At 42.4% G+C, this 52,020-nt stretch overlaps 1 protein-coding gene across 4 annotated transcripts; it reads right to left on the bottom strand.

Annotated features, from left to right (window-relative positions):
* Positions 1 to 16,371: 16,371 nt before the first annotated feature.
* LOC102923989 (guanylate-binding protein 6-like) lies at positions 16,372 to 41,267 on the bottom strand. 4 transcript variants are annotated; one of them, XM_076546832.1, is made up of 12 exons: positions 41,067 to 41,175; positions 39,946 to 40,134; positions 38,462 to 38,672; positions 36,880 to 37,007; positions 28,371 to 28,480; positions 27,973 to 28,169; positions 22,901 to 23,146; positions 21,828 to 22,108; positions 20,953 to 21,159; positions 19,080 to 19,182; positions 18,340 to 18,533; positions 16,372 to 17,462 (listed from the first exon to the last, which is right to left on the bottom strand). In XM_076546832.1, exons 3-12 carry the CDS (start codon positions 38,646 to 38,648, stop codon positions 17,253 to 17,255), a joined length of 1,863 nt encoding a protein of 620 aa, XP_076402947.1. In that variant the 5' UTR covers positions 38,649 to 38,672; positions 39,946 to 40,134; positions 41,067 to 41,175; the 3' UTR covers positions 16,372 to 17,252. The 4 variants fall into 4 exon arrangements, with proteins under 4 accessions (XP_076402947.1, XP_076402949.1, XP_076402948.1 ...); XM_076546834.1 differs by having other exon boundaries at positions 40,973 to 41,130; XM_076546833.1 differs by having other exon boundaries at positions 39,946 to 40,035; positions 41,067 to 41,125.
* Between the last annotated feature and the right edge of the window lie 10,753 nt (positions 41,268 to 52,020).

Raw genomic sequence — 52,020 nt, 5'->3', positions numbered from 1 at the left:
CTGGTGGAGTCTTTAGTCTGTTATGTGTGGGTTCCTGTTATCTGCACGTAAGGACACTTTGACTTCTCCCTTCCTGTTTGTCTGTCTTTCGCTTGTCTTACTGCTTTAGCTAAGATCTCAAGCAGTGTACTGAACAGGAGTGGAGAGTGTAGACTGCCGTGCTGTGGGATGGTCTGTATGTCAAATTGCTCTGATTGGTCAATAAATAAAACACTGATTGGCCAGTGGCCAGGCAGGAAGTAGGTGGGACAAGGAGAGTGGAGAATTCTGGGAAGGGGAAGGCTGAGGCAGAGAGACACTGCCAGCCACCGCCATGATCAGCAGCATGTGAAGACGCCAGTAAGCCACCAGCCACGTGGCAAGATATAGATTTATGGAAATGGATTAATTTAAGCTATAAGAACAGTTAGCAAGAAGCCTGCCACGGCCATACAGTTTGTATGCAATATAAGTCTCTGTGTTTACTTGGTTGGGTCTGAGCGGCTGTGGGACTGGTGGGTGACAAAGATTTGTCCTGACTGTGGGCAAGGCAGGAAAACTCTAGCTACACTGCCCGGGCTTATTCCTGATCTTAGTAGAAATGCCTTGAGTTTTTCTCCACTTATCATGATGTTGGCTGTAGGTCATTAAATCTGTATCATTCTGAGATGTGTTTCCTCCATTCATATTCTTTGGGATTGTTTTTATGAAAGGATATTGGATTTTTGTCAAGGTACTTTCCTACATCTATTGAAATGATCATGTGATTTTTGACCTTGAGTTTATTTATGTGGTGTATTACTTTATTGATTTGTGTATGTGGAACCATCTCTGTGTCTCTAGAATGAAGCCAGCTCAATCATGATGAAAGACTGTTTTCATGTGTTCTTGAAATCAGTTTGCAGGTATTTTATCAAGAATGTATCTATGGTCACCATCATTTGATATTGTTGTGCCTTTGTCTGGTTTTGGTATCAGGGTAACACTAGTTTCATAAAATGACATGGGAAGAATTCCTTCCTTTTCTACCTAGGAAATTCTTTGAGAAAAGGTACTGTTCTACTTTGAAGGCCTTGTAGAATTCTACAGACTCAATCTGAGCCTCGACTTTTGGAACTGGTTATTACAACTTCTATCCCATTTATATTCTTTATCTCCTCTGTGTATAACTTTGTTGGATCATAAATGTCTAGAAATTCATTAATAACTTTTGGATTTTTCCTAGTTAGGAGAATATAAGTTTATAAGACATGTCTTTATGATTTTCTGAATTTAATTGATATTTGAAGTAATATCTCCTGTTTGTCTATAATTTTATGAACTTTAATTGTCTCTCCTCTTCTTTTGGCTAGTTGGGCTAAGGGGTCATTGACCTTGCTTATCTTTTCAAACAACCAGCTCTTCATTTCACTGTTTGCTGTTGTAGTATTTTATTTTCTGTTTCATTTCCTTCATTTCTAACCTGATCTTGTTTCTTTACATCTGTTTCTGCTGGGCTTGATATGTCCTTGTTTGCCCAAGGACATAAAAGATGCATAATCAAACATTACTTTAAAAATAAAGACAGAGGAAAGCATATAGCAAGGCAAGGGGGATTCAGAGTTTAGATCAAATGTCATGTCAACAGCATCTAACCATGTCCCACATGGGTAACATACAATATATTCCCAGATAATGACTTTTTCACTATATCAACATTTCCTCATAATTGGGAGAATGAAACTCAACTCTGACCTCCTTATAGTCAGTTGAATTTTCCAAGTCCTTATATTTAACAGTTTTTGCTAAAACTGGTATCACATTAAATAAATGAGTCTTTATTACAAGAAACTAATGAAAATCGATCGCAATTCTTAGTGAGCTTTTCCTCAGGGCCCAGTGAGGAATGGAAGGGATGATAATCAGCAGGCAACTCTAGACACCCAACACCTGTTGATACAGGTTCCTGAGTGTGTCTTTCACCTCCTCTGCAGACTCCAAGGATAAACATTATGGAGGCACTTACTCCATTCCTCCACTCTGTATTACAGGATTCTGGAAGTGATTGACAAGGTCAGGACCACAGAAGGCCACAGAGTCACGACAGGACACACAGCGATCACTTCCTTCCAATGCTGAGGCTGTTGGGAGGTTCTGCTTTCAGTGTTGCTCTCCTGGGATTTCGGTTCTCACACCTGCTCTCCAGGCAATCAGCCAGGAAAGAAGGACAGGACAGCTGAGGGGAGGGAGGGAGGGAGAGGGGGCATGCCTTCTGGGAGCACAGGACAACCTGGTGCAGAAGGTTTTCTCTTTCCTCCTTTACACATGTTCTGGGTTCAAACCAGGCTTTTGTAGCACATGGCTTTACCACTGAGTTACCTCAACAGCTCTGGGTTTATTTTGCTTTTGTTTTTGTTTTGTTTTTTCTTAAAACTTATGGCCTTTTAGGACTTCGAATGCCTTGCTCCAAGCTCTTCTGGCTTTCAAAACTTCCAAAGTCTCCACTGAGAAATCAGCCATTACTCTATTGGATTTTCCTTCCTATGTGACCTGTGTTTATTCTTTTGCAGCTTACAGTTCACTCTCTTTGTTGTGTGTACTTTAACTATGATAGGCTGTCGGGAGTCTCTTTTCTGGCCTTGTCTCTTTGGTGTTCTGTGTACTTCCAGTGTTTGTATGGGCGTGTCTTTCCTTAGTGTGGGGCTGGAGGGATAGATGGCTCACTGCTAAGAGCATTGGCTGCTCTTCCAGGAGTCCTGAGTTCAATTTCCAGCAACTGCATCATAGAACACAACCATCTATAATGGGATCTATTCCCTCTTCTGGCATGCAGGTGTACATACAGACAGGGCACTCACATACATAAAATACAAGAATAAATAAATAGTTTTAAAACACTTTTTAAAAAGAAGTTCCTGTAAAAATATTTCCCTGAAATAGTAAACGTCTATAATTAGAGTGTTACGTACTATGAGTTTTCCAGAAAACAGTGGCTTTCCTTACTCATGCACAAATGCAATATTTACAAAGTAGAGAACATCAGACAGGGGGTTAACTGGGGTCACTGTGCTGCATTCCTGAGGATCCCAAAGCTCTCACGTCAGAAATAAGATGTCTGAGCTGAATGTCTATGAGCTCACTTGAAGTTTAGATTAAACCTGGGACTCCTCCCCAGATAACAAGTGGCACCCAGTTTCTTATCTTCTACACTATTGCAAGGTCAACATGCTTCCCCACAGTGAGACATCCTCCTAGACTGGGGAGAGGTCAAGGCTACCCTATGTGTGGGACTATTTTGGAAGTCATGTGTCCTTAGAATCAAGCTGCAGTTTTAGCTCATGATAGAAGAAACTAATTCACCACAGCATTCATGGAAAACCAAATACTACCTCTCTGCCAAACAAACATAGAAATAAGATGGTTCCTTATGACATACTGCAATACCCATGGTTCAGGGCTTTGTTCAACCCATATAAGAGAAGCTTTCTCCTACAGTAGATGGAAACTGACACAGAGTCCCACAACTGGACAATGTGCAGAGTGAGGGACTTTGGAACCCTCAGTACTACATGGATGTCTTCATCAAACCCCTCACCTCGGGGTTCAGGGAGCTATGTGGAAGAGGAAGCGGGAAAAGTGTAAGACCCAGAAATGATGGATGACTCCAAGGACTCAGTATCCTCCGGACACAGCAGGAGTGACACACAGAAAAACTCACAGAGACCATGGCAGCACTAACAAGGCCTGTACAGGTTCAAGCCAGACAGGGTCACAGTAGTGAGAGGGGGCAGTGGACACTGGTCCCCACCCCCACCAAGAAGCTATCTGCAATTGACACACACTTGTAAAGGAAAAATCAGTTTCCTCCAGTGGATACAAACCACACGTAAGGGCAGGCCCCATGCTCAGCAGTGGATGGTCAACACAAACAAACCCAATGGTGTCTCTGTGCTTTTTGCCTGATATTGCTTTGTGTGAGTGTTTGTTATCTTATTGGATATTTTGTTTATTATGGTTTCTGATTTTGTGTTTTTATAGTGTGTGTGTGTGTGTGTGTGTGTGTGTGTGTGTGTGTGTGTGTGTTTATTATGGTTTTGTTTGTTTGCTTGCTTTTGTTTGTTTTCTAAAAACAGAGAGGAAGAAAAGTCATGGGTTTGTGGGTGGGGAGATGGGCAGGAGCTGGGAGGAATTGGGGAACAGGAAAGCTTGATCAGAATATATTGTATGGAAAAAATTTCAATAAAAGTATTTTTTAAAATAAAAAGAAAGTGCTACTATTTTCGATGAGCCTGATGAGCTTCATGATGTAATCTCAGCTCCCTTCACAGAGTATTCTGAGTTTGCTATTTATGCGCCTGTAGAGAAGATGATCAAAGAGACATGGAAAATGACTGCAGACTCAGAAGCACAGAGGTGGTTTACCTGCAAGGTGGGTGGCAGCCATCATCAGTTGTAAGGTTTTACTCCACATTGCTAACAAGTCAGAACAGGGGCCTCCTTTTGGCGTCTAGATCATTACCTCTGTATATTCCCCCAGCATCCCTCTTCCTTAGGCATCTAGCCCTTGTGTATTTCCCCAGCATCCCTCATCTATAGGAAACCAAGCACAACAAACAGCAAAGACACAACATCCTCAGCATACATGTCCTGAGACTACACTCAACCTTTTGCTCCATCTTATTCCTGGCAAACTGAGTGTCCCAGTCCCCTGTTCACAGAATATTTTAGGGCCTGGTTCTTCTTCCTCTGCTCTTTCTCTTCTTCCGTTGTTTAGGTCTCTTCTAGTTTTTATATTCTTATTTATGCCCCCACGCTCTCCTAAGTTATGTCAGGAGATTTTATAGACACTAGTACAAGTTTTTTATCAAGAATTTTCAGGTTGTGTTCTAAAATAAAAAAGCTTCTGATTTTGCCTTTTTACTGTGTTTTCTGTGGCTGCTCTATGACAGGTGACAGGGAGGCTGTGGGAGAGCACAGACAGTTGAAAATAACACAGCTCCCCTGGTTTCGGAAGCCCTGTGGAGTCATGCACCATGGAGGGTGGTGGAGACAGCAGACTTTAAGGGACACATTGACCATTGTGAGGCTTTGGTGAAGTTCCCAGCCAAAACCACTGGCCATGAAAAGAACTGGCTGTTCTAGATTGTGAAACATAGATATGCCCTTGGGAAAATGTGGTTTCTAAATAGGTTTCACAAATGTACGCTGGGGTGTGGAAACATGGATCGATCTGTAGAGCCCTTGCCATTCAAGCGTGAGTGCCTGAGTCTGAATCCCCAGAATCCATGGGAAAGCTCATGCTGTATCGTGCATATGCTGTCTCTGTGCTAGTGTGGCAAGGCAAGTGGCAGAGACAGAAAAATACCCAGAAACCTGTGGGCCAGCTTGCACACCTTGTAACAAACAACATGGGGAGCAGGGACCTCCAGAGCAACGTGGCACACACGACCTTCCCTTACACACACAGACAAGCACTCACACAGACACGGACACACACATCATGAGAGAGATAGACAGTTTTTAAAAAACAAGAAAACTGCAACTGGGCTAAGGGGTTTAATTGCCTTTGTACTTTAACTTTGTAGTTGCAAACCTGTTTAGAGCTGAAAAGAAACCGCTTTCCTGTTTGCTAACACAAGAAACAGCTGATTTCTGAGAAATGCCCCAGTTAGAGAAAACATAGCTGCTTTCAGTTTCCACCAGAGTTACACCCCAGGAAATGCCTTTTCAGGGGCCGGCTTTGGCAGCAATCCAGCAAGGCTGGAAGTGTGTTCAGTGGAGAGGGAGAACCCCATAGGTCAGATCCCGAGACCCACTGCCCTTTCTTGTTGCCTTTCATACAGGTATAAGGCACTGTTTTAAAATCTTTCTGTAATCAGACTATATGTAGACAGACCTGCTGCCAGGGCCAGGAAAAATGCCAATCAACATTTTTGACTGTCTCCAAATCTTTCTCTGCAAGAGACATGATTGCAAAAAAAAAATATATATATATATGAATCATACCACCTGCTCAGAAATCTTAACCACTTCTATTGCCTGGGATAAGCACCATCTCCACACCACCCTCTGTGGCATCTTATGTACTCTGACCCCTGCTGCCCTGTTCTAAGCCTTGTCTAACTCCGGACAGTCAGACTTTCATTCAAGACAACTAGACTCATGCACACATATGCACACACACATGCACACACATGAAAGGTTGATCTGGGGTGGGATGTTTGGACAGCATTGCAAGGCTCTGATTCTGATCTCCAACACTGAAAAGGAGCTAAGGTTCCTTGACTTCCTCAGGCTTTATTATTCCTTTCAAGTGGTGCAGCATGCTCACACCCATCAGATTCCTCCTCATGCTCTCCTCAGAGCTCCCTGCTCCTCACCCTCACCCCTGTCCCATATTCCCTCCTCCTCACCCTCACCCCTGTCCTGTGCTCCCTGCTCCTCACCCTCACCCCTGCCCTGTGCTCCCAGCTCTTCACCTTCACCCCTTTCATGGACACCCACCAATAGTCATGCTCAGTCTTCTCCTGAGTGACTTCCAGCATGGAAAACATGGAGGCTGACATACTTTCTGTTAGAGCCTCCAAAGCTGAGTCAGCTCTCCGGCAGTATTTCACAGGGGTCTCTTCATTCTTCTGCACAAATCCCCTTCTTTGCTATGGATTCCAGCAAGGAAAATGTACAGAGATGTGACCAAATGGGAAGAACAGAGAAACTTTCAAAGAACCCAGTAGGAAGTCAGTTTGACAATTTCTCATGAGAAGAGTATTGTGATGTAAGATTTGAAATAAGTCAAAAATCAGAAAACTTGACTTATTCCCTAAGAAGAAGAGAGCACTGGCTTCCTCCTCACAGGCTGTGTGCACACCCGGCAGCTCCTGGAGCGTGTCTGTGGGGAGCCTCAGTCGCTGGGCCATCTGCTCACTGTAGTGGTCAGCTGCCTTCTGCACAGCTGCTGAGTTCTCACGCTGGGCCAGAGTTGTCACCGCGTCATCCAGACAAGGCACAGCTCCACTGCTGATGGCATCCACGTAGGTCGTCACCAGAGTCCCCAGTCCTTCATGAACCAGAAAAGATTCATAAATCTTCAGCTCAGTAAGATCCAAGGTTCTGAAATTATGAGTCTAAGATCACAAACACATCCTACAAATGGAGAAAATGTTCACCATTGTCAAAAACTCATTTCTCAGATTCTACTCACAAGCTGGTAGAGTCAGGATGGGGAGCCTTTTATGAGGTGTGTAAGTGGCAGGTGCAGAGCTCTTGTGACTGGAATTAGTGCTCTTACACAGTGCTCCCCAGACAACTCCCTGGCCCCTTCCACCATGTGAGCGGTGAGCAGCTACCTAGCTGAAGTCTCACCAGACACCAGCATGCTGCCACTCTGATCTTAAAGTCCCAGGGTCCAAGGCAAGGAAATGATTTTATGTTGTTTTTTTTAAGCATATCCTGTTTGTGGTCTTTTTAATCCTAGCACCAAAAGACATCAAAAGAAACATGCCCATACTTACCCTTCCTATCAGAGCCTACATCTTAATATCCTCTCTCTTCTCTGAACTATAACATTAAACATAAAATTTTCACCTCTGTTGGTCAGGTCAGATGGAACTTCAGCATGGAGAGGTGAAGGGGGGACACAGCTCCACCCCCAGTTAAGGAGTCACAGCTACTGGGAGAGGGGAGTCAGGGTTTTTTATCTTTAATGTTGCAGCCCCTGGTGAGAGGACCACCCTCCAGTGAACACTACGCACTCAAGAGTATATGAGTGGCACAAACTTCATTTAATGGGTTTGAAAATAAAGATATGAAGTTGAGTGGGTCAGGAAGGAATGATGGATGGATGTATCTGGGAGTGTTGGGTCTGGGTGTGATCAAAACACATTGTATGAAAATCTTAGACAACTAATAAAATAATAGAAAATAATTTTTCAACGTTCTGATACCATAAAGGTTGTCCACAAAAAAAAAAAAAAACTTTCTGTTAACATAGAACTTAGTGGGGGAAGTACTGAGATGGCAGGCTAAGCCTCAGTGTATTTATTTAAAATCACTAAGCATACAAACATTTTCAGTACCTTATAAGTTGGTACTTCTCTTGGACTGGTTTAAACTTCCACTGGTCTACTTAAGAAACAAGTTCTCTATCAGGGATTCAGAGACAACCAAAGGTTAAGAGCATGTGCTCTTGCAGAGGACATAGGTTCTGTCTCCAGCAACCACATGGCAGCTTACAACCATCTATAACTCCAGTTCCAGGACATCTGATTTCCTCTACTAGATGCAAAAGGCACAGTGAATGCATGTAGTCTGCATACATATACAGGAAATACATCCATATGCATAAAAGAAAGGCAAATCTAAAATTTGTGTTAAAAAGGAATCCTTTGTCTTATGTGACTTCACTTAAGAAGATAATGTGCTCTGATAGTATACTGAGTTGATGCTATTTCCTTAAAGACGGGGCCCTTCGTACGTGTGGAGACACAACACCACCAACATATGTGAGAAAGAGCTGTGAGCCCTATGGCATGAACACACACATTTTAATATGGCATATGAGCTGTGGAGGCCTGAATGAGAACAGATCCCCGAGGCTACTGAGTTTGAATGTTTGATAGCCAGTTGGTGGAACTGTTTGGGGAGGATTCGAAGGTGTGGCCTTGTTGGCGGAGTTGTAACACTGGGGGTGAGCTTTGAGGTTTCAGAAAACCATTCCATTCTCTCTGCCTTGTGCTTGTAGAGGTGAGGTGAGCTCTCAGCTACTGCTTCAGGCCTCCCTGCCTGCCTGCTTCTCCCTGCCATTGTGGTCATGGACTCCAACCCTCTGAAATCAGAAGTCTCCAATAAACTCTTTCTCCCGTAAGTTGCCTTAGTCATGGTGTCTTAGCACAGCACTAGGAAAGTTACTAAGACACAAATATTGTCAAATACCTATTTCTATAGGAAAGGATCTAAACTACTGAATAACTTGTACTATAATTAAATATTCAACACACAGAAACATGATTTAAAAGGAGACTCACAAGTCCCTATGACCTTGAATCCTGGACTTGGGCCTTCCACTAGTGAAGATATAAGAATAGAAAATTTTTTGTTTTGTTCTAGGAAATTTTTATCAAGATTTTTTTCACGTAATTATTCTAAAGACTATTTTTTTAAATACTGGACAGTCAAAGACAAAACACTTCCATTTGAGGGACAAATTACTACAGTCTCTGGACATGTTGCAGCTTTCCGCTCTGAGGTGGCCTCCTGAGGATGAGGGGAAGAGAGTTATATTGACAGTCTTACAACCTGGCAGTTCATGAATGTTATATTTTACCTATAGATCTCTTTTGAGTCATTCCTGAGCAAGTTAACACTGTATCTGCCAGGAACCATTTACAACCATGAATACAGAGGGTCCCAGTGGGAGAGTATGATCTGACAGCATCTACAGAAGTGATGTGGGACATTGATGTGCTTATAGGAAACAGTTTTAAACAATCTTCTATGGATTTAGGTTTCATTTGGGCAGAACAAATGTCCACTGGTTTCTTAGAAGTCAGCCTCTTTTGCAAAAGTCTCTTGTCACCTGGTTTCTGTCTGAGCTGCATTCCCACACTCTTCCACTTCAGACATCTTAGGTTAACTGAAGGGATTTTCTTTTCAAGCTTGGAAACCTATATATCACACCTTTAAACACAATATTAGATCCTAATTTTTAAATCTGAACAGTTTAGTTCCTCAATAAAGTAGGAGAACTTTCTAACTCACTCCAGCACTCTGGAAGTCTTTCTAAACAACTCTAATGCCAAGTTAATGTTGGAATGTTTATCCAATATTATAATGTTTATCATAGAAGCTGAGTAAGGTACTTTAATTCAATCTTATTGTAACATAAGGGATTGAGAAAAAGTCATGGCTTTAATGTAGACACTCTCTCTATAACATCAATGTCCATATTCAGTGCAGTATTTAAAACTGCATTTAAGCATATTTAGGGTGTTTCGTTGATGATGTGAAATTAAATTTAAGAAACAACATGGTCTTCTTATTAAATGCAGAAAAAGCCTTTGACAAAACCCAACATCCCTTCATGATAAAAATCCTGGAGAGATCAGAGATACAAAGGACATACATAAACATAATAAAGACAATTTACAGCAAGCCTATTGCAACATCAAATTAAATGGAAGGAAATTCAAAACAGTTCCACTAAAATCAGGAAAATAAGACAAGGTTATCTATTCTCTCCTTATCTTTTCAATACTGTATTTGAAGTTTTAGCTAGAGCAATAAGACAACTGAAAGACATCAAGGGGATACAAATTGGAAAGGAAAAAAATCAAAGTATCATTAATTGCAGATGATATCATAGTATACAATAGTAACCCTACAAATTCTACCAGAGAACTCCTACAGCTGATAAACACTTTCAGCAAAGTGGCTAGATACAAGATTAGCTCAAAAAAAGTCAGTAGACCACTTATATACAAATGATGAATTGACTGACAAATCCTTGAAACCACATCTTTCACAATAGTCTCAAATTATATAAAAAAAAATCTTGGGGTAACTCTAACAAAGAAAGTGAAAGACTTGTATGATACAAACTTCAAGTCTTTGAAGAAAGAAATTGAAGTCGTCAGAAGATGGAAAGCAATCCACAGATTCAATTCAATCCCCATAAAAAAAATCCCAGTTATTTACAATTGAAAGAACAATTCTCAACTTCATATGGAATAATAGAACAAAAACCAATCAACCAACCAACAAACAAACAAAGAATAGCTAAAATGATCCTGAATAATAAAAGAACTACTGGAGCTGTCGCCATGCCTGCTTTCAAGTTGTATTACAGAGCTACAGTAAATATCAGTGGCACTTTATTGCCGTAAAAAAATATTTTGTAGCCAAGCATAGTGGCACACGCCTTTAATCCCAGCACTTGGAAAGCAGAAGCAGGCAGATCTCTGTGAATTTGAGACCAGCCTGCTCTACATAGTGAGTTCCAAGACAACCAGAGCTACATAGTGAGATGTAGTCTTGAAAAAATATATAATAAAATATTTCATCTTGCCTAATGATTTCATAATTATGTCGGTCAGAAATTAAGATAACGATTCAGTCAGCAACACAAAGGAGTTGTCACCAGGACCCCATTCTAGACTCCCCACGGCTTCATGGCTCTGGGACCTGCAGTGACAAAGGTCAGATGGGACAAAGAACGTGGTGTCGAGGACGGGCACCAGTTTGTTGCCCAGTAAAAGGGAACCACTCTGCAGGGAAGAGCTGAAGGACCCAGGGTGTTTGCACTTGACTGTGTTTGCCTTCAAGGCAGGCTTCATCCTGCTCTGAAAGTCTGCAGAACAGGTAGTGTTGTCTGGGAACCTGTTTCTGTACAGATTGACAGGTCCTGTGGGACTTCCGCCTGTGGGAGGGCCAGAGCACACTGATTGAAGAGACTGTGGAGACAGCGCATCACAGAGCTGAAGCTCACATTCTCTCCAGCACCTTCTGAGTGACTAGCTTGAGGAATTCATGGAAGGCACCAACCATGTTCCTACCTAGAAAAAGTAGCAGCTTAGGAACATGAGACAAGTTTTCAGTCTAGCCCAGATTGGCAACAAGATGCAAGCATTCTCATGTATGAACCTCAGGATATTGTTGAAACAACAACAACAACAAAAAAAAGTCAGTATCCAGTCAAGCAGAAAACACTTGGAGGCAGATGTAAATACCAAAAACACCTCACATTCAAGTAGAGCCTGGAACTTTGTTTTGGAAACCCTGTGGCTAAAGATGGCATACGTGAGCAGACATGTACAGCTGTCATTGAACTATTCAGTTGAGAGTTCTGGGGTCTTGGTGAAGTTCCAAACCCAACAGCCACACCACTTGCAATAAAATATTTTAGGTCCATGAAATTCAGATGCCTCCAGATAGATGACTGTAGTCTACTGTCTCCAAAGGACATTAGACATGTTGGTTTAATTGTATGAAATATTTGTACAATCTATTATTGTGTCTAGAGTCTTTAAGTTGGGCTCTTCTTTTGCAAGAATAGAAAAGCAGCTGATTTCCTACAAGCATCTCTTTGCTGCTTTCAGTTTCCATCTGACCATGCTGACTGACAGGAAGACTCATTTTAGCAAGTCCGGAATGACCTAAGAAGTTGTTTTTTCCAGCTGGAAAATATTTACACTAAATGATTAAAAAGTAACGGCATGTGTAACTTGGAAGGAAGGATAGAAGAAATAAATGTAATAGTTCCAGTTCCCTTCATTGATTTAAAAAAGATGAAAATGGCATCCAAACTTTAAATATTTCTAGAAATAACCTGATTATTTTAAGATCCTGTATATGAGCTGGATCTGATGTCATAGTCAAGAATCACCTTGATCCATTTCTACTTCATTCTGGTGCAACAGTCGCAGTGGAACAAGAGCAGGTTCCAGCCCATGAGAAGAGAAATATAATTCTTTATCATGTGATAAGCAATTAAAATGGACACAGTTCGAAAGGAAACACATCTGTCTTCATCATGGCTACATAAGAATAACACTTTATAGGTTCATGAATACAAACTTTTCCAAATGCCAAAATAGTAAATGAAATATCTGGAAAAAACACCAGGTCCAGGCCCAGTCCAGACTACCAGGTTCACAAAGAATTGAAAGTCAGCAGAATCCACTGAAGATAGAATGGGAAATGTGGAGTAACTATGGCAGAGAAAATAAACGTAGATACAGGCATCCGAGACCCTTAGTGCATAAGTAAGACAAAGGGAGAAATCAAACTGTCATCTCAGTTCTGTCATGGGGCGCAACATTCCAATCAGGTCTAGAAGACGTTCATTCACTGTTGATGGGATTGCAAACGTGTGCTGCCACTGTAGAAATCAGTGCGGAGAAATCTCAAAAAGCTAAAAAATAAAAATAAAAAATACCACATGGGACAGCTATTTTGCTCCTCTGAATAGACCCAAAGGACTCAATAGCCTGCTGGAGAGATACTTGGTCTTATTCAAAATAGCTAGGAAATGAAATCAACCTAGAGACCCACACTTCAACTGATGACTAGATAATAAAGATTTGGTCCATATGCACTGTAAAATTCTATTCAGCTGCAAAAAAAAATAAAAAATAAAAAATAAAGAAATTTACAGGTAAATGGATGAAACCAGAAAACATTATTCTGAGTGAGGTAATCCAGACACACAAAGACAAATGTCACATGTTCTTTCTTACTGCTGGACCCCAGCTCCAGTTCTTCAGGAGAATATGACCTGAAGCAACTTCAGAAACCAAAAAGTTCAAAAGTAATATGGGCGGAATGTGAGGGAAGAGCTCTAGCCCTAGAGAGAAGGACAGTAGGACCGGTGCTATAAGGAGAGAAATGGGAGAAGCGGTGTGGGGGCGTTAACTGGGAAGAGGAGGGGAGGTGACATGGGAGGGAGAGGAGGAACAGAGAGATAAATGACAGTAGGGATGTTTGAAGAAGGCTCCAGCTCCTCCAGAGACTGCAGAGAGCCTGGTGTTAGTGCAGCAGCAGCAGCCATAGCCTAAGAAACAAACTCCTGAGGGAAGCACCAGGCACCAGGCTGTAAGGACCACAGCAGCACCCAGAACTGGTAGAAACATTTGACAAGTTACGTGTCTGCACAGGGCTCAGGCTTGCACAGTGTTCTCTAATGGGTCTTCCTTTCTGTCTGTGTTTTCATTCAGCCAATCTGGGCCCAGCTGATGTCCTATGAATTTGGGCTTCAGACAGGAGGGTGACAGGAGGACAAAAGGAAGGAAGCTGCCTTCAAACTGACCAGAAGGGGCTGGCAAGATGGCTTTAGTGGGAAATGCATTTGTTGCCAAGCCTGAAGACCAGAGTTCAAATCCTTGGGATCCATGTGCAGAAGTAGAGAACTGACCCTGAAAGCTGTCCTCTGACCTCCACATACACCATGGCATGTGTGCACACATCCATGAACATAAGTGAATAAAGAAATGTAATTTTTCAGAAGAAAGCCAGATGAGGTATAGACTAAACCTAGACAAAGGAACCTTCAGCCTAAGGTGTCTGCCTCCAGCTCACTGGAGCCAGTGTTCAGGACCCGTCCTACAGCTGTGGGACAGGGGACTGGCTCCTCCCTCAGCCTCTGCTGCTGCTCCTGCTGTCTGCAGACACGAATTCATTCACAAAGATCCAGACCCCCCTGCTCCGGAGACCTGTGGTGCTGTCACACTTCTCAGAGTAGTAATGGATCTCTGCTAACATCCACCACTACCAAGAGTTCAAGTCCACTCCAAGTGAATCATGGAATCCCATGTGGCAATAGGTTTTTTTTTTCCGTTTAAAGTTGTTAAACCAGAGTTAGAAATGAAACACCTTTGTTAGACTGCCTATAAGGTTTGAGGTGTCGCCATTACCATCCCATGTGGCATAACTCCATTTAATATATCCATTTATCACATGATCACTAACATGACTGGCCAGGTAGGAAAACACCAGTGCTTCAATAAGTAGCACTTATTTCTTGGGGTGACCAACAGATGTCCAGTTGGACTTTATGTCCACTGAATAGTAATAAAGTGAAATATGCTATCTGCCTACTTCATTCTTGCTGGGGATGTCTTTCTGTATGCTGTGAATGTATTGCTCTGATTGATATATAAATAAAACACTGATTGTCCAGTAGCCAGGCAAGAAGTATAGTATAGGCAGGAAAAGCAAAGAGAAGAATTCTGCAAAGTAGAAGGCTGAGTCAGGAGTCACCAGGCAGACACAGAGGAAGTGAGGTGTAAAAGTATCAGTAAGCCACAAGCCACATGGCAACTTATAGATTAATAGAAATGGGTTAATTTAAGATATAAGAACTAGATAGCAAGATGCCTGCCATGGCCATACAGTTTACAAGTAATATAAGTCTCTGTGTGTTTACTTGGGCCTGAGTGGCTGCAGGAGCCAAGTGGACACAGGAAAACTCCAACTACACATTCTTAGGGACAGCTGCTGAGAAATTAGTTGGAGATGTGTAGCTGGAGAGTTTTCTCTGATTCCCACCAAGCCCCAGCAGTCTGACAGCCCACTTATAGAATAAACACACAGATGCTTATATTATTTAAGCTGTTTGGCCTAATGGCTCAGGCTTCTAGCTATCTAGTTTGTATATCTTAAATTAATCAATTTATATAAATCTATACCTTGCCACGTGGCTCATAGCTTACTGGCATCTTCACATGCTGCTTGTCATGGTGGCAGCTGGCAGTGTCTCCCTCCACCTTCCTGTTCTCTCAATTCTCCTCTCTGTTAGTCCCGCCTATACTTCCTGCCTGGCTATTGGCAAATCAGTGTTTTATTCATTGACCATTCAGAGCAACACATTTGACATACAGACCATCTCACAGCAGAAATGGTCTTTGCTTACCATCCTAGTAGTCAGCAAAGTTTTTCTGTAAAGATGTGTCTGTGTGTGTGTGTGTGTGTGTGTGTGTGTGTGTGTGTGTGTGTGTGCATGACTGAGATGTAGAGTGCACATTTTTGAGAACTAGTGACATCTGAAATCCCAAATAATCACAAGGCTTGATGTTTATTTTTATGTGTTAAACTGTCAGGTCCACAGCTGAAAATCTATTTGGTCAAACTTTTTACTTTTTCTGAATACTCCTGTGTCTGCAAATCTCATTCCCCATGAAGGGATCTAGTTCTGGAAAAGCACATTTCTAGCCACCTCAGAGAAGTTACTACATTAAACAGCAGCAAGATCTTTACTTGACACAATTCATTTTTTTAATATGATATCTTACAAGGAATTGAGAGAGAGAAAGCAAACTTCCCTAAAATTCCAGAAGTCATAGGGATGTTTACACCACAATATTGAAATATATGTAAGTATTTTAAAATAAGACCATGTTGTTTCAAAATGTCTTCTGGACGTGATGGGGCTGTGACAGTAGCTATAGTTGCTGGCACACGATATGCACAATGTCAAGTCAGTCGACACTCCAGCAGGGGGAGGCAATGAGCTCAAGAGACCCCACCCCTAGCTGAGGAACCCTCATCAGTTGGGAGCTGGCCACTGACAGAGGGAGAATGTATTTTCTATGAGGGTGTGGCACTCAGGTCTGCAGCTTAGCTGTCTTTTACAAGCTTCTGCCATTTCTAGAAACAGAAGTTTCATCATACACTAGTGAATTTTAACTTACTGTTCTTTTAAAATGTAAACACATTGTTTTCCCAGCATTCTTCATGGAACCTATAAACTGAGTATATAATGACATGCATGTACCCATCAACATCTAATTCCAACTTGCTCTCCCCAGAGGAAGCCAAAGGATCAGGTTTCTCATGAATCTTCCAGAAGGCTTTTTTTTTGTGTGTGTGTGTGCTCCTGTGCATTTGCATGGGATAGTAGCATTTTTAATAATAAGCACACTATTACATGGTGTTTTCACTTTATTTTATAAGGAATCTTTAAGCTCAGTTTACATTAGTATACAGAAAGCTTGACTGACATTTGTTTCTTGACTATATAGTAATCTAGGATCCAGACATATTAAAATTAGTTATCAATCTGATTCAACGATGTTTAAGTAGTTTCCTAATGTATCACCATTATGACAATATCAATGACTTTTCTTCTTGTTGTGACAAAACACCCCAACAAAAGCAAGATTAGAAAGAAATGGCTTGTTCTGGTTCATGGTTCCAGATGATACATTGAGCATGCTGGAGAAGGCATGCTGAAAGAAGTGGAGGCTGGCTGATCACAGGACATCCACAGTCGGGAAGCCACAAGAAATGAACGTTAGTGCCCAGCTTTCTCTCACCTCTTAACTAGGTCCCCAGGCCACAGGAACAGTGGTGCCCACACTTCAGATGGGTTCCCCACCATAGCAACTTGAGATGATCCCCCACAAGCTAACCCAGTTGAGATGGTCCTCATAGGGTACAGAAGAGCTTGTGATCCCCCACAAACTAACCTAACTGAGACAGTCCTCACAGGATGCAGAAGAGCTTGTCCCCTGGATGATTCTATATCCAGTCAAGTTGACCAACAGTACTGTCACCATGTATAATGACTAATTAATTACATAGCTTACATATGAATGGTTTCAAAAATTTGTTCCCTAAAAGCAAACATTGTCTGTGCAAATATGTATACATATGTTCTGTCTACTGTGGTGCAGGCATAGATGTCCTCTAATAAGCACATTTATGTTTAAATTTGCTGAATGAAAGTGAAAACACGAAGCTTCAAAACAAAAAGACAAAGTAGATATTCACATTCTATCATTTCCTCAAAAGAAGAGTGAATTCTATTTAAATAGTGAAGCAATGCCTCTTGCAGCCTCTGCAATCAATAAAACAGGAGCAGAAATCACTGTAGCAAATCCTCCTAGAATTTTTTCAAAAACAGAACCACTGTTTTTTTTCATATCCTCGACGTTATGTCTCAATCGCTGTATTTCTCCATTCATTGCCTCAGCTTTCTTCTTAAATCCTTCTTCAAGCAAAGCCTTCTGATTCTAAAACAGTGAACATTAGAGAGAAGTAAATAGTGTAAAATCCCAACATTGTATGAGTTATAGTTTCATACCTTTAGCAAGTGGTCCTTAGTGTAGCCCTACATGATTTCCCTTACCATGAAAATAACCAGCTGAGTTAGGCCTACACATTGTGAGAAAGGATAATTGACACTTCACTGATGTTGATCCATCCTGTCTGTTTGGGCTGTCATGCTAGCAGAGGTGTGAAGACATTGCTACACTCATGCCCACTGAAATGACACTGGTCGGGGTGTGCAGAGCTCAAACCACTGAGATGGTTTAGCAACCACATCACGCAGACAGTGGCAACCTATCAGTTGTTTTAGAAATCTGTTACCATTTTGCTTGCAGCTAGGCACTGAGAGAATCACTCCAATGCCATGTGCTGCTCCAAACATGCTGTCCACCCTGGAGACAGCTACAGAACCCACAGAAGCTGCTGATTCCCTGTGCTTTTCAGTCTGGACATTTCTTTCAGTTTTATGTCTGCATAGATCATCCTCCAATGTGTGTGTGTGTGTGTGTGTGTGTGTGTGTGTGTGTGTGTGTGTGTGTGTGTGTGTGTGTGAGTTGCCTGATAATCTGGGCCTGGATAACCCAGACCCATTGTTGGCCTCATTAAACTGCCTAGATGGGGATTTTCTTTAAATCCTCATGAGTTCCTTTTTAAATATCCTGAACCAGTAAATCAAACTATTACAGCCATTAAAACCCTAATGGAGCAACTGAAAACCTGAGGGGAGGGGAACCTCCTTAGCAAGAATACATTTTGGTGGTGCTTCCTCTCATGACCTGACTACAAAATCTGTCCTGCTGCCCGGGGTATGAGGACCACCAGAGGGATGAGGAGACCCACCTGCAGCTGCTTGTCCAGCATCGTCTCATGGTCTTTGATGAGCTGCTCTCTCTCCTGCACCAGCTTCATTCTCAGTTGCTCTAGGTTTTCCTTGTGACTTCTCTCCTGAGCCTCCATCAGTTGCTGCTGCTCCTTCTGCTTCTGTCTTAGTAGCTCCTGTTCCTTCTCAGCTGCCTCCTTCTGGGCCCGCTCCTCTGTCCCAGGAAGATTCAGGGAGGGAAGAAAGTGATGGAGATTCAGGATGGATGGGGGAGAAAGTGATGGAGATTCAGGATGGATGGGGGAGAAAGTGATGGAGATTCAGGATGGATGGGGAAGAAAGTGATGGGGATTCAGGATGGATGGGGAAGAAAGTGATGGAGATTCAGGATGGATGGGGAAGAAAGTGATGGAGATTCAGGATGGATGGGGGAGAAAGTGATGGAGATTCAGGATGGTTAGGAGTAGAAAGTGAGGGGCCAGGTAAAACATCTACACTCCAGAGCCCAGAGAGCAATTCAAATCTGAAAGGAAACCACAGACTCCGCACTGGTCCACACCATGGAGAGAGTGTTTCTGGGTGATGGAGGAGCCCCTGCCCATTTGGCTGCAGCACAGACCAGACTTCCTGTTGCTCTCAGAGTCAGCTTCCACAGAAGGATAGAAAGCTGCTAATCTGGGGATGGGTTTACTGGGACTTCTATCAGGAAGCCTTGTGAGCATCTGACCCCTCCCAAAAGACAAGAGACATGTTCCTGTACCTGCAATGGCCTTCTCCCCAGCAGTGAGGGCTGTATCTGCCTGCAGGATGGAACTCTCGATGGTGGCCTGTGACTGCAGAAAGCTCTGGATGACTTCACTTGCCTGCAGAACCAAGAAGAAGCACAGAACCTCGATAAGTCCTGGGAGAGTGCCTGTGTGGGTGAACACAGTCTCCACTGCGCCTCTCTGTAAAAATGCTGTGGTGAAGCCTGCAGACTGCCCATGCTCTTCAGTGGAACTAGATACTTCCTGACCCATGGCTCCCCCAGTCATCCTCGCTAGTGTCCACCTGCCTCCACCTGCTCCCAGATCCAGCCTGTCCACATCATGTGCAGATGTGCTCACTGCCGCCTATGACGCTTTCAAATAGTGTGTCCCAGTGCAAAACACTGCATAATTGTGTGGGCTTCACTTCCTTCTGCTTTTGCTGGATTTATTCATGAGCAAGTCACTTCACCTGCCTGGGCCTCGTGGTTCAGATGTGTAAACTGTCCACAATAGTGGTGGGCATCACCCAAAGCATTTTAGATAACTGGAGAAAGGTCTAAGGAAAGAAATCACCATTGTGTCATTGGCAAAAACCAAGTAATATGTTAGTTGTGTTGTTACACTTACTAACTGCCCATAGGTAGACCATCCTGACAGACTCACAAAATTATTACTCAGAATTTGTATGTGAATATTTCCAAGAATTAATAGTAAATAGCGGCCATTTTGAGCTCAGCATGGTCCTGGTGATGGGCTTGAGAATAAAGCATTTGACTTGCATTGCAAAGGCCTGGGTTTGGTCACCCATTTTGATATGAAGCTGTGCCCTGCTATCCTCATGGTGTTTCATTTCTCTAGAGCAGTGCTGTGTGCTCATGGTTTATGACACCACCTTCCCTCTGCTGTGAGCATAGGTGCCCCCTGCTCCTCACCTTCACCCCTTCTCCACGCTCCCTGCTCCTCACCTTCACCCCTTCCATGCTCCCTCTCCTCACCTTCACCCCTTCTCCATGCTCCCTGCTCCTCACCTTCACCCCTTCCCCATGCTCCCTGCTCCTCACCTTCACCCCTTCCCCATGCTCCCTGCTCCTCACCTTCACCCCTTCTCCACGCTCCCTGCTCCTCACCTTCACCCCTTCTCCACGCTCCCTGCTCCTCACCTTCACCCCTTCCCCATGCTCCCTGCTCCTCACCTTCACCCCTTCTCCACGCTCCCTGCTCCTCACCTTCACCCCTTCCACGCTCCCTGCTCCTCACCTTCACCCCTTCTCCATGCTCCCTGCTCCTCACCTTCACCCCTTCGCCACGCTCCCTGCTCCTCACCTTCACCCCTTCTCCACGCTCCCTGCTCCTCACCTTCACTCCTTCTCCACACTCCCTGCTCCTCATCTTCACCCCTTCTCCACGCTCCCTGCTCCTCACCTTCACCCCTTCTCCACGCTCCCTGCTCCTCACCTTCACCCCTTCCCCATGCTCCCTGCTCCTCACCTTCACCCCTTCTCCACACTCCCTGCTCCTCACCTTCACCCCTTCCCCATGCTCCCTGCTCCTCACCCTCACCCCTTCTCCACGCTCCCTGCTCCTCACCTTCACCCCTTCCCCATGCTCCCTGCTCCTCACCTTCACCCCTTCCCCATGCTCCCTGCTCCTCACCTTCACCCCTTCTCCACGCTCCCTGCTCCTCACCTTCACCCCTTCGCCACGCTCCCTGCTCCTCACCCTCACCCCTTCTCCACGCTCCCTGCTCCTCACCTTCACCCCTTCCCCATGCTCCCTGCTCCTCACCCTCACCCCTGTCCTGTGCTCCCTGCTCCTCACCTTCACCCCTTCCCCATGCTCCCTGCTCCTCACCTTCACCCCTTCTCCACGCTCCCTGCTCCTCACCTTCACCCCTTTCCTGGGCACCTGCCCATAGTCACGTTCAATCTTTTCCCTCATTTCCATGTAGAGCCTGTGTCCTCCAGGAGCAGAAAACATTGAAATATTTTCCACCAAAGGCTTTGAAAGTCGACTCAGTTCTTCTTGGCAGTATTTATCTGATGCTTCCTCATTCTTCAACATGAAAATCCTTTTCTTCTCATCTATTAATTCCTACAAGGGAAATGTACAGAAATCTGACATGTTGAAGGAATAGATGAGATAAAATTCTGTGAAACTTTGTAGAAGACTCAACCCATTTCCCTGGGGAAGGTATTCTAGAGTATGAAGGCAAGTGAATGTGAAATGATAGATCCTGATTAGGATGCTAAAAAATCTGTGCAAGACCACAATAAATGTTCCTGAAGCTCCTAGCCCTCAAGACCTTCTGTAAAAGGATGGTTCTACATCCCACAATCTCTGGTTCCTTGTGACTGTCACATCCTGTCATCTGTCTTCAATGACACAATGACATAACAAGGCACAACAGATGAACAGTGGCCTGCAGTGGGACTCGAGTGAGAAACTGTTTCGAAGGAACCAAAGAATGTAGCTCTTCAGGGATGAACTATCAGTGTTCTGGGCAGGTTCGCAATCCACAAACATTAACTGGGTGAAGGTCTTAATACACTATGTATTCATTATTCCAGCCATTAGAGATTTCTGGATAAAAAGCACCTGGAGTTTGGGGAGCAGACATGCAGTCTTTCACAACTCTATTCACTATGAACATACAGCATGCTTATCTTTGAATGAGACATGCACCCATGGTTAACGAAGGTGCAGCAGCTACAGTCTCGAAGGGATCTCAGAGTCATGACAGTTAAGGACACAAACATTACCAGCAGCTTCTTCTGGAATTGCTGGTTTTCATCCTTGAAGGAATGCTCCATGAAGACAGCAATGGCTTCCTTCTCACAGGCTGTGTGCACATCCAGCAGCTCCTGGAGTGTGTCTGTGGGGAGACTCAGTCGCTGGGCCATCTGCTCACTGTAGTGGTCAGCTGCCTTCTGCACAGCTGCTGAGTTCTCACGCTGGGCCAGAGTTGTCACCGCGTCATCCAAACAAGGCACAGCTCCACTGTTGATGGCATCCACGTAGGTCGTCACCAAAGTCCCCAGTCCTTCATGAGCCAGGAGTTTTAGGGGATAAATATGAAGTTATAAGTGAGTGGAATCTAATATTTTCTGAGTCCATTTCTGAATCTCTCACAGCTACACATGCACACTCATACACACACACACACACACACACACACACACACACACACACCTCATTCAGCAAGCCAACAATTTCTTTTTTGTATTGTCCCTTTGTTTTTGTGGTTTTCTAGTTCACAATGTTAAAAATTAATGTCAACCTTCACCTAATAAATTCAGATATCTATGAAAAATATAATTATGCATTTAAATCTTTAAAGGAAAATAGATTATATCAACAAGGAAAACAGATTGTATAACAAGGAAAAATATATCATATTATTTCTTAAAAGTATGGATTTGCATGTTTTAAACACTGGTATTTATGTTGAAACTATTAAAATTTCCAAATTACATTTCACATTGTTATTCTAAAGAATACTTAATTTACAAGACATCCCCTATGAAAATAGAATATATCATCTTTAGTGATTTGAACACTGATTTTATAGTTGATTAAGTACCTTTTCACTGGTGACTTTATTATCAGTCATGAATTTTATGTAGTTATGTTACAGTCATATACTAGTGATGAAATCTTCATTTCTAAAGGATTTATAATCTATAATTAATTATAAAACTTGTAGATTGTTCAGAGTAGAGACACAGCACATTATCGTTGTATAGATAATTTTTAAAAACATACAAATGCTAGTAAGTTCAGCATATACTGCTCTATACAGAAGTGTGTTTAAAAAACAAAATGAAACACTCACGATTCCCAGTGACCTTAATTCCCTCTCTGAGGGTCTTGATCTTTGCATAAGTGAAAATGTAAGAAACAAAGGCCCTCGTTTGTTCCTGGAACTTAGGATCCAGTTGGTCTTCTGAGATAGTCTCAATTTTTTGTAACAGTTCTTTGTCATCCGTTGGCCGGTCAAAGACAAAACACTTCCTTTTAGGAAAGAAATGTCGGATGCACTCCCTGGGCAAATTGGATGCTTGGACTCTGGGATGGTTGCCTAGTGTCAGGGGAAACAGAAAGCAAGGGGAATAGTCTTAGAGCAGAGAGCAAATGATGGAGGCTCTTGTCTATGTGAAGGGTTCTGCACTCACAGGTCTCTTGACCATAAACATGCAACACTTCCTTGCATGTCAAAAGTATACCAAGTTTGTACTTGGTAGAAGTCTGGTGAAATATTTCAGGAGACACTTGACTCCACTGGAAGAGCATATGGCTGAAATCCACAACCTGAACATGGCATCAAGTACTAGTGTGTCCTGTTGACTGAATGGCAAAAGGCTTAATGTGATTTCCGACCCAATCATTCCTTTGTAGTAGAGGAGCTGTGGCACCCAAAAGAAGAGCCACAAATAAAGGGTAATAGAGTATTAGAAACAGCAACTGTAGCAATTCTAAGAACGATGCCATGGTTAGTGAAGGAAAACTACTTTGATGCTGAGAGAATTTGTTTTTTGTGAATTTCAAATATGCACTCATTGAAAATAAAAGTGTTCTTCACAGCTGGGGAGGGGAGGTGGGACTCTGAACATATGGAGGATACATAAGTGTAGAGATCTGATGTGCAACATTCAGACAGTACTACTGTGGATATCATTCTGTATAAATAAACACTGATTGGCCAGTGGCCAGGCAGAAAGTAGAGGTGGGACTAACAGAGAGGAGAAAAGAGAAAACAGAAAGGGAGGAGAGAGACTGCCTGGAGCTGCCACCATGACAAGCAAGATGTAAGGTACCGGTAAGCCACAAGCCATGTGGCAACTTATACATTAATAGAAATGGGTTAATTTAAGATATAAGAACAGTTAGCAAGAAGCCTGCCACAGCCATACAGTTTATAAATAATATAAGCATCTGGGTGATTATTTTATACGTGGGTTGTGGGACTACGGGGGCTTGGTGGGACCTGGAGAGAAGCTCTCTAGCTACACAGTACTTCAGGAAACTGCCATATTGGGGATTTTCTCCCTTTCTCTCATGTGGATATGTGTGGTGTATGTATGCATGTTTGCCTGTGTCTGGGCATATGTGTGTGAGAGGACACATGCATGTGTCTGCATGGGAAAGCCAGATGCTGTCTTTAGGAGTCCTCTTCAACCAGTCTCCACCTTGTCAATGAAGCAGGATTTCTCATGTCAAACTGGAACTCTCCAGTACAGCCAGTTTGGCTAGCCAGCATGCTCCAGCACTATCCTATGTCATCAGCCTGTGCACTGGATTGGAGGTAGACTATCATACCCATCCAGTGTGGGGAGCCCATTTTCAGGTTCTTAGTGGATTTACCCAGCAGGTCTACATAGAGAGAATGATTGGACCATGGGCCTGAGTGCAGGTGTTTGAGATAGTCTGCACTTGTCTGTGATGGAAAAGGTCTTTTGCTCCATCCCTTGGCATTTCTATAAATACACTAGGGCAGAGACAGTCAGGGCTGGTTGAAATAGGTTCCAGGCCCTCTCAAGGCTATCCTGTATTTTCCATCTGTTTATTTCCGCACTCTAAATCCTTCTATCTAATATTTCCTACTACTCTCACTCAAGAAAACTCTGGGGAGCTGTGGGGTTAGGGGTAGCCACCCTACTACCCTGCGTTTGTGTAAGTTCTGGAGATCACACCTTCAGTCCTCACACTTGGGTGACATGTGCTTTAAGCACCAAGTCATCTCCCCAGCTCATGCATTAGGAATTTTTATTGAATCCATTTTGACTGTTCATTTCATGAAAATTAACAATATGAGATGATAGATGTACCATCTGCTTCACTGAAGTAACCACCCTAGGACCTACATGTGTTCTACCTCATCCAGTTACAACATTCAAGTACAACAATAAATGTTTTCTGAAAATTGCATACAGTACTGTCAACCTTTTATCAAAAATTATGGAAGAGGATCTTGATGAGTTTGAAGCTACCATGGTGTCTATAGGGCATTCCAGGCAAGCAAAATCTACACTGTGAGATCTTGTCTCAAAAAAATCAAACAGAAAATCAAACAAACAAATAAATCAAATTTGTATGAAAGGAAGGAAGGAAGAAGAAAGAAAGAAAGAAAGAAAGAAAGAAAGAAAGAAAGAAAGAAAGAAAGAAAGAAAGAAAGAAAGAAAGAGAAAGGAAGGAAGGAAGGAAGGAAGGAAGGAAGGAAGGAAGGAAGGAAGGAAGGAAGGAAGGAAGGAAGAAAAAGGAAGGAAAGGAAGGAAAGGAAGGGAGGGAGGGAGGGAGGGAGGGAGGAAGGAAGGAAGGAAGGAAGGAAGGAAGGAAGGAAGGAAGGAAGGAAGGAAGGAAGGAAGGAAGGAAGGAAGGAAGAGAAAACAGAAAATAAGAGGAAAGCTGGGTGGTAACATACACCTTTAATCCCAGAACATGGGAGGTCTAGCCTAGATCGGGCTACATAGTGAATACCAGGCTGGTATCCACTAAAGGCTACATTGTGATATCTTGTTTAAAAATAAGCAATAATAGAAGATCATAGTGAAAGGACTCTGGCCAGTGTGGTGAGCATGGCTCTGGCAGGCCTTTCCCTTCCCCCATTCCCTCTGCCTTGCTAAAGATCTTCAGACTACATTCTTAAAGCTAGCTACCGGGGTCTATTCCCTATTTTGGCCATTTGCTCCTCCTGAATGACCAACTACCAAGGTCCAGCTATCAATGTATTGAAGCCCAACAATCAAAAGCCCCCTTTGGCTCACCTAATTAACATGCCCAATTAAAATTAAACACCTCATCCTAACATGGGGTTTCCCCTTTTACCTTTATAAACTCATTTGTCTATGGGTCATGTCTGTCTCCCCTCTATGCAGAAGTATCGAGGTTTTGGGAGGTCCAGGTCCTCAAAAGCCCCCTCCCAGGGCCTAGGAAGAATCTACAACCAGCTGATAATCTAATCTTTGTTGATATTAAATGACTCTATGCACACAAAATTCTTTAGTCCATACACTTTATTCTTCTGAGTTAGTTCTCACTTAACTCCTTTCTTGCCTGATCTTCTCTACAGCTTTCTGCTATTCTCTCTATGTGCTATCTGAATTTCTTCATCTTAGTTCTGTCTCATCTTGGTCTTTCTCATTTGTCTAGTTCATTCCCATCTAGCTCCTCACCCATCACCTTCTCCCTCATCTTGTGCTTCCCCATCTGGCTCTTCCTCATCTTCCATCTCATTCCTCTAGTACTCTCTTCTAGCCCTTTAATCTAGTTCTTCTCTAATCTAGTTCTCTTCTATCTAGTTCTTCCCTATCTCAGTTCATTCCTCTCCAGTTCTCACCCATCTCCATTCTCTTTGTTCTTCTCTGCCCTTGCTCTGAAAATAAAACTGCCTTTTATCCCTTTGGCCTTTATCTCTCCAAACTATCTTTGCTCCCACAGTTTCTGGCAAGGCAGGAGAAGTGTGCTCGGTCACTAGGCAACTTGGCTAGGCAACTTGCACTACAGCTAGATGTACCTGTAAGTAGGAACACTTTAGTTCTGAGTTAATTGTTAAGGGTGGATCTAAAACTAGAGATAAGACTTTGGAAAGGAGAAAGTTAAGCTTAATTAGCACATCCACCAGGCCTTCTCAAACAGATAGTCTGGATGCTTAAGTCTGTTCTTAGAGAGTATAGAGGTATCTCTGATAAGATACTTTGTCTGTCTGGGGATGGACCTGGCCAGATGCTGCTAATGATGATAATTACAGAAAGGTCTGAAATTATGGATTCTGGCTGCATTACTACACAAAAGGATATCTAAGTATTCCTTTAGTAGAGGGGAAATGGTGCCCAATCAATGATGGAAAAACTACAATAGCACAGGAGAAAATCATAGCAGGAAATGGCTGATAATCAAAAGCCAATATCACCAAGGCTCCTTGAGCCTCAGCTTGACCTCTGGAAGGCCCTTGGCTTCTTCCAGGTATTAGCTTGTCATAATCAGCTGAAATCCTACTTCATATTGTTGCAGCCTGTGGCACAGAGGCAGTCCTGTGTCCTCTGGAACAAGTGCCCCTTCCCTGTCCCCCTTGTTCCTTCCCCTTCTCACTCATCCTCTGTCTCCTGCCTTTGTCTCTTACTCTTGCCCTTTGTCATTCTGGGGCAAATAAATCTCTTTTGTGCTGAGAATTTGGTCTTGGGGTGTCCTGGGCTGGATACTTTTCTTTTCAGATGTAGCTTTAGGACTGTGAGTACTGGTTTCACAGGCTGCTTTCCCACCTACTATGTTTTTAATGTTTTCAGAAGGCAAAGACAGAAAAATGAAAGCAGTGAACAAATCAGAATTGCTATTCCTCACAAGGCTTCATCAGCTTCACACCCGAGATAATAATGTCCATGCAAATAGTTTATAGACGGTTAGTATCACTGATCCTGACACTGTAGCATGAATAAAAATGGATTGTTGTGATGAATTATGATGGATACTGAGAAGGCATAAACCAAAAAGACACATCTGTCAGTTTACTTAGAACACAGCTATTTTGAAGACAACAAAACCAATCCATCATTAAAAAGACCTATGTTCCTCTTTGTGAGTAATAATTGTGTTGCCATCTATTTCTTAAAGGAAGGCAGACACTTAAACAGGCAATACAAATGTCTGGACTTGGAGATGTTTAGAAGCTTTATACTCCAGATGCTAAAGTACAACTGTAAAGAACTTGGCTTTGAATAATTTTGCTGTGCTCTAAGCTCTAATTTTTTCAACAGAAATTAAACACCAGTTCCCAGGCATAATCAGCCAATGACCTATTAGAGTTCATGGAGATCTCCATCCCACTGCAAATACAAAAGGACCCCACAGAGGATGGGAGCAACTCAGCAGATCCCAGCCCTTCCCAGCCCCCCACCCCAGCATTCCCTATACCTGGGATCAGCTTCAGTGCATTCTCCAGGTACTGGTCCTCTGTGATGTCTTCTCCATTTAACTTCAGCCGCAGCATGAAATCCCGAACAGTCCAGATGAAGTCTGGAAAGAAACTCACAAACTCTGAAGAATTCTTTATTCCATCAGGATTTGGGGAAGACTTTGCCCTGATCAGCTCGGTGAGTTCTGTGACATAACTGGCATTCAGTTAAGGAAAAGTGAATTCATACACACATTCTCATGATTCTCTTATTAAAAATAAACCACAACAAAATTCTTTTCTTCCACAGGTCTCCTGTGCCCCACCAAAAGCCGCACAGCAACAGGGCAGGTCAGTGCCTCCATATGCATTCCGGAACACTCAATGAAACATGGCAGCTCAGGTCCTGCAAGGATACTGCAGCTGCTCCAGGGCCTGGTGGTTGATGGTGTTCATGCTGTTGTAGACGAAGGTGCTGCTCAGAAGCACAGCCAGAGCGAAGATCCAGGAGTCATTCTTAGGGTCACCCTGGAAGACACATGAGGGCAGAGGGCTGAGGAGAGCACTCCTCAGGAGTCTATCTGGACTGGCCCTGTGGCCTTGTTATCCCAAGAAAATTGAAAGCCAAAGCAGGGACAGCAAGAGTGCTTTTTCTGCCTAGAGGAAGAATCCAAGGTTGGCCTAGAAACTTAGTGAACCCATATTGCTCTGCAGAGAACAGAGCTCTAAGTGGAGCAAGGACCTTGGTGTAAAAATAAGACAACCTGAATCACATAGAAGAGAGGGCAGGGAATAGGCTTGATGTCATTTGCTCAGGAAAAGACTTTCTGACAGGAAGCAGATCCCATAGACTCTAAGAACAATCAATAAATGGGATCTCATGAATAGGAAAAAGTCTCTAAGTTACATATCTGCCAGATTGTCAGTATTCAGAATATATAAAGAACTAAAAACAAAAACAAAAACTGAACATCAAGAAAACAGCCTGATTTAAAATTTGCATAGAGAACTAAACAGAGAGCTCTCGAACAGTGAAACACAAAAGGCTAAGAAACACCTAAAAAAAGGTTCAGCATTCTCAGCCACTGGGGAACTGCAATTAAAACTGCTTTCTGATTTTGTCCTATGGTAGTCAGAATGGACAAGGGCAATAGAACAAACAATAGCACATGCCTTTAAGTACTGGTACACATAAGATCTTACATGACAGCATGCACAAGGCCTGCACAGGTTCAGAGTAGACAAGGTCCCTGCCGAGAAGAGAAACAGACAAAGTCCTAACAGAACATTAGTTTTAAAAATATGATTGTTGCTTCACAGATGGCTTCAAAGTACTTACAAATGTGCCAATGACATCTTTATAACGAAAAATCCTAAAATTCACATGAAGTCACAAAATACCCTCTTTAACCAGATTAATTTTAAGCAAGAACAGCAGAACACATTTGTACCTAGAGTTTTCCTGGTCCTGCCTGCCCACGGTCAGGAAAAATCTCTCTTACCCTCCAATCCTGCAGCTGCTCAGACCCAACCAAATAAACACACAGAGACATATATTTTTTATAAACTGAATGGCTATGGCAGGCTTTTTGTTAACTGTTCTTATATCTTAAATCAATCCATTTTTATTAATCTATAAGTTGCCACGTGGTTTGTGGCTTACCGGTATCTTAACATCTGTTTCTCATCATGGCGGCTGGCAGTGTCTCCTGATTTTCTTTTCTCTTTGTCCCACCTATACTTCCTGCCTGGCTACCGGCCAATCAGTATTTTATATATTAACCAATCAGAGCAACACATTTAACATACAGAACATCCCACAGTACACATCTTGATTTGAAACCAATTACTAGGTGATAGTAATCAGAACAGTACGGTTTATTCAAAACCCTTTTCCAAAGTGCGGTTAACAGATACCATAAGAAGACAAAAGGAGGTGACATGGTGTAACATGAATCTAAAAGGTCCTATTAATTAAAAAAACTCAGAGCCAGATATTGGGATGAATGCTGAAAGATCAGAGAGACAGAACAAGCCAGCTACAAGTTCTTACCTCTATGAAATCCTCAGCCTCAAGAACATGGGTTCCTGTTTCCTCACACCCTATATACCTTTCTGTGTCCTGTCATCTTACTTCCTGGGATTAAAGGTGTGTGTGCTTCCCAAACAAAGGCATGAGATCTCAAGTGTTGGGATTAAAGGTATGTGCCACCATGCCTGGCTCTGTTCCCAATATGGCCTTGAACTCAAAGAGGAAATGCTGAGGAATGTCTTTCTGTATGCTGTGAATGTACGTTGTCCCTATTGATTAATAAATAAGATGCTTTGGCCTATGGCAAGGCAGCTTAGAGGTAGGCAGGAGAGAAGAGAGACAGGAAAGAGAAAGACAGAGTCTAGGAAGACACAAGCCAGCTGCCCAATGAGCAACATATAATGGGTTATGCCATGTTTCAAGTAAAGCCATGAAACATGTGGTAAAACATAGATAAATAAAAATGGGTTAAGCTATAAGAGCTTGCTGGTGAGAAGCTTGAGCCATATGCCATCCAGTTTACAAATAATATAAGCCTTTGTGTGTTTACTTGGGGCTAAGCAGCTGTGGACTGCAGGGCCAGGCAAGACTGGAGAAAACTCCCAGATACATTTGGCTGCCCAATGTGTTGGCTCGACTTTCTACCTAAAACTTGAGAGAACTTAAAAAGAAGTTCTAAAATTGAGCTAAGAACAGCTTTCTACTTCATGTCTCATGTGGGCTGAGATATAGAGACACCAAAGCACAGAGACACCAGATCTCTGTCTTCCAAATGATAGGATTAAGGGTGTGTGCCACCACTGTCTGGTCTCTATGTCTAATCTAGTGGCTGGTTCAGTCCTCTGATCCCCAGATAAGTTTTAGTGGGGTGCACAATATATAACCACACAATGGACAGTGTCAGTCTCAGAATATCATGGTGAATCCCATTAATTTATATAATTAACCTGTGTCAATGAGTATCCTTAAAGTATGATAATAACAAAACAAGTATATAAACCAATGGGATAGAGTAAGAGGCTCAAACTGATTCCATGAATTAACTATCAATTGATCATTTACAAGGCTGTCAAGAACACACAAGCAGGAAGACGATGTCTTCAAGAAATAGTGCTGGGGAAACAGGGCATCCACATGCGGAAAAGTAGAATTAGATCCTATGCACACTATACACAAAAGTCAGCCAATGATACAGAGTCAAGTGCGAAGATGTGAAACTGGATAGAGATCCCACCAGTGTGCATGTGCAAAGGCAATCAGACCAGCATAGGAAGGAATAGTGCAGGGTTCAACGCCAAGACAGGGGCTCAAGCTGGAGGGATGGATGGACAAAGAAAACATGCTACACGTTTGCAATGGACTCTGATAGACATACAAAAAAGAAATCCTGTGATATAAATGTGTAGATGAACATGGTATAGATTTAGGAAAGTGGAATGACCAGGCATAGAAAGACAAACACCATGAAGATCCCATGCACATACAAATCTTAAAAAGTTGAATGGAAATAGCAGAATGCTGGTTACCAGTTCTGGAGGAGGGGATACTGTAGAAGAGATTGGACAAAATTCATGGAATTTCAGTTACTAAAGAAATGAACAGAAAGCATAAAACCATGAGAAGAAAAAATAGTTTCTAAACATGAATCTGGACAATGGCATTTTTAGCTATGACACAAAAAGTACAGGAAACAAAAATCAAAATTAGACAAGTAGGGCAGAATCCAACTCAAAAACTCCTTACCAGAAGAAGAAATAACCAAGAAAAAATACAAAACAGAATGGGAGATCAATGTTTGCAAGCTACATGTTTTCTAGGAAATATTCAAAATATATATAAAAAAATTGTGCAACTCAACAGAAAGTCTAATTCAATATGCGATTGAATATGAGAAAGAACTTAAATATGCATTTCTAAAAGAAAATCACACAAGTAGCTAATAAGTTGATGAACAGATAGTGAACATCACTGATCTTTAGGGAACTAGAAGTCAAAATTGAAATGGAGTATAATCACACATCTTAGGGTGACTATCAGTAAAAATACAAAAGTCAACAAGGTTTGAAGAAGGTAGAAAAAAATGGACTGTGTGCTATTGGATAGGACATAAATTGTACAAACACTCTGGAGTGCATTAGAATGTTTCCTAAATTAATAAAAATAGAAGCTCTGTATGATCCACATCTCATTTCTATGCATAAGGAATGGTTAATCTTCATTGTTGACTTGATGGATCTTTAAATCACCATGGATTTAACAAATCTCTGAGCATTTCTGTGAGGGGTTATCTAGATTACATTGCCTGGGAGACTTGTCCTGAAGATGAGTGGTACTGCTCCATTGGCTGGGTCTCAAGCTGAAGGAAAAGGAGGAAGAGAACGAACACAGGACTTCATTCTTCTGCTTCACAGTTGTAGATGAAATGTGACCAAATGCCTCATGTTGCTGCTGCTTGTGTTGATGGGCTGAATCCCCTGGAGCTGTCAGAACAAACCCCTTCTCCTCTAAGTCAGATTTTGTTTTTTGGTTTTGTTTGGTTGGTTTTTGTCAGTTATTTGGTTACAGAAGCAGAAAGTAGATACAACAGTGCAAACCCAGAGGAGTAGGGACAATCTCCAAGAGCCAGGCTCATCCATGTCTCTTGCACCATTATTCAGAATAGTCAAAATGTTGAACAGACTTAAATGCTTCTCAGTGACCGAGTGAGTAAAGACAAGGTGGAACATGAAGACAGCATTTAAAAAGGAAAGAAAGCCTGTCATTGGAAACAGTATGTAACAAAGACTCTTGGGGTCCTGCCCCTCAATGCCCTTTTCCCACAGTCTGTGGAAGAATCTAACAACCAGCTGAGGAATCTAATCTTAATGAATCTATGTACATGAAACTCTTTAGTCAATATACTTATTCTTCTGAATCAGTTCTCTCTATATATAGCTTTTATTCCACTCTCTTACTTAGCTCCTTTCTTGCCTGATTTCTCTCTACATTTTTCTGCTGTGCTTTCTAAATTCTATCTTAATTCTCCCATCTAGTTTTCCCCCATCTAGTTCATCCCCAGCTAGTTCTTCCCCATCTAGTTCTTCCTCATCCTCCATCTCATTCTTCTAGTCCTCTCTTCTAGTTTCCCTCTAGTCTCTGAGGCTTACAGTTATATACCCATACAAAGCAGCAATCCTCTGACCAAGGCAAGGTCACAGAGGCTTGAATTCTTACAGCTTCAAATAGAGGTGATAAGATCCACCCAAAGAGCAGTAATTGTTAGATATCCTTTGCAACCCAAAAGGGAAGTGACTAATGGGGAACAGAATCAACTAAAGGCTAAATTCGGTTAATAGATATGAAAAGGGGGATATAGGTACTTAAACTATATTCTTAGAAGTGGTTAGGTAAAATATTAGGATTCTATAAGTCACTGCCTTTATTTCTTGGAGCTGTATCTCTCTCAGCTTAACTCAGCTGCCCATTTTCTGGAAGGGCAGGGGAAGTGTAGCTAGATAACTAGGCAACCTGTGTCACAGTTTGATATACCTGGTATGTAAAAGCCCTTTTGTTCTGAGTTAATTGGAAGTCTAGAGATAACACTTGGAAGAAAGAAGGTTAAGCTTAATTAGCACATCCACCAAGCCTTCTCTAACAGATAGTCTTGATGCTTATCTGTCTGAAGTCTGTCCTTAGAAAGTCTGGCTGTAAGTATCAGATAAGATACTTTTGTTCAGAGAAGGTCCTGGCCGAATATTGCTAATGATGATAATTACAGAAAGGTCTGAAGTTGGGGGTCTGGCTGTGTGACTGCTCTTAGCACAGTTGGGAAAAGTTATCCAAAGACCTTAATTGTATAGGGGAAACTGTTTCTAATGAATCATCAAACACACTGTTCTAGGAATGGAAAAGCTACAATAGCACACAAGAAATTCATTGCAGGAAATGGCTAATATTCAAAAGCCAATATCACCAAGACTCCTTAAGACTTGGCTTTATCCTCTGAAAGAGTTCTTAACTCTTCCAGGTAATAGCTTTTGCCATAGTCAGCTGAATTCCTACTTCATATTTCTGCTGCTCACAGCAAGTATTTATAAACCTTCAAAAGTGTGCTAAAAGACACAATCCAAATACATAAATGCAGTGTTACTAATGCCTCTCTGGAGTGAAATGGAAAACATGGGAATTTAGACACTGCTCTCATGTGTCTAAACTAAGGGAAGGATAAAGGATGAATCAGCCAGCAAGATGATGCAGGGTGGAAGCCTCTTATTGTGCAAGCCCAACAGTTTATTTCAATGTCTGGACCCCCACGAAGGTAGAAGGAGTTGTAGCATGTACACACACACACACACACACACACACACACACACACACACACACACACACCATGTACCACATAACATCTCACATACAACAATAATTATGTTTAGATCACTCAACTCACTTATTTAAGAAAGCCAAATTCATCAATTAGTTATTGTGGGACAAACATGTACCTTCACTGAACGTACAGAGTCAACTGTCTTAACTTCCAGAATGCCCTGTGGACAGTTTCACCATTTAAAAAAAATGTGATAAGTTTCACCATAAAAGAAGAAATGTGAACCCAAGGGATTGGACAGACAGCTCAGTGGTAAGAACACTTGCTGCTCTTCCAGAGGGCCTCTATTTGGTTCCCAACATCCACAACAGGCTTCATCTCACTTTCAGTAACTCTAGCACCAGGGAATCCAAGGCCTCTAAACACCAAGGATGCCTATGCTCACATGCATATACCACAGGCAGACACACATACTACACACAATAAAAATATATCTTCTAAAAATGTAAACCTAACTCCTTAACTCCATTTCCAAAATGTATCCTTGGTATCTCAGAAGATGAGTCAGAAGTCATTTTTAATCCAATGAGATGGGCTGATGTCACCCACCTTCTCATCAAAGCATCCTTCCACCTAACAGTTCCTAGTATGATGTCATCTACCTTCTCATCAAGGCATCCTTCCACATACCTGTGCCTAGTATGATGTCATCCATCTTCTCATCAAGGCATCCTTCCACATACCTGTGCCTAGTATGATGTCACCCACCTTCTCATCAAAGCATCTTTCCACATAACTGTCCTAGTATGATGTCATCCACCTTCTCATCAAAGCATCCATCCTCCTAATTGCTCCTAGTAAAAGTAGCATTGTGGTGCCTGGGTCACCTTTCAAAATGGAAGACTTTGTTCATCTAGCTGTGGGAGTGCTGATGGGTAACAGCTCTCAAATGCCAGCATTTTGAATGACAAAGATTTCCAGAGCAGACTTCCAGTGATGGGTAGGCTGGAGAGATGAAGACTCAGTACCCTTGACCCAACAAAGGCTAGCTCAAAAGTTTCCATCCCAGCTTTCCTGGAGTTCAGAGGTCAGAGGCTGCCCCATGACAGCTCATCCTCTCTCCATCCTGCTCCTTCCAGTTGCTGGACTACATCAGAGTACACAGAGGTAGGATCCTCAGTGAAACTAGGAGGGTTCTTGAAAAGGAAAAAAAATCTTTATTTTGTTCACTAATATCTAACTACTATGCCTAGAATCTAGGAATTTAACTGCTAAGTAAACTTTTATTGAATCAAATCATTCACTTTTATTGAATCAAATCATTCCCTTTTATTGAATCAAATCAAATGGCAAGAAATAAAAGCATGTTTTGCCTAATATAATACATCTGACCACTGGGCAGTGGTGGTGCATGCCTTTAATCCCAGGGAGGCAGAGGCAGGCAGATCTCTATGAATTCTAGACTAACCTGGTCTACAGAGCAAGTTCTAGGAAAGGCTCCAAAGCTACACAGAGAAACCCTGTCTCAAAAAACAAACAAAAAAGACAACCAAAAAAATCTGACATTATCTAAGTGTGAAATCTAAACAGATCAGTGTTCATCTCACCTGCTGTCCTTCAGTTGTAGAACTATTAGATCTATTCATGAATAGATCAATCAGTTAGATAACAAGGGGTCATATGGGTCAGCCTTGCTGCAAGCCCAGGAAAACAGTGGAATCCAGCTATTATCACAAAAGCTACTACATGGAAAGGTCAAGGACTTCTCCGAAGGTCAAGCCATGGCTTAAGAAGTCTTGGTGATATTTTAGCTTTTGTATATGTATTAGCCGATTCCTACAATGAAATACCTATCAAGCATCCGAGGCCAAACAATCTCCTGAATTAAGGTAAGTTAAGTTCAGACCCTCCTTTCTTATACAGCCTTAGTGGTATTTATACTAACATTATAGACTCCTAACATTTACCTAATCACCTCTAGGCATGTAGTTTGAGCACATAAATTTTCTTTTTGTGATACATTAACCGATTTTAGCTCTTAGTTGGCCTCCTCCTTTACCATACCCCTTTTGGGCTATAAAAGAAAGCCTGATGGTCTCTGCCTGAGGAAAACTCTCGTCTGCCTTTAGGACCCTGTAAGAATTCAAGCCTGGTGACCTTGCTATTGTATGGGTATATAACTGCAAACTTCAGACACTTAGGATTTTGACTGGAGAACTAGATGGAGAACTAGAAGAATGAGATGGAAGATGAGGAAGAGCCAGGTGGGTAAGAATGAGATGAGAAAGACCAAGATGGTGCAGAATTAAGATGGGAGAATTAAGACAGAACTTAGAGGAGACAGCAGATAAAAGTAGAAAGAAATCAGGCAAGAAAAGAGCTAGGCATGAGAACAGAACAGAAGCTGTGTAGATAGAATTTTATCCCTGAGGAATAAAGTAGAAGGATGAAAGAGCTCAGTGTTCTTAGATTCTCCCCCTACCCCCAAGAAAATAATTCATGCCCATTGTAGCTTCTCCTCTGGGCCCCTGGGAAGAAGATTATTAAGGCTGGACCATAATAATTTTCAAGACAGCCTGAGCTTCATCTTACCTTTTCCACATCCCCCAGGCCTTCAGTGTCCAGGAGAACCAGGGTGTGCTTTGGCTTGGTGGGATGTGGCACACACCACATCCAGATACCCTTGGTTTCAGACTGCACGGTGGATCCCAGAGGGAACCCTGAGGGAAGAGGTGAGGAGTCAGGGTCGGTGTGTGAACATCCTGCACAGAGCCTCGATGGAGGATAAGGTAGGCAGAGGAGTGATATTGGAAGTTGTAACTCGGTCCCCAATCCCTTCCTCAGCCTCTGCTACCTGTCTCCCACGCAGCTGCCTCTGTGATCTCACTATGGTCCCTGGATTGATGAACCCAAGGACTGGAGTGGAATCTCAGAAACTGTTGACAGAAGCATGTCCCCATTAGTCCTTCTCCCAGTGTTTTGGACACAGCCATGAAAAGGCAAAACAGAGGACAGTGCCCACGAGAAGCAGATGTGAACAGTGGAACTGGCAGTGCTGTGAGTTTCAACACTCAAAACGGAGCTTCATCTTTCCTCAAAAGTGCCTTAGTTTATAGTCCTCTGTTTCAAGCTAGAGGGGACATTTAACATGAGAATGGGGCCACCCAGAGCTCCAAAAGCAAACAAAGAGGCATCCAGGAATCAGAAAACATGGAGCTCCTTGGTAGCTGCAGTGAGAGTATGTTGAGTCAACCACTGTTGTACACACCTGTAATCCCTGTAGGCAGGAGACAGAGGCAGGAGAATTGCCATTAGTCTGAGACCAGCAGGGACTACATAGCTAGAACCAGGCCAACCAACAATATTGCCTCAAAAAAAAAAAAAAAAAAAAAAGCACTTTTCACGAATTGTGGGAAATGGTATGGTTTCCAAGTCAGAGACATGCAAGAAGGAAAAAAAAACCTAGAAAAAGGAAATTGTTATACTAGTTCTTGTGTTCAAAGTTATTAAAGAAAAGCGACAAAAAAATTGCAGCTATAAAAGGATATAAAGTCATTTTTAAAGTTTTTTTCGGTATTTATTTCTAAATAAATAATTTTTAATATTTCCTTATTTCATTTTTTGAACATCATCAGATTTTGTCTGCACGTATATAAGTGCACCATGTGCATGCCTGGTGCCCATAAAGGCCGAATAACGGCATCAGATCCTGTAGAGCTGGAGTTAGAGAGAATTTTGAGTCACCATGTGGGTGCTGGGAACCAAATCCTGTCTAAGAGCAGCAAGTACTCTTAACCACTAGACCATCTATCCAGCCCTACCCATGATTTTTAAAGTCTCAAGTAGTCAAAGACCATTCTATCCTGATAGAAATATTTTATTGAAAAAGGAATCCGGCTGTGTGAGACCAGAGACTGACACACAAGATCCCAATCCTTAGGGCATCAGAGAGGCCCTGTCTCCAGGTTTCCTAGGACAGATTTCCCTTAGTGGAATGGAAGGAAAGAATGCAGGAATTGGTTATTGAGGAGCAGTAATCAGTCATGCGCATTAGCATGAGAGGATGGCTTCGCTGACAGGAGTTTGGCTTTCCTTTGTTCTAACTGGGAATAAGAATTAAGATCAGGTGACAAAGACAGTCAAACCTTTGGCTGGTACCCAGCATGCTTCTCACCGTGGTTCTGTCCTGCCAGACGGTTCATCAGGTAGGACTTCCCTGTCCGATACAATCCAACAATAGCCACGACGACCACTGGCTGCGAAATCATGTCCAGGATCTCGATGGCTTTCTGGTTCACAGACAGCTGCTCCTTGAAGTTTTCCACCAGACAAATGGGAGCCATCATTTCTGGTCTGGCCATAGCCACGTGCCAAGCTAGAAGAATCTGCAAAAAGAATACAAAGTTAGTCTCTGCCTCAGTGTTACTCCAGCCCTAGGTGGCTTAGGACTGATGACATTTGTACATTCCTATTGGCAGCGAGTAGACACAGAGGACATTCTCCTCTTTCTCCATCATTCTTCCAGAGTTCTCAAGAAGCTTTTGGTAAGACACAGGCTGCCATCATCTATAAAGTTTTACTTTAGTATGATAAAAGCCAAACAATGATTACCTTCATTAAGGTCCTACAATATGCTAAGCCTTTTAATGAACGCCTTTAGCATGTGACCTCCCGCAATCTGTAAGTACCTACTAGTTACAGACTACTGCACACTGCCAATGACATATGTTAGTTTCCAAAACCTTAACAACCCAGCAAAATGGTAGGCCAGTGGGTTCTAAACCCTTGTTTCCTCTGTGTATATATTTTAAAGTGGCTGAAAATGTACAGGAGCTTTGAAAGGCAGCCGTGAATTACACAAATACTGAGATGTCCAAGTGAATAAACAGTGTGGATTACATGTGTGTTTACTTGACATTTCACTGCCTAGCCCTACCCGAAACCAGACACAGATCCTGTCTGCAGGAAGCAAAGCAGACCTTAATTGCCACAGGCTAACCTGGGGCTAACCTGGTCTCTGTTTTACCAAACTTGGATTTCAAGCAGGTATTATTTCTTGAATAGGATACCAAAATCTCAATGTGAGTGAACAAATAGATAAAATCCACTCTGTAAAATTAAGGACTTTTCTGCACAAAATGATTTATAAAAAGAGTATAGAAAGGCAACCCAAGGATGGGTGAAGAGTACTGTAAATTACATGTGATATAAGATTAAACAAATTTTAAAAGGTTATCTTAAACAAAGAACCTCTACAGTTCACCATAGACAACTCAATTTCAAAATGGGCAAAACACTGGATTAGGCATTTCTCCCAAGAATGTCTACAGATGGCCATAAGCACATGAGATAACATTCAGTTTGCTAACCACTCTGTAAAAGAAAACGCTAAAATGTTAAAGAATTTATTTGAAAAAGATACACTGTACAAACTGGAAATACCAAACTGAAAGATGAAGGTCTATGTTCCCGTGATGACACGTCACTCAGCTCTATTAGGAAAACGTGGGAGCAAATGAAGAAACTTCAGTTACTCAAGTTCTGTCTTGGAAGACTGGGAACCTGGTATAAAAGTCTACAGTCACATGATCTCCTGTGATCTGGCTTCTTATACTTCACTGAGGTTGAGTCTTGCCTCTGGCTGACACACATATTTACCTGAAATCACTTGCTTGGTTTTGCTCCTGTTTGCAGTTTAAGCAAGAGTGAGGTTTCTTTAAGACTTGCTTGGTTTTGTTGCTCAATAACCTTTCAAACGCAGTCTGCATTATAACAAGGCTTTAGGAAACACTGAGGAAATAACACTCAAAACCACAAGATGTCACTTCATACCCACCGGGACAATGACTACACAAAACAAAAACAAATAAATGTGAACCACATTTTTAAAAAACTTAGATATTTGTGCAGTGTAGCTAAGAACAGAGAATTATACTACCTCATGGAGAATAGACTTGTTGTCTTATAAATGAATAAAAACATTTGATCCAAGAACTCTGCTTTGATTATATACAACACACAGATAAGGGCTTGAACAGACCTTTGAGCAGCAATGATCATGGCAGCCATATTCACAACACCCAAAATGTAGAAATGACCCACTCTCTCATCAACAGATCATCTACAGATGTGTAGATTAACACAGTGTAATATTATTCAGCCACAGAAAGGAATAAAACTCTACTTCGACCTGCAACACGGATGAGCTTCTCTGCAACTTAGTCCCATATACGAGAATAAGATCATAGCATGAAAATGCATAGAGCCCTATATGGTTTATAAATCTCACATACACCCTAAACATCAACGAAGAGGATTCTGACTATCTACTTATGCTTAATAAGTTAGTGAGATAGAAACTAAATTTATTTTAAATTGGTATTTGCCAAGCCCTTGTGCTGAAATTTTCTTATTTGATTCCTACACAGAAAAGATGCTCTTCTGACTGCAGTTGCCTGTGAGCCTGGCCAGGGACTCTGTATCTGTGGTCCCAGCTAAGGCAGGCAGGCTCCCTCCCAGCACTGTTCCCGCAGCACTGGCCTGTGGCCTGAGTTGAAGCTGCCAGAGCAGGGGAGCCTGGAGTGCCAGGCTGCCACTTTGCATCTGTCACTTATCAAAGGAAAGAAACTGAGCTTCAGAGACCTAAAGCCAGCCACAGACCCCCTACAAACCAGACAACACAAACCTGCCTCTCCCAACCTTCCCTCAGCCGCCACTTTGAAAATCAAGTCCAGGTTCCAGACTAAGTTGTTTCTGAAAGGAAGAAAAAGTAAATATACCTGGTTCCCACACCACAGCTGCAAGCACAGTTCTGGGCTGCCTCGGGCTCCACTCTGCTTTCCTACCTCTGGCTTCCTTTGCTCCTCTTTTTATAAGCCAACCCACATCCAACACACACACACACACACACACACACACACACACACACACACACACACACACACACACACACACGCTGCAAAAAAATCACATGCTGCAGCAAAAATAAAACTGAAAGTCAAGTACTCCAAAGCCCTGTTGACTTAACCAAGATGCTGGAGGCCAGTGAGTTACTCTGCTGGCTGAGGCAGCGGTCCTCCCACTGTGGAGAGCTTTTACACTTTCTTTTCCTGGAACCCCTCTCCTGTGTCCTCAGCACAGAAAACAAAACAAAACAAACAAAAAGAAAAAAAAAGAAAAGAAAGAAAAGAAATACACGGTAAACCTGAGGCACCACCTAAGGGAAGTTCCACAGTCCAGGGCTGATGCAAGCATGTTTCTCTCAGTGGAAATTCCCTGTGCTTACTTAGCGAAGAGCTTTAATGTTTTTAACCCGTCTTCTGAAACAGAAACCATTCATCTCAATACAGATTTTAAAAGAAGCGATTAGAAAATACTAAGAAGGGTCTGCGAGATAGCTCATGGGGAAGCGCTCTGCAGGCTGCAGCTGGACAAGCTGGTGACACAACTCCATCTGTGGACCCACGCCAAGGTGGAGGAGAGAACAGACTTCACAGAGTCGTCCTCTCACCTCCACATGGGTGTCCTGGCATGGGGATGCACAGAAATGAACACATTTATTTAAAAAAAGAAAATAATTACAATTCTAGGAAGACTTAGATTTTAAAATGAGTATGATTAGGGACACCAAACAGTTAGCTAAGCAGCTTAAGACTTTCAAGGAAAAACAATACAAATTAAATAAAAATGTCTCTTTTCACAAATTATTAATGTCTGATTTAAAGTAAGACCTTTAGTGAACAGAGCTTGTCAAACAGTTTAAAATACCATCTTCAACACAGCTGGTTTTCCTTTCTAGGAGCGGACATCTTGGTGGTGAGCTCCTGCCTGTGAGGGACCAGCCGCTCAGGCAAGGCTCCTCCAGGAGCCACCTTAAAGCAGACAGGGTGGGAGCAGCTGTGTGAAGAGCTCTGATGACACCAACCAGAGCAGCCAGGGCTGAGGGACAGCAGCACTGGAGCCAACCCAGCCCCCTCCTGCCTTCCCTCCTGCCATGAGCTCCTAAAACCTCAAAAGTACAGGGCGACTCCAGGAAAGGCAGGAAAACAAAACCTGCTAAACACATCTGCCAGAAACCCTGTTACTCCTGGGAAAACTATTAGCAATCTGTCACCAGGCAAATCTGGATCCTCAGAACAATGGCATGCTCTAAACCCTGTGCCTTGAGATCCAGAGGGCTGATGAGGCCTTGGGAATTCAGACAAAGCAAACTATGTGGCCAAGCCTCTGCCACATCAGTGTGCTCTACTCAGACATTGCTGGAAGCATGTTAAATCTTTCCTATTCAAAAATGTTATCCAAAATTTCAATTGCAAATTTCTAGACATGCCAGTAAACATGATCAAATATCCCTAAAGTGAGACATAGAAAGAGGTTCACAAGTAATCCAGACTTCGATTAGCAATCATTAATAATATGACAATTGATTGCTACACTCAAAGATAGAAAGAAAGGAATTACAGATTTCTTATTACAAAACACAAATCTGTTTTAAAAACCATCATAATTAAGATTTGAATAATGCATTTAGCAACCACTTAAACACTGATAGATTAGAAAGGAGAAGTGGAGAAATACATGACTGATATTGAAATGAAATCCATCCTGAATGAGAATTATCATAGGAAAAAAGAAGCTCTAAGTTGGAAAGACAGAGAGCTACATGAGAGCATAAGGTAACCCAGACTCAGAAAGACAAACCTGGTATGTACTCACTCATAGGAGGATACTAAATGTGGAACAAGGATGACTGGACTGCTACTCACATCACCAGGGAGGCTACCTGGAAAACAGGACCCCAAGAAAGACACGGGGATCGCCCAATAATGGAGAAATGGCTGAGATCTACATGAACAACCTGGACATGAGTGGGAGTAATGAAGGGCGAGGATCGAGGGAAAGAGAGCCTGTGGGAGCGGGAGATCCCAGCTGGATCAAGAACAGAGGGAGAACAAGGAATAGGAGACCATGGTAAATGAAGACCACGTGAGAAAAGGAAGAAGCAAAGTGCTAGAGAGGCCCACAGAAATCCACAAAGATACCCCCCAATAGACGGCTGGCAATGGTCAAGAGACAGCCTGAACTGACCTACTCTGGTGATGGGATGGCCAAACACCCTAATAGTTGTGCCAGAAACCCCATCCAACGACTGAGGGATCTGGATGCAGAGATCCATGGCTAGGCCCGGGGTGGAGCTCTGGGAGTCTACTAAGCGAGAAAGAGGAGGGTTTATATGAGCAAGAATTGTTGAAACCAAGGTTGGATAAAGCACAGGGACAAATAGCCAAACAAATGGAAACACATTAACTATGAACCAAAGGCTGAGGGGCCCCCAACTGGATCAGGCCCTCTGAATAGGTGAGACAGTTGATTGGATTGATCTGTTTGGGAGACAACTAGGCAGTGGTACCGGGTCCTGTGCTCATTGCATGAGTTGGCTGTTTGAATCCTGGGGCTTATGCAGGGACGCTTGGCTCAATCTGGGAGGAGGGGACTGGACCTGCCTGGACTGAGTCTACCACGTTGATCTCAGTCCTTGAGGGAGGCTTTGCCCTGGAGGAGGTGGGAATGGGGAGTAGGCTGGGGGAAAGGGGAGGGGGACATGAGAGGGGAGAACAAGGGAATCCGTGGCTGATATGTAGAACTGAATGGTATTGTAAAATAGAAAAGAAAAGAAAAAAAAAGAAGTCTGCAGGACTTGACAGCAGGGTCTGAAGGACCTGAACAGGATCACCTGTGAGGGGGAACATGCGGAAGATAACCAGCACATAGAGAATCACTGGCCTGGGCCTGAGAGTACAGGTCAGTGCATGTGCAGCCTGTGTGAGGCCAGGGCAGCAACTCCAAGGTCAAACAGGCTGCCCTGGTGACAACAGGCTGTCAGGAGGAACCCATCACTCTCATGAGCCTAAATCCAGCTCGGGTATTCCACCTGAAACTGTCTCCCCCTGCATGGCAGAGCAGTACTGGGATAAATCATTGAACCAATCACTGTCATGGGGATGCCATGGGAAACACATGCATGGATACACTTATGTCGTCCACATATCAGATTATTGAAGAACAATCTATTCACAAAGCTGCATCAACTTTCTTGCCTTTCATTTCACAGGCACTTTTGTTTTTTCTGCTTCTGCTTCTGGCAAGTGTAAACTGGTTCCTTCCAATCCTGGTAACCAATATATTGTCTCTCAGATCACAGACTGTATTGAACACAGTGATACACAGTATCAAGAAAGGTTGCAGGGGTGCAAGGTTAAAGCAGAGTTGTGGAAGGAAAAACAGAGTTGATACACGTGCAGCAGAGAGAGCTATTCCGGAACAGGGTGACCAATAAATACTCAGTTGGTTCAAGGCACAGTGTCAGTTCAAGATCCAGAGAGGGTTCAAGGGGCAGATTGCTCCAAAGCACAGAGCTGACTCCAGGTGTAAAGGGTCTGAACAAATGGAAGCTCAAGTGAGCCTCTTCACTTAGGGCTGGTCATGGTGAGCAGAAGTCCTGGGATAGAGTAGAGAGTCTGTTGCCTTCTGTCTAGTGATGCACTTATCAGGTGGCCTGATGATGACTCAGTGGGTGTGATCCAAGTGAGGACAGGACAGTGCTCGTTGCTCTGGTGTTTTGACAAGCACACAAGCTTAGTTTCTTAGGCAAGGTCTTCAGATATCATGGGTCTTGGTGTTCCTGACTTGATATATTTATGGGTAGGAATAATTCATTTGTATTAATTAGTTATTTATCAACCTATGTTTTACTATCTTGCTGGACACTCGCACACATAAGGTACAGAGTCATTTTTGCCTCAGCATTTGTTTTCATAATGAAGCAAACTACAGTTTTATAAAATGGAGTCACCCAGGGCAAGGCACACTCTGAAAACCACTGTCCTATACAATACAAAGGAACACAGATGGGTACAGACCAAGCTCTGCACACTCGGTCTCTCTCAGTGCTAGAACCAGGAGCTTCTGTTCTCTGAGTTTGAGCTGTGGTGGGGATCCAAAATCATCAAGCACATGTCATGGTGCCCTGGGATGCACTGGGTCATAGGCAGCCATGAGGGACAGTAGTGGAGGTTGAAGTGACTGACAGACACACTCCAGGCTCAGGCTGTGGAGGCCTGAGGACAGGCAGCCCTGCCTCCTGTACCGGGAATGGCATGGCTCCTGTGGATGACTGCTGAGCCTGAGAGTTCTGAGCATGTGGCTGGGAGATTCTTTGGTTTCTGAAACTGCCTCATGCTGTTATTTGTGTGCAGCAGACAGGGGCTGAGAACTCGGAACCTGAGTGAAAGGATGACTCCATTTCCACAGCTTCTTGCTTATTGCATGGTGGTTTGATGCTGGATAGGATCTGAAAATGCTTAGGCACACAGCTCAGCTCCCAGGACTTCTCTCCATTGCAGAACTCCATGCTCTGTTTTCAACCCCACTTCTCCCAAAGACCTCTGGAGACAAGGCTTTGTTTAGACAAACCCACAAACGGAAGTGTCTACCTGGACTACAGGCCACATGACCTCTGGGACTTGCAGTGGCAAAGAACATACAAAGACAGTCGGTCTTAGAGTGAAGGATGCTCTGTACTTAAGGCACCTGTGTCCTGTGTCCAGCACCAGCCGGGAAGGTGGCAACAGAGAGGGACGGTACACACCAAGTATGACCCCAGTGCCCCAGACCTGGAAAATTCTATGAGAGCATCAAGAGAGAGGCTTGTCCAAGTCTCTGTCTTCCAGATATTAAAATATGTGTTCTTTTCATATAGCACATTATTTTTAAGAATTTAAAAAGTTTTTGATCTTTTGAAAATCCCTGTCTTGTGTTTACTTAATCTTATTGTTGTTGACTATGAGGCAGGGTCTCTTTGAATGGTTCAAACTTGCCACAAATTTGTGATCTTCCTGTCTCACCTTCCAAGCGTCAAGATGGTAGGTATGGGGTTTATTTATTTTATTTACACTTTTTAAACTATGTAACTATATTTTTAATCTCCTGCTCTGTTCTTTTCCTCTTTCTCTACTTTTCTCTTTTATAACCTCTCTTGTTACACATTTTTTTTTTTTTTTGATTTTTTGAGACAGGACTTCTCTTTGTAACCTTAGCTGTCCTGGGTGGAATTTACTCTGTAGACCAGACTGGTCTTGAACTCATAGATATGGCTGCCTTTGCATCTCAAGTACTGGGATTAAAGGCATGCATCACCATCTCCCGTCCAATATTTCATTATTCCCATTATGATTATTGTGGGAGGTTGCCTCTGGTATTGTTACTGTGGTTTATTTTCTGCACTCTGACCAGTGCTGGTGATTAAGCGCTCTGTAGAAGGAAGCTTACTATGCAAATCTTCACATCAATGTGTAAAATAGATTCATTCTCACAGATGCACAAACCACAACAATGAAACACAAGAATGTGAGGAAACAAAACTTTCTCAAAAGATCTTAACATGTCAGCAACTGAATCTAAACACATTTAAATTAGGTAAAGTGCAGAAGAAATCATTAAAGAGTTAACTTTAAAAGGACTGCAATTTCAAAAGGATAGACAGCTGAAGGAAATAATCAAAACAATATAGGAAATGAGTGATAATAGAGAACTTAAAAATGAAATTTTTGGCTTTGCAAATAAATGTTTAAAATCCAGGAGAAAGCATCACCAACAGACTAAATTAACTGAAAGATAAAATATCAGGGCCTCAAAGGTTAATGAGTTATTGATTTCAGAGAGGAATAAAGAAAAAATTATGATGACTTCTAGGACATGACTGAGAGACCAAAGAATAACATTTTTATTAGAATAGAATGCTGAGGGCTGGAGAGATGACTCAGAGGTTAAGAGCACTGGCTGTTCTTCCAGAGGTCCTGAGTTCATTTCTCAGCAACCACATGGTGGTTTACAACCATCTATAATGAGATCTGGCCCCCTCTTCTGGCATGCAGACAGAACACCATATACATAATAAATAAATAAATAAATAAATAAATAAATAAATAAATAAATAAATAAATAAATACTTTTAAAAAAAAAGAATGCTGAAATAGAAACTAAAGACATGGAAAATCTATTCATTGAGGCAATATTGTAAAATATCCTGTATCTATTGAAAGATTAGGATGTTGTCCAGGTACAGAGATAATTTAGACCACCACATAAATATGAAAATAATCTTGTCATATTACATTTTTGGTAAAATGCAGAGAGTACAGAGCAGGAAAAGAATGCTGGAAGCCACTAAGAGAAGAGCCAAGTTACTAACAAAGTACCTGATTGGCAAACCAGTCAGAACAGCAGCACATTCCTTGACAGAAATGCTAACAGCCAGAGCATGGAACTATGTATTTAGAGCACTCAAGGAAAGAACTGACAACCAATGTGACTACAGCAAATCTGTCCTTTGTAAAGACCTTCAGGATGAACATAACTAAAGCAACGCTAACCACTGAGGCTGCCGTGAGGAAGACACTCACAGAAAATAAAAACACAAAGGAAGAAGACAGAAAGCGACAATCATAAGAGCTCAGGAGAAAATAACTCCTGCAGTTCTCAGGAATCAACAGTATTGATTCTCGACTGCCTGCCTTTCTTCTTTCTTCCTTCCTTCCTTCCATTCTTTCTTTGTTAATAGATTGGCAGTGGGGATGATAACAGGAAGTGAAAATCTGCTTAACACAGAAAGGGACAAACACGGGGTCAGGACAGCCCAGGATATGGCTTGTTAAGCGCCCAGGTTGTCAATGTAAATTGATTTATAGTTTCATTCTGTATCTGAAGAGACGAATTGAGAAATAATTCACTGTTCACAATTATAATCCCTATAACCAAGAGACTGAGGCAGGAGGATTGGGGTCTGGATGGCTGCCCTAAATATCAAACTCCACCCCTAAAGAACAGGAAGAGACTGTAGACTGTGACCCTGCAGTCAGATGGTGCAGTGTGTGCAGTACAGGACACTTCCTAGACCACAAAGTTCAATGTTGAAAACAAGTCAGTTTCATACTCTAATAGTCTCTGTAACATTCCAGCATGAAGGGGGGACGGTCACACGAGCCTCCCCCTCCACCTGAGGAGCTATGGACAGTTGATGACTGCCAGGAGAGGGAAAATCGGTTTTCTTCAGGAGTGTGGTCCTTGGTGTGTTGACTATCCAGGGATGATTCTACTCCATGTGTACATGGGTAGCACTGACTGGACTCCGTGGTCACTGAAGAAGGGGAGGAAGAGGAATGGGGAGGGAGGGAAGAAGCGGGGGAGGGAGGGAGGGAGGGATGAGGGAGGGAGGGAGGAAAAGGAATGGGGAGGGAGGGGAAGAAGGAAGAAGTTGGGAGGGGGAGTTTGGAGGAAATTCTGTTGTAAGGTAGCAGTAGAGGGTGAGTAAGGCTGAGTATGATTAAAATACATCAGATTTATGAAGTTCTCAAAATTCTCAAAGAATAAATATTATAAAAGTTTTGATAAAGTTAACATTTATGGAAGTACAAAATACACACAGAGAAAGTGCAGGCTGGGCAGTGGCCGGACTCTGTAAGCCTGAGGACCTGAGTTCAAATCCCCAGTACCAGGTGAAAGCCTGGTAGTGGGAGGGGGAGTCAGGGGGATCACTTGTGCTTGCTGACCAGTCATTCTGACTCAATCAGAAAGTCCTGGTTCATACCCCAGGTTCAGTGTGAGAGTGAGGATAACACTATTGTTGACCTCCACAGGGATGCACACCCACGTACAGCCACACAAGCACATATGTACAGAATTATGCAAAATCTGACTAGACAGCTTGATGTATATTTACAATGTGACATATTTGTATTTGTGAAACTCAGATTTTTTATAGAACATCTTGAGTACTTCAGAAGGAGGAACAGGAGCACACATCTATAAATCTCAGGACTCAGCCTGAGGCCCAAGGTTTGCAAGTTGAAGGACAGCCTGTGCTTCACAGAGGGTGCTGGCCAGCCTGGGCTACAGAGTGAAACTGCTTCTGCTCTCTACCTTGAAAAACAAAAGAGCAGAAAGAAAAGAGAAGAGGGAGGAATGGAGAAGGACAGAGGAAGTGGAGAGGAGGGGAGAGAGCAGCAGTGAGACACAATGAAAGACAGAGGACCACAGGGCTTCCCTCAAGCTCCATCATGGCCGCCCTTTCCAATGGTCACCGTGTTCTTCCTTCTGTGCGTTTGTTGTCTACTTCTAGTTAGTTTTTACTTCTATTGTGTAGTAGTGCTGGTACCTAACCCAGGGCTCCAGGCCTTAGCTATCGCTCTGACCTCTTGGGCTTTCATCTTTGCATTGACTCTGTGTTTCTTTTTAATAAGATGGTTACATCTACAACCTCTAGCATTATTTTATTGCTCAGGGTTGATTTGGAGTCCCAGGTTCCTTTATATAATTTTATATATTTTATGTAATTTTAAGATGTTTTTCTATTTCTGTAAAGAATGGTGGAATTTTAGTGGAGATTATATTGAACCTATAGAAATTTTTTTTTTTTTTTGAAACAGCGATTTCCACAACAGCAATTTTTCCTGTCTACGTGTATGGGAGATCTTCTTCCTGGGACCTTCCTTGATTCCTTTGTCAGTGTTTTGAAGTTTTTATTGTGGGGATCATTTATTTCCTTAGTTTTTTTCAAAGGTATTTTATAGCTTTTGAGGCTGCTGTGGTTAATGTTGTCTCCTTGATTTCTTTCTCAATCCGTTTGTCATTGGTTATAGGATAGCTACTGATTTTTGTTTGTTAATCTTGTGTCCTAGCACTTTACTGAAGGTGTTTATTAGCTCTAACAATTTTCTGGTGGAGTCTTTAGTCTGTTACGTGTGGCTCCTGTTATCTGCACATAAGGACACTTTGACTTCTCCCTTCCTGTGTCTCTCTGTCTTTTTCTTGTGTTGCTGCTATAACTAAGTTCTCAAGCAATGTACTGAACAGGAGGGGAGAGTGCAGACTGCCGGGCTTATTCCTGATCTTAGTGGAAATGCCTTGAGTTTTTCCTCCATGTATCAGGATGTTGGCTGCAGGTCATTAAGTATATCATGCTGAGATATTTTCCCTCAATTCATATTCTCTTCAAGGATGTTTTTATGAAAGGGTGTTTGATTATGTCAAGGTCCTTTCCTATATCTATTGAAATGATCATGTGAATTTTGTCCTTGAATTTATTTATGTAGTGGCATGCATGCGGGATTGACCTACACTATGTTACACAGAGGTGTCTCCAAGCTGCATACTATGCTCTGTGTTGGATATAGTTTTTGCTAGTTTAAAAAAAAAAAAAAAGAGGTTTATGGGGTATGCACTGCTTTGATAAAAGCATAGACCAACTGTAGATGTAACCAACCATCTTATTAAATACAGAACCAATGTAAAAGAGAAAGCCAAGAGGTCAGAGCTCAGAGCTAAAACCTTACCCTTCCTCCTGCAGTGGTCCTACCTCTCCAAAAGAGAGCTACTTCCTGTGTATTTGTCTTTAATATAGTCTTTCTGTTCTACCTTCTCATTGGTTGTAAACCCAAACACATGACTGCCTCATCACTGCCTGTATATACAGCCCTCCATGTCTTAAAGGCATGTGTCTCCAATGCTGGCTGTATCCCTGAACACACAGAGACTTACCTAGCTCTGTCTACCAAGTGCTGGGATTATAAGCATACGCCACCACTGCCACACTCTTGCTATGGCTCTAATAGCTCTGACCCCCAGGCAACTTTATTTATTAACATACAATTAAAATCACATTTCAGTACAAATAAAATACCACCATAACCCACTGTTTCTAGATTTGGCAGTAAATGTACCACCACCATGTTGGGAAGCTGAAGTGGGCGGAGCCAGCAGCCACAGCACCTTTGTTTCAATCTTAGAATGCTGCAGTTTAAAGCAATACGTTCACAATAAGACAGATTCAGATGGAATAGTTTGCAATGTGTGTAAAATATATGTAGGCTTGAAAGAGACAAAAAAGGTAATATACAGTTATATAAAGACATAGTTTTAAAAAATAAAGTCTTTAAAGAGACAGTAAAATTAATATAAAAAATAAGCCATGTAAAGATGGATATTACACAGAGAATCTAGATTTTGTTGTCTTTGGGATTTTTTTTTTTGTTTTTTGTTTTTTTCGAGACAGGGTTTCTCTGTGTAGCTTTGCGCCTTTCCTGGGACTCACTTGGTAGCCCAGGCTGGCCTCAAACTCACAGAGATCCGCCTGGCTCTGCCTCCCGGGTGCTGGGATTAAAGGCGTGTGCCACCACTGCCTGGCTGTCTTTGGGATTTTTAACTGCAGAAAAACATTTGATTGTAAAAGCTGTTGAGTTATGCCAATATGTATATTTTAAAGACATCTTGACTTCAAAATTTGGATATAAGGATATGTTGCCTTGCACAGGAGGCTCTGCTTTTGTTTCCACAGAAAGCCAGCGGCTATGGATTTGTTCCAGATTAAGATACATCAGGTTTGACCAGCCAAGACCCCCGAAAAGGTATCCAATGACACCATGGCCCAGATGATCCAACATCCAGAACGGTTTCAAGGCAACTGGCTCAGACAATACACCCTCACAGACTACTCCATAATCCTAAAGTTTTCTTTGTGTCCCCATAAGATACAGCACCCCCTCCAGCAGGAAGTAGTCTGAGAAGCTACACCCAAATTCCCAAATATACCAAGCTGGCTTTGGAGATGGAATTGGCTCACTCCTTCTTTAAACCCAAACATATTGCTAAAAAAAAAAAAAAAAGGTTGAGAGATTCTTT

This window comes from Peromyscus maniculatus, chromosome 10 (assembly GCF_049852395.1).
Source record: "Peromyscus maniculatus bairdii isolate BWxNUB_F1_BW_parent chromosome 10, HU_Pman_BW_mat_3.1, whole genome shotgun sequence".
Lineage (NCBI taxonomy): Eukaryota > Metazoa > Chordata > Mammalia > Rodentia > Cricetidae > Peromyscus > Peromyscus maniculatus.
The sequence above is the reverse complement of the archived record's forward strand: the minus strand, read 5'-3'. Positions and strand labels throughout refer to the sequence as shown.

Coding starts and splice junctions, on each gene's coding strand:
- LOC102923989 (XM_076546831.1), bottom strand. CDS start 38,648: ATGGCCAGACCAGAAATGATGGCTCCCATTTGTCTGGTGGAAAACTTC. Junction 19,183..20,952: donor TGCCCAGGAAAGGGGTGAAG/GTGAGGAGCAGG, acceptor TTGGTTCTGCAG/GCAAGTGAAGTCATCCAGAG. Junction 18,534..19,079: donor TGGGGAGAAGGCCATTGCAG/GTACAGGAACAT, acceptor TTCCTGGGACAG/AGGAGCGGGCCCAGAAGGAG.